A 58,128-nucleotide genomic window follows, 5' to 3' on the forward strand; every position below is an offset into this window, starting at 1 on the left:
CTCCATTTAACCAATGAGCGCGCGCGTTCTTAGGAAGTACACAAGTTGGTATATGTTAATATGCAATATTAAATACTACTTGCAAAAAATTATGCTTAATATGCTTACATTGAAACTGAACTCTTTACAACAACATTTACAAAATAATATATTTCTCTGTATGTTCTGTATTTAATTCTATCTAGTTTGCTTAGTTTAGAATTTTGTTAATGAAACTTTTTAAACTTTTTTTTTACCAATTTAAGCAAGCTACAATTAACACTTATTGCATGGGAACGAGGGAAACAGTATGTTTTGTGAAAAAAGTTTTGGATAGAATTTTTTATAGAATTTTTTAGTATATAAAAGGAAAATGGCTAAACTGTTTGAATTTCATGCTTTTTCTTCTATGCGCAAAAAAATTTGTAAGGGCAAAACAAGGAAATTGCCTCTTTTTGCCTTTGGTATATTTTCTGCGATTCCCAATCGTCGGCATGCGTTTGGAGTCGGTGATGTAAGAACATTACGGTTCCATGCCTTCTTCCTCTGACGTTGATATGTCCTCTATGCCCTTTCTTGAATTTAAGGAAAAGCTGTTCTTCATCTTCTTCCATTTCAGATGATCTTTCTGCACTAAGCTTCCTTCGTATAACGCGATTTTCTTCAATCTATGATTCAGCACGGCTCTTAGCAGCTCTTCTTATCTTTTTAACCGACGCTTTATCACCCTTCTTTAATAGTGCATTTTCTATCTCACTAAGTTTTTCTTCAAATAGTTGTTTCGACCCTTTTAAGTCCTTGAGCCTCCTCTATTAGTTTATTCCTTAGTTACTATAGTCAATACCTTTTTGTGGTGAAAGTTTGAAGGAAAACTGGTTTTTGACCCGAGATGCAGTATGCTGCTTTTACAGAGGCTGCTCTTAATCAGCGACATCAGATCAACAATTTCGCTATTTATGAGCAAAGGTTGAAGGGAAACAGCCTGTCATTTATAGAGAATGTATGTGACACTTGTCTGAGTCAAACAGTAGGAACTCGTGGATAAATTGAGTCACGGTAGTACTCTACTAGTTATCACCACTCACTTGTCTGAGTCACGTTAGGGGGGCATATTTACGTGACGTTTACGCGTGTTATTTTCTACAGAACTCCAATGTTCATCTGAATTTGATATAGCTGCAGTAATATGAGAACTTTTGGGCTACTGCTGGTGATCCTTGCTATAATTTGCATTCAAGAGAGTTACGCCCCCTTAAACTGAATTAGCCCCCCCCCCCCCCCCCCCCTCCTAAAATTTAGGCTGGATCCGCCCTTGTGCATGTTAAGGCGCTATTAGCAGCCGTGCAGCTTACAATCATGAGTGATTTGTTAGTAGATTAGTGTATTGCCCCCAAATTGGGATAGTCTTTTGAACCGGGTGACAATCACAGACTACTCTTATACGAATATTGCAACAGGTTCTTTTGTGTCGCCCATTTTACTGTAGGTTAGGAAGGGTTGGGAGACAGTGCCTACGGTTTTAAGTCCTTGTCCGAGAATTACAAAGGCAGCACCTTCTCCTCAGTTATTTTAAGACCCTGAGTGTTCGTCCGGCCGAGGCTTGAATCACGACCTCCCGCACAACAGACCGATGCTCTTTTTAACTGTGCTAACCGGTTGGCGGCATCACCTTAAGAGAGAGAAAATATGCAAGCATACATATATGCTTTTTCTTTGATTGTATAAATGACTTTGTAACAATAATCTTCTTTTATTTTACTGGATACTTGAGGGTTCCAAGAGGGGAGCCATATTTAAAAGGATTCTAGCTTTCAGGAAGATGAATGAATACGAATAGCTATCGGTATACAACAGTCCAGGATACAAGTGTAAGAGTTAAAACCATTAAGTTAAAAATATAAACTTATGCATGACATGATTATAACGTAAAATGTCAGTCAATATCGTGTGCAAGCACAACAAGAATATGCAATAATACTTGGATAACCAATAAAAGCAAATATACACCGAGGGTGCATATTAAATGTTACCGGCCAGTTACCAATCTTCCTCGCGCCTCATCTAAAAGCGATAATCAAAATGAGAAAATTTGTAATAACGCTGGTTCTGTGGCGCATTCAAAGCATTTAAGAGCAGGTCTCTGTTAAAGTCGAGCAAGGTGGAAAATGAATTTTTTTGACCACCCTTTAAATTTGGTGGGTAAGTCATTATATGGGAAGCACAAAAACACCAACCATTTGCTCACCAAATTGCAAATGTACTGTTGCCAAGAAAACGACGAGTGTTTTATAAAATTCAACGCTGTGTTTCTCATACACGTTAAACTTAATTTCCTTAAAACTTTCGTCAATTTTAAAATATATTTTCTAGTTTGGAAAATTACCAATTGTTGTTATTTTATTATTTTGTGTCTGTTACTTGAAGGCACAAATATTTCATGTGCATCAATGGATTTAGCGAAAAGCTAAAATGGTCAAAATGGTTTTGGTCGTTCTCCAAAAGTGGTGTAGTTCTAGTAAAGACGCTTGGTAGGAAGTTTTCTGAGATATGGAAGTAACCGAATCGTGCAAAATCTCTTCGTGTGCAACCATCGTTTATCCGTGGTTAATAGTTAAATGATAAGGCCTAAAATTCAAAATGACTTAAATTTGACTATATCTAAGCTTCGAAAATTAGCACGAAAGTAATGAAATAAGCTAAACAAGTATTAAAGGTTGAAGGGTAATACCTAAAAAAGAAATAACCTGTGGTATCTTCTTAGACTTTGCAAAAGCTTTTGATATCAAAGTTTAAAACTCGTTTTTTCTTCTCTCTTCATACTGCTCCTCTCCTCAAGATCCTCTCCGTTTGATCCCATTTCCACTCCTCTTCCTTTCTTGTATTCGTCCCTTCCCTTCCCATCTTTTCTTTGTATTCCTAACGTTTTTCTTTCCTTCCTTTTTCTTCTCTTCGTATACATAATGAATACTTGGTGTTTGTTTGAAATTTTTTTAAAATGATTTCTTCTTTGTCAAACATGCCATCTCACCAGTCCGTTTGCCAAAGGTGCTGCTCCTAGATAAGCGAGAAACAATAGAATGAAATATTTGGTAACTCAAAGAAAACTACATTTGCAAGTTCAAAAATTTAAAAAGTACGAATGAAAAAAAAAAAAAAAAAAAAAGATAAGGACGATTTAATCCGAGGTAGAAAAGGAATAAAGATATTTTGTTCTCTTGATAGGGTGACTCCTATATAGTAATTTACAAAAAATAATGTTCTCAATGGAGGCTACATGACTAGCATGAATATGCATATCCCATGCTTTCTATCAATCTATCCGTCGATTCCATTCTTTCCATCCATCCATCCATCCATCCATCCATCCATCCATCCATCCATCCATCCATCCATCCATCCATCCATCCAATCTCTTCCTTCCTTCCTTTCATCCATCCATCCATCCATCCATCCAATCTCTTCCTTCCTTCCTTCCTTTCATCCATCCATCCATCCATCCATCCATCCAATCTCATCCTTCCTTCCTTTCATCAATGCGTCCATATAAAGTGACGAAACTATCAAATGGTATAATACATATACCTCCATGCATATAACAAAATTGAGAATATTCTGGTTGAGTGACATTAATTATTTGTCGATATAAAAAAACAATTAGTATAGACAATCTTTTTTTTTTCCCTGCACTGGTATAATGACTGCTCTCCATCGAGAAATATCCTGAATAAAATTATATTAATAAAAAAAATGTTTGGTAGTTTCGTACTCACCCTTTACCAACAAGAACACAGCACACAGTAACAGTAGAGGGCGCGCCAGGTCAGATCACGCAGGTCTTACGTCCAAGATCAGGTCGTTATCCAAGATAAGCCACGGCAGAAGGCAAGCCAACAAAGGATACATTTTGATATTGTACCCATTAGTTAATCAACTATTTCATGGTCTAAAAAAATCTCACTATATTGCAGTGTAATTTCTTTATTATGTTTATTAAAATAATGTTTCAGCACATAGAAGAACTAAGAGCAAATGGAAAGCAAAACTTACTCCTGAAACTTGTTTTGACTGCGACATCTTTATTCTTAAAAGTAGACACTTTGGTCCCTGATCAAGGGTCTTCTTCAAAGAAGTTTACAAGCGCATTTTGATTAGCTAGTGCGCTATTTAACAAATTGGTCAAACATTTTCCTTTGACTGTCCTATTATTGGTGATGAACAACGTCTTAAAAAGTTCAAAATTTAAGAAAAATACGAGACTGCGACCGAAAGTTCCATTTTTAAGTAAAATTAAGTAACTTTTATTAATTATTTTCTTATTTAAAGCAGATATTTTTGTTTCATAGGCTTATTTTAATGGTTAGCAATTATTCGCCGTAGGCGAAGTGAATATTAGGAGATATTTACCGAGACGCGAGTCTGCGAGCGGCGAGGTAAATATTCTCCATATTCACTGAGCCTGAAGCGAATAAGCCTGGGGCGAAATCATATACCAACTTGTTTACAGAGTTACTTATTTTTATATACAATATATAATTCAATAAAAACAAAAAAACAGAAACTTTTGGTTTGCATGACAAATTCACGCAAAACGTTTAGCAAAACTTTTAGCAAAACTTTTAGGCCGTATTTCGTTACCTTTTTAGTATTGATAGGAATGGCATTTACTTTCATTTTTTTCAATTTCCTCATCCGAAATTGTAGCAAAACGATTGCCGCAGATGCCATTTTGTTGCCGACTCAATATTCCGCCAGTGCAGAGGTGAATATCGTATAATATTCACCTCCAATTAACCAATGAGCGCGCGTGTTCTTAGGAAGTACACAAGTTGGTATATTCTCATTTCGTATATTGCTTACTTATAGTTATTTATTTATTTATTTGAATGACGTTAGTGTATTGCCCGATTTCCATCAGGTCGTGACAGTTATCTAGATCAATGCAATACAAACAGTAGTACATAATCACGTGGCACTTCACAGAAGAGTGTCCCAAGTTCCGGTTCCATCCCAGACCTCTTCTATCATATTGCGCACGACTGCCGCAGTCAAAAGTTTCGATTCTTCTTGACATTTTGTAGAAATTTCTTTAATCTTTGTGAGAAAATAAATAAATATATATATCAATATGTTTTAAAATCTATTTTAAAATTTGGCATGTTTTGGCTATATTTATCTTTGTGAATGTTTTTCTTAAAGTGAAGGGGTTGGGGAAGGTTGGTTGGGGGTTCCCTGTTTTTACGAGGGTGAACACTTAATAGATATTGGCTATCAAACCTTTATCGAATTGAAATTTACGAGTTGATTCTTTTGGGGGAAGGAAAACCGGAGAACCAGGAGAAAAACTCTCAAAGCACAGGAGAGAAAGATAAAACAACTCTACACAAACACTACACCAGTCACGGCGGGACTTGAACCCGAGATGGCTCTCACCCTTACGCCACCAATTACCGTTACAACTGCTGGAAATTGAGCCACTACTGAGGCTTAGCATAAACTTACTAGCATACTATCACAATCCTGCAATCTGATTGGCTAACGTAGTAACTGCTTGTAGCCGAACTTTTCACTTAAAGCGGCCGTCAGATTTCATTGAGATTTTCATGTGCAAACCTACTACGGACAAACAACTGAATACTGACATAACGATGGATTTAAAACAATTCCTCAAAGAATATTAGGGGAAAAAATCCGAAAAACCGCAGCTTATTTACGTGTATTCAAGAATAATTTTAAACGGTAAGAACAGACGAAACAATAAAAAAAGTCCAAGTTAACTGACAAGAATCTTAAGCGAATTGTAAACATGGCACGGCTTTGAATAATCTGACAACAAAATATTTGTATTAAAATAAATCCGTTTAGTTTATCACTCATTAATTATCCCAAGAACTAATAAAAAGGGGAAAATTCTTGGAAAGAGAGTTTTGAGAGTAATGATAGAAACAAAAAGCTATAGAAATATAGCAAGACATCGAGTCGAGTGCGCAAAGATAAGATGAATTAATGAAAACAGTGCCGCCGGTTGAACATCGCTTTGTTTAGTAAAGTTTTTATAGTCATTCCTTGTTTTCGATACTATATTATTAGCTAGTAGGTTTATGCTAAAACAATTATACTACTCGTTCTCGTTTTCTTTGTTTGAGTCAAATGGCATATTGTAAAGCGTTGACTGGACTGGACTGGACTGGACTGGACTGGACTGGACTGGACTGGACTGGACTGGACTAGACTGGACTGGACTGGACTGGACTGGACTGGACTGGACTGGACTGGACCAGTCAATGTTTTACAATATGCCGAGTCAAATAGTCGATTCGGCGCTACGCGCCACATCGACTATCTATTGACTCATAGAAAACAGAAACCGACATGAGGTGTTACATTTAAAGCAAAAAAGCAAATTTAAATTAATTCTAGTAAAAATGAAGTAAAAATGAGTCCGGGCCCATATAGATCTCTTCAGTTTGGGCCTCTTATTGACTATTTCCGACCCTGAGTCATTCCTTTGGGAATATAATTCTTTGTTTCATTTGAATCCAAACGAAGAAATAATACTCAGGGTAATGACACGTAATATGAAAAGAGCAAAACATTACGTCCAAGCTAAGGAGATCTCTTAATACCCAGATGACGAAGTTGCCGAAGGATTTTATTAGAATTGAAGAAGGCTAGGACGAGTTCCTTTTTGAAGAGGGAGAAAAAAATATCAGTTGACCACTATACTAGTGGCATTTCATATTCTGGTAGAGCGCGCATGTTATTGACGAGGACGAAAACCAATGGAATTCATATGCGCGCGCATCTAAAAGGAACATGTTCACGCTGTCATCTTGAAGTCGCAGCACCTCTTTACTGATTGCGCCCTCTATTAAAACGCATGGGCACAAATGAACCTTTACCTGATGATCTGGATCAGCATTAGGGGAAAGATTTAGTAGCTGCTCCACCAGTACCCCGTATTGTACGATATCAGTATTTGGTTTATCTTCTTCTTGTGCGGTTGTTTTCTTGTGTGAATTGACGAAGGTTCCATGACCAAATCCACCCAAAACTGCCTGTAGCGAAGGAACCTAGGTAAAAACATATATTTATTTATAGTGCAAAAAATTTACTTAATATATTTCATAGCTTTGTAAAATCTTTAGAAGTATATTGTTTTGAAACACAATATATTTGATTGATTCCGACGAAGGACTAACGTCCGAAACGTCAGTCTATTGTCTTTCGTATTTACCGTGATAAAATTATCTACTGCGACACATTTGTTTTAAAATACAGATGATTACCTGTGGGCAATCTTCCCAAAAGAGGCTATTCATTCTATGCTATAAAAACAATTTACCTCTCTACCTAGGGTAGAACGTTTGACTTATATTTCAAAATAGGTTTCACTCTCTTGAAAATAAGTATAAGAGTAATGGCGCGTTCTGATTGGCTACCCTATAACTATCAGTTCATATAGCATAAGTAGAAAAATTCAAAATGGTCGCCAACCGATTTGCTCAACTTTCTGAGAAAATACCAATGCACTAAAAACGCCAAAAAGCACGCGGGACGAGGGAACTAATAATGGCTTAAAAGTAGTCGGCAGTAAGAAAGGCTAGTCCGTTTATTAACTTTAATATACCGGACGTTTCTACTTTTCTCGCGAAAAGAAAATAGCGAAAACATTGAAGACGAACGAACAAAATCCTAATAACAACATATAAAACAAAACATATATTTTTGAATTAATAAAAATAAAAAATTGCTTGTTTCTAGAACACCTGAAAAGCATTTCTAAATTTAACAAATACATACATAACTAAAGCATGGCTAAATGAGAGCTAATTACTTGTTTAAAGCAATTTAACAGCTCCGTTAGACTGCAAGATTGCTCAGTTTACGAAACCAAAACATGGTTCAATTCCATTCGTGCAGTTATCGACACGTTTTTTGAAATATCTTTCTTATAGATTATTCAAAAAAGCGGTAATTTCTCGTAATCTAGTGTGATCTATGAGGCCTCGTTAGCTATGAGTTCATTTACGACGAGAGTGAGTGGAATAAATGTCAAATATATACCAAGAGTAAATTAACCCTTGACAATTTCTTACCATGACGGACTCTTTGACCAATATATTTGTAGCTGTCACGTGATTATGCCTCAGGTCACACCGTTCAAGGTATGAGAGTGCATTGATGACGTCTGTTGCGATGGCGAGTACGATTTGAGTAACAAGAGCAGCTTCTGGTTTACTGATATATTCATCAAGAGTAGTACAGGATACCAATTCGTAGCAAATCAAACTGTAACATTTTAACAAGAAAACAACTCTTCGCACAATTGATTTTGCCGACCCACTTTCCTAACCAATGAGTACACTCTAATTATTTGTCGTTTATGACCCTATAAAGACCCCTGCATTGACAGATAACATGATCAATTATTGCCATATTGTATCTTGAGTATGCACTTTGAGTTTTTAAACGATAGTAGGTGAGCTTGTATAGGAGGTAATACTAGAATAGCTTAATATAAGGCGAAAACACCAATAGATTAATTAAGAGAGTTATATCTAAGTATAGAGTCTTTGCACCATCAGGTGATGTCAGTTATGAAATGAAGTACATTAATAGTCCTTTTTCCCTGGGAAACTGAGTACTTTCTCATGTAAACCACATTAGACAATACAACTCAATACAACGATCCCACATTTACTGTTCTACTTCCCTAGTTACTGCTGCTACTTCAGACAAGCTAAAATGTGTTTTTGATATACAGCACTGAACAGGCACACATTGCTGAGAACTGTAATTATCTGTCTTAGAATCAAAACATTCTAAAAGTACATCAAGAAAAAAATCGACAACTAATGAAAAATCTTATGAATTCAAGTTTGTTGTCATTTGGAAAACTACCTAATGTTTGCGTAGACAAGCAAGCGTTGCGCTCAAGGATCGGTCTATTTTTCCTGCCTCCTGTCATGGCTGCCATCACCGTAATAGTGCAATGCTCTATTTGATATTGACAAACTTTTTATACAAACTTACAATCCTTGCCCCTGCACAGACTCGAGGTTCGTGAGGTCTATCAAGACTGGAGCTTCTTGGACTGAAATAAAAGGGGGGAAAGAAAAAAGAACAAAAACTGCACTTTGATAAAGTGAAACGAAGGAAGCTCAAAACATATCAACATTTTGGTGGAGTATTTACAGGCTTGCTTAGGTTACAGAGAACTAGATTGTTACGCAATAAGCCTTTTTTAAACTTTAGTCAGCCTACACGTTATTATATCATTTCAGTATTACTAAAGGGCGGATCCAGGGGGGGGGGGGGGGGGCAAAGGGGGGGCTGAGGCCCCCCTCCACCTTCAGCAGAAAAAGCGATGCTTTTTTACATTTTTTTAATATTGTTTTCCACCCATAAACTCAATTAGCCCCCCCCCCCCCTGGATCCGCCCTTGTTACTTTACGTTTTACTATTATTTTGAATCTTTTTTTGACTTAATATACATTACCTGGTGAATACCATAAATGTTTCATTATATTAGGGTGACCGCCATCTTTTCTTAGTCTCTCGATGACCTCAACTTCACGATTCCATTCAGCTCTCTCGTTATTACAAAAGTGTTTGAGTAAGAACGTCGTTTCTTCGTTTTCTTCTTTAAAACTTCGATAAAAGATCTTTAAAAGAAGTACTCGACACCTTAATTACCTGTAAGCTCAGCTGCATTTGTTCGAATTCGTACAACGAGGTGTATTGTCTTTTTTATGTTTGCAACCAAATCCATATGAGGGATAATAGAGCAAAATAATTCATTATGTTAGAAATATAGTTCATTATATTTTTTTAGACGAAAACCACTTTGAATACTTACAACTGAGTGCGAGAATTCCCCTTTAAAAAAGTTTGTCTTCACAAGGTTGATTTTGGGTTTTCTAGATGATCCTTTAAGAGTGCCTGGACCGTGGGATGCAAGGGTCACAGTTGTGGCAATCGAAGTATCCTGAACAATACCTGATGGATGGTTCGTCATTGGGATATGACTAACATCTGATAAACCTGTGCCTATCACGAAAATATTATTAGAATAAAGGAATAAATAAATGTACAAAATAGTGCTGAATATTGCTTAATTGGTGGGTTGGTGGGTTGGTGGGTTGGTGGGTTGGTGGGTTGGTGGGTTGGTGGGTTGGTGGGTTGGTGGGTTGGTGGGTTGGTGGGTTGGTGATCGATTAGAGGCGATGGCGGAGGCGAGGGATTTATACAAGACAATATGCCCCCTACTGCATCAATCACTATATACTAACAACTTTATTTTGAGAATAATGTGCATAAAAAGGCCTTTCACAAACCAAACGTACCTTGCGACACAGCATGAGTAAAACGGCGTTTGATCGAAGTTATGATAGATTCCTTTTTGTTACTTAAAGAGCAATTCGAAAACGTGTACAAAACAGGGTTAATCGATGAATTCACTGGTAAAACAAACACCGCAATCCACACATAAGCAAGTTTTTCTGGGTCTGGAAATTTCCCTAGCAGTGACAACACTCCAATGATAATAATTGGCATCCAGCAACAGAAGTCAGTCAAGATAATGAACGCCATTTTTCTTGCTAATGCAGACTCAGTGTTCATTTGAGTTGATCGAACAGAACGACTAGAGCTTCGGACTTTCCAAAACATTATGATATATGCAACTAAAATGAAACTAAATGCAATAAAGTTCAAACCAATGAAGATAGCTACAGAGTATTCCCAGCCAGGAAATCGTTCATGAGAGAGCTGTAGAGGAAGACATACGCCTGACCTTCCATAAAAGCCCACTTGCCCATCATAATCATAAAAGTAGTCACTGTACAACATGGGGAATAATGCTATCACAAAACCAAAGATCCATATCAAAGTTACAACAAGCGCAGCAGATTTCATTTTAAGTCTTTTGAATTTGAAAGCAAATACAATAGTTGCGTATCTGTCCGCGGTTATGGTTGTTAATATAAGGACGGAAACTTCACTGGAAATGACAGAGAGTGCTCCTGCAAGCTGGCATACACGACTTGATCTCCATTGAAGGTCATTCTTAAAGTATACGCCTCTCCACTCAAGATCCTTTATAGCAATCATGAGTAAATACACTCCCATCATAAGATCAGATATCGCAAGATTTGTAAGTAAAAAAGAGTGGACTCGGTTTCTCTCCTTCACGATTAGCCTCCAGATAATAACACCGATATTTCCTACAAAGGCAAGGATCCCAAGAATCCAGATACAGATTTGGAGTGTTTTGTTCTTCATCAGGTTGTCACAGCTCGAGAAGGCAGAAGATGGCGATTTACATGTTAAACCTTTTATGGAGTTGTAAGCATAGCAGCAGAAGACGAAGCGATCTAGTTTGCTGTTGAGCAAGACCGACATACGTGGTAAGCCATGCATGATTAAAAAACCCTCTTCTCTAAGATATGGCGCAAGTAATACAGTGATTGTAAAATGGAAATTACACTCAACGCGTTGCAAGCAAAAAGAGAAAAAGAAGGATAGTTCAAAAGCTAATGCAATATAGTTTTGAAAATAAGCGAGTTGCATGGGTGGTCTATACTGACTCATAATTCGTTTTATCATATGACCCCTACGGCCCTGCTCGCGCGCTCTAATAAAACCATTGGAAAAAGTCACGTGATGGGGGCCGAACGGGTTGACGTAAGCGGGCCGGAAAAACCCGTCCGGCCCTGCTCAAAATCCGTCCGGCCCTCTTCGGATGTAACCATTAAATTTGATTTAAAAAGAAGCTAAAATGACTGACAATTTAAGCAAACACGACGAAAGCGAATTCTACTATTCAGACGAGATATCTGACACTGAACTGGCTCAGCAAGCGACGTATTTTGAGTCAAATCTGCTCAATGACGGTGAAATACAGAAATACATCCGAGCACAACAGAAAACAAGTACAATCAACAAAACTAAGTATGACATGAACGTACTGAAGCGCTTTTTACAAGAATGTGGTGAAGAAAGAGAAATTGAGAATATCCCTTCGCCTCAACCTGACAGCCTTCTTTCCAACTTTTACATAAAGGCAAAAAAGAAAGACAATACTTTGTACGAACCTGATACAATGTCGTCCTTCTCAAGAAGTATCCAGCGATACCTCGACGATAAAAATGCAAAAGTAAACATCTTAAAAGATGAAGAGTTTAAGCTTTCCAGACAAGCCTTGAGGTCCAGACGACGAGAATTAAGAAAAGAGGGCAAAGGAAACAAGCCAAATGCTACTGCTCCTCTGACAAGCAAAGATATTGATGCTATTTTTAATGAAAACGAGTTTGGAGTCCATGATCCAGAGATCCTTTCCCGTACTATGTGGTTCTTGATTACTTTGCATTTTGGTCATGGAGCACGACACGAAGCGAGACAGCTGAAGTTTGGAGACGTACTTTTGAAGAAAGATGAAATAAATGGCGAAGAGTATGTAGAGTGGTTCCAAGAAAGAGAAACTAAAACCAGACACGGCGATGAAAATGAACACCAGAGAGCTTTCCGACCAAGAGCTTATGAGAGCGGCGACAAGAAATGTCCTGTGACCTGCTATAAGCAGTTTGTTTACAGGCGTCCCGAAGAAGTCAAAAGTCCAGAAAGTCCGTTTTTTTCTTGCTATAAATCATAGAAGGATGCCAAATGATCAAGTTTGGTTCCTAAACATACCGATGGGAAAGAACAAGATTGGCGAATTCCTGTCTCAAGCAAATAAAGATTTGAAGTTCACGAAGTCAAAAGCCGGTAAAATTACCAATCATTCCGTACGTAAAACTGGTATCACAACACTCCTGGATGCTGGTGTTCCACACAACATTGTCGCTCAATTGAGTGGCCATAAGAGCCTTAAAAGCCTCGACAGTTATGCGGTTGCCTCTGAGAGCCAACAACGAAAAATGTCGAAGATACTGAGAGGTGTTGAGAACGTCAAGCACGAAGCCAGCAGCAAGCAATCATGTCTCCCAGCGCAACCGACTACAAGTTCAACTGCCGCTGCAGGTTCTTTTTTGGGGGGAGCAAACATTGGAGTATTGAACATTCAGAATCTTGTTCTTTCAGGCCATGAAGAAATCTCTAATTCGTGTCTGGTCAAACCCAAGAAACGTCGTTTTATGATCGAGTCAGATGAAGAAGACTAACTAAGTCCAAAAACGTTGACATTTGTCCATGAAAATACTTAGAGTTGACATAGACATTCTTGAGTTCCCAAGCTGCTATTTTTTCCCGACTTTTGACCAAATAGCTATTTGCGAAGTGTATTAAAACAACTTAAAACTTTCAATGTATTAAAAACAATTTTACTTCTTGAAATGTGCCTCGTGTTTACAGTGACTGTTAAATGGCTTCTTCTCAATCAAATAAAAAGGACTTCTCCTATTGGTTCTCGTTTACGCGCGCTGTATTTATCAAGTTTAGCGAGATTTTTCAGCCTTTTTTTACGATAAAAATTGGGTCATATGATAAAATGCTTATTGACTGAGTTGGGTCAGGCCGGACGGGAAAATATTTGGCTCGAGGTCATTTGTACGGACCTCGCTGCGCTCGGTCCGTACGACATGACCTCGAGCCAAATATTTTCCCGTCCGGCCCTCCCACTCAGTCAATAAGTACAAAAACTCTTACCAATCTCGCTTTCGATCGGTGGCTCAAGCCAAGGACATTAGAACAAAAATTTGGTGGTTTTTAGCCGTTAGAAACTGTTTAAACTGTTACTCGTCTGTTCTGTTATGTGCTGGCTTGATTTATTCAGTTTTCCCGTCTATATATACGCCAAAAATACTGCTGTGACCAACGGTCCAATCGTATGTAACGAACTACTGTATCCTATACCTGCCTCGTGACCGCTTACGTAAGCGTACGCGACGGTTAATAATTAACTCATTAACTTATTAACCGTCGCGTACGCTTACGTAAGCGGTCACGAGGCAGGTATAGGATACAGTAGTTCGTTACATACGATTGGACCGTTGGTCACAACAGTATTTTTGGCGTATATATAGACGGGAAAACTGAATAAATCAAGCCAGCACATAACAGAACAGATGAGTAACAGTTTAAACAGTTTCTAACGGCTAAAAAACCACCACTTTTTGCCCTAACGCCCTTGCTCAAGCCATGCTTGCCCATCCTGTAAGTAGGGTTTGTTTGATGCGTTGTTCTCTCTTTTGCCATAAGAGTCATTCTCCTGTTTCTCTGTTTTTTCTTCCCTCCGTAAAAATCACCATGTTGGTTGAGACGTTTATGCATAGAATATTTAACGCAGTGATGGTGTGTTTGAGAGACCACTATTAAAAATGTGATCTACTTATGTTATCTTAACAATATGTACAACTTTTCACATATATAGCTTAACTTACAGGAGTCGTAGGTTCTGTAGGTGACCAAACGTCGTCTCATCTATACTTTGAATGGGATTTTTATCGAGATATCTATAACATAATATGCGGTTTAATTTGCTACTGCTACTGCCATTCCTCTTCCCAAGAGGTAGCATTTAGTGTCAAGGGCGAATACAGGGGGAGGGTCGGGGGGGTCGCGACCCCTCTGTCATTCCTGAGGTCAAATGGGCTTCCTGTGGTAAAAATGCGACTGGGATTCCTTTGCTCACAAAATTTACCCCTGAGACCCCCCCTTCAAAAAAACCCTGGATCCGCCCTTGAGTGTCTTGTCACAAGTTTGGTGGATACTGGGTGTATATGTATATGTTGAGCGATTGTTTGTTTACAATACACTCAAAAAAATTGAGCAACTTAATTGGGATTCTACAGAGTGCATTTTGGGATTTAATTGTACTCCTCTCGTCCAATCCGAATCAAGTAATTTTGTAGAGTGTAATATAATTATAAAAAAATCTAATTTAGATACTGATCACTACCCACGCATTATAATTATGTTTCTCAATTACAAAAGGGTAATTTCCTAGGGCCTGAAACAGTGAAAACTGTCGTTTTAAAAACAGCTTATTTCACGCTCTTCTTACTGTGCCACTCACTAATGTTTATCGCTTCTTTATGGTAGTGTATTTTCAAATAACGTTAAGCAACACAAAATGTGAAAATGGATTTTAATCACGGCAGTGCGAGTCTCAATAAATCCTTGATTTTGGGCTGTTATTACTACATATTCGTTGTTGAATGCATATATATTCATTGATTTCGTTAAATCGTCCATAATAAAATAATAGGACTTTTGCAGCAACAGGTCACGTGACCCTACCCTCCATAAAAAGAGACGCTTTGTTAAAATGAATAACAGAAATCGAAAGAGCACCTCGATATTAGTAAGGAGTTTCAACTTATAATTTTGACTATAGTAGAAATGGCATTAAATACAAAATCGATTGTTTATATTTTCAAAATTTTCCGATATAGCGAACACTCTCATTGGTTGAAAGATGACCACGTGACACTAGTTAAATCTAAATGTATCCCGACCAGTAAAACAAGTTACTTATTTCCCGGTTGGGTAATAAGCTACTTATTTCCCGGTTGGGAAATAAGTTGCACGTGATAATAGTCGTGAAAATAAATAAGTGCACGTGACCAGAACTTGAAAAAAATCGTTAATGGCGTGATATTTTGTACAAATCAAAAACAACAGAGCGGGGGGCAGATATTTTGCTTAAATTTTCAGTACAAATGGAGCACGAAGCGAAACAATAGAGAGTTTTTCCAGTGATTCTACAGAAAAATTACAGACTTTGATTGAGAAAAAGGATTCGGAAAATACGAAAAAAAAAAAAAAAAAAAAAACGACTGAAAATGATGTTGCTACTTTCCTCGCTTTTTGGTAGAGAAATAGAAGAACGTATGTGAGTTGTATTTGTAAAATTATGGTCAGTTTTCATGCATTTTAGCTTGCTAAATAAAGCTCTTATTTCGTAAACTGACTTGATCTCAATATTTCTCAATTGCTATGTAACAAAACACTTTTAAGTTTATGGTCCCTCGGGAAATTAGTTAGTTTAGTTTTCAGCTTCGCCTCGTGAAGCATCGAGAATCTCGGGGGGGGGAAACTAACTATTTCCATCGCGACCAGACATTAAGTATATAATATTTTATTAGGATTTGTGTGGGGCATAGCTTGCCATAAAGCATATTTTCCATACAAATCCTTGTAAAATATTCAATTATTTTATATTTAATGACATTTCTACTACAATCAACATTATAAGCTAAAACTTTGCCTCCTTACTAATATTAAGGTTCTCTTTTGGCGAAACGTCTCTTTTTACGGGGAATAGGGTCACGTGATATGTCGTGGCAAAATGTCTATTAACCAGCTTAACTTCAATAAATCAAAAGATATAACTAGCTAAAAACTAGTGTGAGCTGCGTCGGTGTTTCTAATTAAACAGTAATGATGAAAAGGTAAATTATACACCGTGAAAAGATGAAAAAACTTATGAAACGATGAAATCATTGTTTTCGGTCTTTCTTTGATTAACGGCAACAATGATTGTCGCAAGACCAAAGAAATGCGGCTTATTCACCTATTGGGCACTCAACTTTAGTCCCAACGGGATTAATGAACGCTTTACTTTCAACTAACCTTTTCTTTTGTCTTTTGATTGTTTGTTTTTGTTTCCTTGCCTACCTTGCTCTCATTGGTTTCTTTTGTCTTATTCTATCATATATACACTCCTTTCTACCACTTCTTTCTCTTTTACTCCGACGAAGCACTAGCGTCCGAAACGTCAGTAAGTTTTTTCATCTTTTCACGGTGTATAATTTTCCTTTTCATCATTACTGTTTCAATAAATCAAGCTAGTCCCAGAAAACAACATTCAGAATCTTATAAAGAAAACGTCCACCAGAAAGAAACCACTTATAAAGAAAACGTCCACACCCACCACCAATCAGCGCGCGAAATATTTTTAGCCTAGCTAGCAGTGTAATGGACCAGTGAAATAGATTGAGTTGCACTCCCCTAGTACGTAATTTTCCCCTGATTTCAATTCACTTACAGTTCTTCAAGATATCGCAAGCTCCTGAAAGTATTCTTTGAGACTTTCTTCAATTTGTTGTTATTCAAATACCTGAAACACAAGTCTTCAAACATTATTAAACCACTCCTGTTTATCATTCTGGTTGAAAATCCCTATGCTTAAAATCACCAACCAATGCATGATGTTGGCTATAGTGTCACTCCAAGATTAGTGAAAATATGTCTACAATAGCCCTCTTTAGCTTAGGCACAATTTGTTGCCCATTTCAGACCACGTGTCATTCCCTTGAGTATCTTTTTTCATTGACATGGATGCAAATGAAACAATAATCATATTCTTAAAGGAAAGTCACGTGACCTGAAATGATGTAAACAAACGCTCCAAGCTATCAGAAGTCTAATTTCTGATGAAGCAATAGTACTTACAGAACTTTGAGACTTTCTAAGCTGTCAAAAACTCCATCGGGTAAGGCTTCAATTAGATTGTTTTGGAGATATCTAAATCAGATTTAGAACAGATTTTGAGAATTATAATCCTTTTTTGCTAAAAAAGGCAATATCGTAATCGCAATCGAAGCTAATAAACTTACAAATGTGTTAGGTTCTTGACAAATCCAAATGCTTGTTTCTCGATATGGCTGATTTGATTGGATCGGAGACTCCTGTTAACGACCAATAACAAAACGAATTTACAATTATTGTGATGTGAATGATATGGTTCAGTAGATACCAAAAGCTATAGGGCTACGCGCTATAGGTGGTTCCTGCAATCTTAACCGAAGCCTAGTAATGATGCTTCAGTAGTCCTGTAGCATGACATGAGAAGAAGAAGGATATCGTATTTTTTACCAAATTCAATAATCGATTGCATACTTACAGGACTTGAAGATTTTGGAGATTGTACAGTGACTTGTACTTTATGGTGCTTAAAAGATTACTACCTAAATCACTGATAGAAAGAAAATGTGTTTTTGATAACTGCTCTAGATTTAATCCGCAGTTATTGTCTGTAAAACCAAGACTGCCTTGCGAAGGACATAGCCTTACTTTTGCAAAACCGAAAAAACAGGTTCGTTTACTCCCCATTTATGCAAAGAAGAAAAATAAATCAAAAGGACACATGGCTATCGCCGTCCTTTATGCAAAAAAATAGACCAACGTGTTGCGGGTGCAGTATTGTAAGATAGGGGCTCAACAAACGCCTTTTCCTGCATATTTCCTTCATTTTAACGACAAGGCATTATTAAATTTTACTGAGCGTCAAGAACATGATCGTCTTCACAAGGAAGGGTTCCCTGCTGGAACCCACTCCTGGATCCTCTATCGTTAAACTGATCGCGACTAAAGAGATCTCCATTATGTGATGTCTTTTCTCGAGTGTGATTGATTCTTATATATATATATATATATACATTTTGCAAACAACTGAGAGGCTCTTTGTAACTTTGCTGATTTAATATGGATTTTCCGTAAAACAACAGCAAGAAAATGTACACACAAGAAAATATATTTAAAAATAAATTAAAAAATTAAAACTAACAAACAAACAAAGAACTTACAGCTTCTGTAGCCTTGACGATCCAGTAAATACGTTTGGCTGAAGCTCCTTGATAAAATTGAAATCCAATCGTCTAAATTGAAAACAAAGGGGAAAAAACAAAACAAATGTAACCATTAAAAATCGATACTAAAATACATACTGGATGAGAGAGAAAAGAAGAGAAAGAAAGAGAAAAAAGGTAAACAAAAGAAAAGAAAAGAAGAAAAAAAAAGGATGAAAATGAGAATTAAATATAAGTTTATTGGAAAACATTACCCCCGTTCACACCACACCTATTAAGGTGTTCAAAAGGTGTTTAGATTAGCTAGTAGCCGTTCCCACCACACTTACGGCTAACTAAAGAAGTTTCAAACCTTGTTTAACTAAACTACCTCGTGGAGGTTGTTTTAATCAATTTTAAAGATAGCGGTAAAAAAACGAAGGATGAGAGATTAGCTACTAAATAAGGTTAGTTGATGTGAAGAGGTATTTTATTTTCAATTATCATCACAACAGAATCAATAATACTTACAGTGTCGTCATATTTTTGAGTCCAGTAAACGAATACGGTGTAACACTCATTATGTAGTTATGACTAAGATCCCTATGAAAGAAGCATGAACGAAATATATATCTTATGAATTTAGGGGTCAAACTGAAGAAAATAGGCGTCAATGTTAGTAGGGTGACCTTTCTTTTTCGATTCAAAACACATGTTTTTCATAGTTGTTTAGGCTCTTGTCCAACCAGCTTATCTGAAATAGCGACGCTGAAACGATGTCTCTGAAAAACCGAGGCCTGCTAAGATTGACCAGGGAAAATAAAAACATGCGCGCCATTGCGATAAAAATATATCTCTTTAATTAGTCACTACTGTGGAAAAAAATATCAAAGCTATGAATATGGCGGGAAGCTCTTAAGATAAAACGCTTACGCGTGCGGGAGAATGGCAAAATCCCCCCCACAACACCCACATACTAATACACACCACTATGACCCCTGTTGAGAGGATGCTGTACATGCGACAGACTGTACTAAAATGCTTACGTTTCAAATTTTACTTACATATATTGAAGATCGGAATAAATACTGTATTCTATCCGTGACAGGCGGTTCTTTGAGATCATCCTATTTTTTGTAGAAATCAGAAATATATTAATCAATAAAACAGGAGATTTGTTAAAAGTAATTGACTACATTTTTAGCAAATACGATATGGTGGCTATCCGAGAATCACAATGCTTTATGGGTCGTAGGGGGCAGAAAAAAACGAAGATGGCTAATAATAGGTAGTATTTCTTAAACGAGAGCAAGTCTTGGATCAGGGGTTCCAAACACCGAGAAACTAATGAAGGCCGTTGGCCGAGTGTTTTTATTGCTTCGAGTCGTTTGAAATCCCTGATCCAACACGAAGCTCGAGTTTAAGAAATGGCTTCTCTGATTCGTAAAAATTAATGAAAGAAAGGCCAATGCTCCCATGAGTAAATAGTAGGCAGGCTTTGTTTCTATAGGCACAATGCCTCTAACTGCATATTCTCAAACGTTGGAATAAAAATTTGTCTTGTTTTATTTATTCAAAATCAACTTCTCAATTCCAATTCGATCTTGGGCTTTCGGGGCTCCATTAAACTAGCTTTGCTAAACTAGATGCTCCTGGATAAAAATTGATTCTGTTTCTTTTTTCGTGTCTTTTATATAAATTAGTACTCAACTCAAAACTATCAACGATTTCACTGTTAGCTTAGTAAGTAAGGCTCTAGAATATCATGCCAGAGGTACCCGGTTTGAGGCACCGGAAGTTAGTTACGAATTACACCAAATGTTAGGGAAATGATTAGCTAAGTAAGTAAAGTAAGCAAGTAAGACAGGTAAAAAAAGCAGAAGGCAGTGGAGAATAAAAGGGAAAAAGAGAGTGAAGTGTAATGGAAAGAATGGGAAATTACTTTTATGCTAATGAGATCCAAAGACCATGGATTTCGATATCTGATCCAAACCCATGGGTTGATAGAATATTTTTCTAAGATGATAGTCAATTTTCTTGTTATGTCAACCATCATAGTGGGTAATCACATCGTTTTGTTTTCTTCTCGCAGTATATAAAGGCTGCCCACAACCTATATAGTTAGTTCCCAATTAACAATATAATGTAGCGTTCTTACATGGCAATTGTGTTGACTGGAGTTTTCATTGGAATCGCTGTTAATCCCTTGCAGATTATCGAAACTGGTGGAGGATTTCCTAGTACAGCCGAACAGGTACAACTGGGTGGACAATCTAAAAAGCAAAAGCAAAGCCATGTAACCAGAATTAGCAAATAATTTGATACAAATAAACAAGTCCTCTTTACATTGGACGTAAATTTTAGATCACATGTCATTCCCTAGAGTGTTAATTCTTTTTTGAGGGTAAAGGTTAGTGTCCCCCATTTTCAAAAAAAAAAACAAACAAACAAACAAACAAAACAAAAAACAAAAAAAAAAAAACGGTCTTATTGCTTTAAAAGTCAGCCAAAATGTGCTACCAAACTGTCAAGTTATACATCTCACTATAAACGAATCATCATGATATCTCTGAAACACACAGTTTTGTGGACAAAACTAAAAATGCCAAAAACGTCATGCCTTAACAGGCCTGAGGACATAATTATAGATACAATTCAAAACAAAGAATCTCATTTTCTAGAGAATGGCACGTGATCTAAAATGGAAAAAAACATTTCGTCGACCAAAGTATAGAGATCTGCAAAACTAAAAGTTGAAGACATGAGCTGTTGTATCCTTACTTTCGATAAAGTTGCAATCCTCTGTTTCTTTTACTGAGAATAAATGCAAAAACAGGAATTCAAGTTTTGTCGACTGATGAAGAAACATGTACAGAAATATCGACAGCTTGGTTCTTTGCATTTTACTGAATGTGAAAATTAATTTTTTTTTACTATTTTTATTATTGCTGTTTTACTGATGCTGTTATTGCTCATTGCTACTGTCTTTTATAATGCAAAATTTATTGTTGTTGCTGCTGTTGTCGTTGGTGTTGTGCGATAGTTTATTTCCATGAGTGTTTAGCTTGTTGGTAGCAATTCATGTTAACAAATATATGAGAAGGAAGAAAGGTTAAGTGGAAACATACTGTGAGAAGAGTAGGACATCTTAAAGCCAGATAAACTGCGTTCATTGTCGGACATAAAGACTATGAGAAGCGAATTAGATGACGATTCCAGTAGTAGAGGAAACGAATCTCCGCAATATCTTCCCAGGATTTTTGAGCTGGAGGATGAACCATCGTATACCACAACATAATTGTCTTCACAGCTTTGGCTGTCTTGTAACTCAAAGGAAAGGAACTTCAAGCGAATAACGTATCCATTTGGCCGGGATATCCACCATTTGCATTGGATGTTATTTGGATATAAATCAGGGAAATAAGGGGATGTGAAAGTCCCTGATTGACTCGTCATTTTCACTTGGCAGCCTACACGAAGTAAAGAATAAGAATATATATATATAAATTTGAATAAAAGAAAAATAGAAACCGCGTGTGCATGTTGTGGTGTCAAAAGCATGCGCCCACAATCAATTAAAAGTTAATATTTATAAAAGCTGTTTTTTAACGTATTTATATTACAATTTAGATTTACAAATATTGTTACGGCATATTTTCAAAAAAGTTGCTGTAAACAAATTACCTCTTATCTCGTAAGTGCTAAAATATGAACAATACCAAGGCTTTGCGAAATATCCTGCCAGTCCAAAAGAACCCTGACCAAGACCTACAGTTGCGCTGACTTTGATCTGAAAAACCAAAAAGAAATCATGTCATGTCCAATGCCTTATAATTAAACCAAACAAGATAAAAAGCGTGGGAGGATGCAAGAGTTGTGGACCACTATTGCTAGATTTTATTGCTGGTTTCGCTATTAGTGAGGAAGCAATTCGCCTGAATCTAAATTCAGGCTTGAATCGATATGATGGGTGATTGTTTGCTTGTTTATTGAATACTTATAATTTCTTGCTCCATATTTATTTATTTTTGGGGATGCATGTTATGCCATAGCATAGTTAATATTAATTGTGATCATAGCCACCATGTTATTTTTGACGATAACAAAGCATTTCTCGTAAGCTCCTATTGTTCTATCTTCTGTCTTCTATTAGATCAACAAAAATAATGATTATTTTATTTTTATTCATATCTCAAGTGATTTTGAGTCATGTGATTGCACCCAACGTATTGGACTTCGGATAGGATCAATGTTAGGGAGCTATACAAAAAATTTTTTAAAGATCGGCTTCCTTTACCTTAAATGTCTGTAAAGCACTCAACGACACGGTCCCAAATCTCCATAACGGTAGGCTTGTTTTGGAGGATACAGCCCATACAAGTTCTTCATTAGTCGTATTAGTATCAAGATCCTTTAGATCAGATCGGTATATCTTAAGAGATGCATTTGAGTGACCAATCACCATGTACCGGAAGTAAAAACAAAGGCTAATGGAATAATCAGCTAATGGGCTGTTGAAGACGTTGCTGATTAAGTCGCTTGCAGTTTGCTTGGTAGAGTTTAGTGTAATAAGATATCCTTTACCTGAAATAAGATAAACACATAAAAGATTGGGGGAAAAGTATAACTAACAAACAAATGTATAAGCAAAACAATAGACCTAATTCGTCTTCGAGCAATGTTTACCCAGACCATGTGCCATTTCCATGAGAATATGATTCTTTGTAGAAACACGTCGTCCGCTGAAATGGGTAAACATTATTGCTCCAAGATGAATTAGGCTTATTACAAAAATTATACACCAAATAATTACCACCAACATCAAGGCAGGTTGGCGGATAAACCACATCTTGTCGGTTGCTGAATGTTGACCAATCCACAATATCACCTCCTTCTATACCACAACCTACTGCGCGTTGAGCTATCTCTGACAGGCCCATAGCTACTGTCCATACATTCATTCCACTAATCTTTCCAACGAAGTTATCTGCTCCAACAAGTAAAATACTACCACCACCTGCACGCAGAATTAAAAACGTTAGTTCTAAAACCAGCTCCAACTGCCTACAGTCATTTGGAGGCATGAATTGACGACGAGGAAAAGATGGTGGTCCAATATTAAGCCTGGTTATAAACACAAATGTAGTTTCAAACAAACGCAGACTCAGCATCGCATCTATCATCTATAGGTATGGAAAAAGACAAGCAATGCGTTGATGTTGAACGGGGAAGCGAATTTCCGGACCACTAAATGAAAAATGTATCGTTACTCATATATGCGTTTGATAACAGTGACACAATAATTCATGACCTTTATGTTATTTTTTTATTGCAATGGCTGTCATGTTTTTATTTTTTGCTGGTTAATTTTCGTATGCTTAATGACACTTTATTTTGCAGTGACGTCATTTCCAGGTCATTATTTCAGATCAGCTGGCTGCTAGCGAGAAGCGACATTTAGCATGCTCGAACATAACCTACCTGGTATCTTTTGGTCTTTATGCCAATCGTTACCCTGTATCACGAACATTCCATCTTTGTACATCTGATAAACTCCTCCCTTTGAGGTCCACACGAGACAAAGGTGGTGCCATCTGCCATCGTTGGCTGATACACTACTTTTCCTTGAAATAGGGTTAAAATAGAAAATAATTAAGATAGTGATTGGGTGTGGGGCAAACGTGAGAGTGAGAAATACGTCCAATCAAATCATTCCACCGCCAGCCGATTAGCTCAGTTGGTAAGATCGTCTGTCTGTTGTGCGGGAGGTCGTGGTTCAAGCCTCGGCCGGACCAACACTCAGGGTTTTAAAATAACTAAGGAGAAGGTGATGCCTTTGTAATTACATCTGCAAATGGTTAGACCTTCAAGTCTTCTCGGACAAGGACTTAAAACCGTAGGCCCTGTCTCCCAACCCTTCCTAACCTACAGTAAAATGGGGGAAATAAAAAAACCTGTTGAATTATTCGTATAATAGTGGGGAATTGTCTCCCAGTTCAACAGCCTATCCCAATCTGGAGGCATTAATACTAACTTACTAACAAATCACACATGATTGTAAGCTGCACGCCTGCTACTAGCGCCTTATACGCAGCCCGTAAAGTCCTCCACTGGACATGATTGTGAAGCACATTAAGACAATGTAAAATGCGCTATATAAGAACCCCGTTATTATTAAGAATCCCGTTATTATTAAGAACCCCGTTATTATTAAGAATCCCGTTATTATTCCACGGTTTTATCAAGGATTAAATTGTGACCCACAGAAATGACAGGAAAGCGTTTTAAAACATTACTAAAACCAAATGCGTCTTATCATCAAGAACCTACTTTTCTTTGCCCATAAGTCTTATGGCTATATTCTTGTAGTTGATCAACCCAAATCCAGTGGTATTAGTGCCATGGTATCTAAAGGGAGTTCCTTGGTTTACTGTATCATTCGTCTTCATCCAAACACAGGCTGTGAATGTCTCAAGATCTGGTATAATGAAGGTGACCAATGCTTTCGTCGAAACAACATTAAATGATATTTCAAATAGGCCGGATGTAATATCTATGAAACACAAAATATAGAAATGTTGCGTTATAAATTGACATTTTTCTAGGGATTTCTATCATCCTAGATCTAAAAGAAAAAAAGGATTATGGTCTTAAGGTTTTGTACGCAAGTGCTACACCCACATAATAGAGCACTACTGTAATTCCTCTTCCAGGTACATTGCTCAATCCCGACTTTTTTGAATCCCCCTTAAAATTCCCATGTTTCGGATAACTATATTGTAACGACACACAGGTACGCTTCTGAATAATTTATTACAAAACTACTTGCTCTAACGTGAACTAACACAACTAAAACTGTCACTAACGACTACAACTACGGCTTGACCTAGGCCTACTACACTTCAATATCATAAAAGTCCTTAGTAGAAGTCAGAAACTGGGCTTGGTCACTGCCAGAGTTCCTTCTTGTCCACATTGTTTTACTTCTACGTCACTCCGAATCAGTGTGAAGAAGTGTGGAGTTGGTCATCATTAGGACGTTTGTATAATGGCGTTACTTGCATAACGCCACTCCTCCTTTTTATGTTAATATTCTTTGCAAATAGTGTGAAAATCGGTGTCAATTAACTGAACCAAAAAAAGTGCGCAAAAAGTAAGTCACAAGAAATGCTTTTTTACAAGACGACGTTTTGAATAAAACCACTAGGCTTAATCAGGCGTGTGCAAAGTTATCATGATGTGATTTTTGTTACTCTAATGGTTGGGAGCATTAATGACAATTTTGGACACAACAGGCCGGTAGTCACGTGTTCTTCTGAAGCAACACGTCCGATAAAGACTAGAGGTTCATAGCTATAGCCGAAACGTCGCCTGGTAATAAAGTAAAGTATGTATATAAGTATATTAGATATTCAAGGAACATATATAGATATAGTCCTTGAGTTCGTTATGACCAGGGACATATGGGATAAAAAGTTCTACAAATATAAACTTTATGACTAATTAGTTACCTAGACCGACTATTTTTTTTTCACTTACAACTGGATATGTGCAAGGGCTTCTGGTAGTAGGAGTCAAATTACGCCAACATGCAAACGTCCTATTATCTTCTAAATTTAAACAGGGAGTCACTAAACCGACTAGATTTTTAGTCTTTAAGAAAGCCAACCCATATCTTTCTCGCTATAAACGAGAACATGCATACATAAAATGATGGCAAAGCTTACCAATAATAGAACCATTAACGTTATCCTGGTTAAAGACGACATCACTAGAAGACAACCTTGGAGACCACATGACGTTCGATGGCGAACCACGGACAGGGGTCCATTGTGGAGTTGGTTTCTGTTTGCCATAATTAACTCTGCAGTCCACATGATTTTCTAGGAATTGCGAAAAGAGAGCAATACCTCTTCAGAAGATGTGATCATAAAATGTAAAAAGGGACTTAATTCTTGGGGTGCAACCACGACTCAAACATTCCTTGAAAAAAATCTGAATGAAACAGCCGCTTTGTTGGTTAATCTAACAAGAGAAGCTAATGAGGAATCCTTGTTATCGTCAACCAGCGTGGCGGTTATGATGTAAAATGCACCTCAATAATAATAGTTCTAGCTAAAACACTATAAAACTTTCCCGATTTTGAAACGATAATGGCTCCAATTAGTCGAAGTTGTTCTTTAAAAAAAACGCAGTACCGTTAAATTAATTATAATTGTACAATAAATGTATAAAAGAATAAAGTCTGACCTCGACTTCAAGCATTTGTTTCATGGTCACTTAAGCGAATTGGTAAAGGCATATCTCCACAGCCATGATTTTTTTTTTTTTTTTTTAAATTAAATATTATTATTACCGTATTATTATTGTTATTATTATCATTATTATTATTATTATTACTATTATTACTATTATTATTATTATTATTATCATCATTATTATTATTATATTCTTGACTTTTCAATTAAGTTCATATAATCTGACCAGGTATTCTAACTTTCCTAAAAAGGACTAAACAAATAAATAAATAAGATAAAATGACAATAAAAATAAATTAAATAAATTAAAACAAAAAACTACAATGACAAAGCTTTGCTTAAAATATAGGCAATGCTTAGCAAAACGATTTTTTGCACCATGCTAATATTTCCCTAGCTTCATTCATTTTTTATTAGTCCTAGGGCGCCTATTACTACTGGGATGTTAATCACCCAAGGTCCCCACATTTTAGAGATTTCCATCTCTAAGTTCTTGTACTTGGATCTTTGTTCTAGTTCCTTTATTCTAACATTAATGTCGTTTGGCACTGACATATCGATCAGGAAACAGCGTTTACTTTACTTGTCTTTTACAAAAATATCTGGTCTCTTCGCGCCGATTTCCTTGTCCGTATGTATAGGCATGTCCCACAAAATGGTAGCATATTCATTATTCAGAACAGTTTGGACCTTGTGCTCGTACAATCTTTCGAATACTTCAAAGTTGTAGTTCTTGTACATCCGCTAATGGATGTAACTTGCTGCCTTACCGTGTCTTTCGATGTTCTCTTTTTTGGCAAGACAGGACACCCAGATGTTAAGTGGTCCACTGATTCAGCTGAGGTATTACAGAGTCTGCATTTCGGATCTGTGTCATCCTTGATTACTTGGTTTTGATATAGTCTTGTAGGTAGACTTTGATCTCGAGCAGCGATTATGAACCCCTCTGTTTCGGCTTTGAGTCCGCTACTTTTAAGCCACTGTCTTGCTTCTATCAGTGTCTGCTTTACTTAGCCTTTTATAGTATTGTCCATGCATTGGCTTTCCTTCCCATGATTCTCTTATAGACTGTAAACAATGTTTCTTTACTTGTTCCTTTCGCGTTTCTTTGCCTTTTCTGTTGTACTAGAGGCGTTTTCACATTGGGTACGGACTTCCATTCCTTGCTGAAACTTGTTGGCTCTCTCACTATTGAATACTTCTTCTTTGCCATTTCGTGCTGAAGCACCAATTTAGCATGCTTGTTGTCCTTCTCGTTGATATATACGTTTATCTCTACAGTCGACAATTTATAGCTGTTTTCTATCTGGATTAATTTTCTTCCACCTTTTCTGGGTAGATAGATACAATCGACGTCTGCTTTAGAATGGTGCATCTTATTCATCGTTAGGAATTTTCTCGTCTTTTTGTCTGATTTCTATATCTCCGCCAAAGTCCAGTGGATGATGTTAAAGCTGTAGCTGACAACAGGGACAGCCAGAGTGTTGATTGAGGTTATATTATTGGCTGCATTCAGCTCGCTTTTTGAGAGCAGGCGGACTCTTCTGTAATATTCCTTACGGATTTGCTCTTTCATGGTGGAGTGCTCTATTCCATCTCTTTCTCGTGTGACCCCAAGGTACTGGTAAAATCTTTCTTGTTCAAGATCTTTGATGGCTGTGTTGGTATCAAGTTGGGTGTTGGTGGACTTGACTAGTTTACCTTTTTTAAACGTTGCCTTTGCACACTTGTCTAATCCAAAATCCATTTTGATGTCTTTGCTAAACATCGGCGACGTATGAAGCAGGGATACAAGCTGGTCATCGTTGCTGGCATATAGTTTCAAGTCATCTATGTAAAATAGATGTGAAACCCTTTCTTCAAAAATCCTGTATGCACACCCTGGCTGAGTGGTGCAAGTGCAAGGCAAAAAAAAAAAAAAAGAGGTGAACACTAGTCTCCTTGGAAGATGTCATCGTTTATCCTTATTGCATAAGTGTGAACCTCGCCGTTCTCATGCTGGAGTAAGAGTCTTATAGCTTTCCAGTTCTTCATGGTTATTTGCAAGAAATTTCCGATCGTTGGTGATATTTTGAATATACGAAGGACTTTCATTAACCAGCTGTGAGGGACGCTATCAAAGGCTTTCTTGCAGTCAATCAAAGCCATACTGATGTTAACAAGAAGTTGGTCTTTGCATCCTTACGAGCCTCGGCAACATCCTTTCTGTTCAACAGGGAGCAATTTGTGTGTTCTAAGAAATTTTTACGTTCTGTCTGTTATCAAGATGTCAATAACTTGTAGGTTGTTTGTCAGGCATGTTATTGGTCTATAGTTACTGGTATATTTTGTAGCTTCGCTTTTTGGTAGAAGGTGTGTCCTGCCACTTGTGAGCCATTCTGGTGTTTTATCAGGCTCAGTTATCAGAATGTTGAATCGTCTAATGTTGAATTTTTCGGTGTGTAGCGATGATAGATATTTCAACCATAAGTTAGTTTTTTTAGTTTAGGTTTTTCTACTATTTTCTACTTAAAATTGGATATATCTTGATGAATATATGATGCAGCAGAAAACTCGAAACTGAAGTATCCAAAGACAAAAAAATTGATCAATATCATTGTATAAAGGCGTTGTATGGCAGACGTGTCGTGGGTTTCACAAAGTAAAGGAATTTTATACTGCTTGAACTAAATGACATGGCTCTTCCAGGAAACACCCATATTGCTGACTTTTGTAGCTGAAATAGTAGTCTTTGCTTAAACTTGTTCTAATTTAATTTAATTTAATGTAATCAAATTTCCAAATACATTACAGAATAGAATGATTCCCTAGTATAGGCCACCGTACTAAATATATTAACTATGATAAAAACTACAATAGAAAAATTGATTATATATATATACAAAATATAATAACTTATAATAATTTTAATAATAAATAAGTTAATGATAGCCAATAATAGATACATATGCAAGTACAATATAACCTAAAAGTTAAATTAACTAAGAAAATTTACATGAAATTTATTACGATAAAACGTCAATAAATTCTTACGAAAAACAGATAGAGAACATAACTCCCTAATATTAAGTGGAAGATTATTCCAAAGACAACATATACGAATAAAAAATGAATTCTTATAAGTTTCTGTCCGGCTATGAGGGACAGTAAGCGTTAGATGGTCAACGTTTCGAAGAGGTCGGTTACAAGAGCGAAATGATACATAATCTAAGATATTTACACTACACAAGTTCTTATAACATTTAAAGAAAAACACTAAATCAGCAATTTCTCTACGATATTGCATCGGTAATAAATCTAGCTAATGTAAACGCTCATGTTCAGAGAGATCTCGACCAAGAATTAGTCTGGTAGCCCTGCGCTGGATTTGAGCTCTAATTCAAAAATATTTCTCTGTGTATATGGAGACCATACTACGCTTGCATATTCAAGGCGTGATCTAACCCATGTTATGTAAAGCTATTTCTTAGTTTTCATAATTGAAATGTCCTTACATGTCCGATAAAGTAAGTTAAGCATTTTTTTGCGCTTTAGAAGAGATATAGTTGATATGATCATTCCAGCTTAAGTCATATCTGACAAAGACACCAACTAAGGTCTTTCTCAACATTCACTCGCTCTAGCTTAATCCCTCCAAGAAAATGATCCCTGTCAATTACCGGTTTAATACGAGCCACCCTCAGGACCTTACACTTAGTGACATTAAAAGTAATTCCCCACTTACATGACCACCTGTATAACTTATTTAAGTCGTCCTGTAGTTTATCCCCATCCTGCTAACCAAGGATTAAGCGAAAGCATTTGGAATCATCCCGCAAAAAGGGGCAATGATGTATATTTTGAGATTACACTAGGCAGATCATTGATAAAAATTACAAAGTGGCCCCAAAATTGACCCTTGAGGGACCCCAGGTGTAATAGGAAGAAAATCTGAACTAGCATTATTTAATACAACCCTGTGTCTCCTGCCAGTCAAATATGATCTAAACCACGACAACATTGAACCTCTGATGCCAAATCATTCAAGCTTGAACAACAGTCGTTCATGCGGATACCTTACGTTTCATGTTGGATAACTTACGGAAAAATTCAATCAAAGATTTCATTATACACTAGCCTTTCAAGTACTTTAGACAATACATCTAAAAGCGATATACCTCTATAGTTGGTGGCATCTGCCTTGGAATCGCACTTATGAATAGGAACTAAATTGGCATCTTTCCATTTTTCACTGTAAATACGAAAGATAATAGACTGACGTTTCGGACGTTAGTCCTTCGTCGGAGTCAATGGGAGAAAGAGAATGATGGAGGGGTTTATAGCGGAGCTCCCGCGCGGGCTGAACGCGGAGCCCCATACTTAAGAAAAAATGGTAAACCATCGAGTTGATTTTTCATGGCTTGGCTGACGTCACTTCCGTCCGTCCGTGTACGCAAGAATTCCGATTGGCTGGTTAGATTATCTTTTTTTTTTTTGGCGGGAATGTCAACGCGTTGCAACATCCGGGTACATATAAAGGTACACACGTACAAATATGTGTACATACAATCCGGCTATTAAAATTTTGTAAAAAACGTTTTTACACCTGTTATTACGTATAGAAATACCGAAAGATAACACAATTTTTATTCAAGCTTATGTTTATATTTATATTTACTCTATTTACGATGGAACCCCTTTCCGAAATCGATATGTCGAAAGAAAGCTCAGAGGAGAATGAAGCCAAAAGAAAGGCCAGAAGTAAAAGAGTTTTTTCGGAAGAGGAAAAACTCTGGAGGCGTGAAAAAGAAAGGCAAAGACGAAGGAATCTCACCAAAGAAACTCAAAAGTTTTAATATTTCTATAGATAAGCTTAATTTATTTTAATGCTGGAGGAAATATAACATGAAGAGAATATTACAACAAATATTCGTCCTTTGTTTAGCTTTGTAAATCATTAACAATTCGGTTGTTTTTAACCAACTATCATATGTTTTTCGTTAAAGAAAAATTCAGCTTTGTTTGCCTCCTATCGCGGGTCCCATCGGCAAAACAAAGCTGAAGACTTTCATTCAATAATTTTATATCTTTCTACAGATAATTTATTTATATATTGAAAGAAATGTAAAATTACACCAACCATTCAACTGTTTATGAAGTTGTTCGAGCTAGCCATGATTATACAAATGAGCTTAAATTTGTGTTGTTGAGAGATGATATTGTATAAAGACCTTGTATTTCACTTCATAACCAAGCTAAAAAATTTTCAAAAACATTTACAGATGCCAATTTACTGACAAAGAAATTAGTTATTTTGTATTTTGCATTATTTTCTATTTTTTCTCAGTTGTTCGTGTCAAGTTTAATACTGAATGTAAACTTTTCGAAAACGTTTGTCGTTCGTGATTTTCGTATCTTTCTCACTCATGAAAACTGGTAAAGCTTTTCGAAAAGTAGTTAATTCTCATATGAAAGGAATAAAATTATTTTAATAAAGTAATTAAGAAAACGTTTTCCTTTTAACTGATGACACATTTGGTTTTAAATGTTCAGGGCCTTTATTTCTCAAGTTTAGTTAGTTGATGATTCCAGAGGCAATTTTCTCTCTGATGCTAACAAAGCATTTTTTTTTTTTTTTTAATATTTTCATTGCGGTAAAAATACATTTAATATAAAAACATCAAAATTCTTATGGTTTTCCAAACATCGTTATGTGAAAGACGCAAGTAAGCTTTAGTTTTTTCTCACCTTAACCAGTTTTCAAGTCTGTTTCATAGTCCTGATTTGTCCTAAAAGAATCCGGGAAATCTCCAAAATTTCGATTTCAATGAAAGACATCCAAGGTAAATTTCACTAAACCTGATATTTTGTTGGATTGTCTGTAGTTATCTTTCGTTTTTTTAAAATAAAATTAAACAGGAATTCAAAGCTTAATCGGCCATGGAAAACTTTGTCGAAGAATCTTCAAAGAACAAACATAGCCCGTGGGGTGGCTGGTGGTGAGTTGTGTTCAAAATTCCTAAGTGGGATGGTATAATCACGCATAAAAATTTCGATTTCAATGCATGGTTTTTATTATGGAATACTTTATCTTCATCTCGAATAAAAATAATTGAAGATTTTTTTCCCGATCTTGTTTTTACCTTTCAGATTCATTCAAATTGGGCTCCCTGGCTCCCTAATTTCGTATCGGGAGCTCCGCTTTTAGGCAGTGCCTAAATATATAAATTATAGTGGTGTAGGGAGAAAACAAACCAATAAGAAAATAGCAAGTCGTAAAACAAAAGAGAACAAAAGGATCGAAAATAATAATGGTAGGTGAGAAGTGTCTAATTAAAGGTGAAGCGTTCATTCCGCCGGTGCGGATTAACTGTGCCAAGCGAAAGAATCAAGTGCATTTCTTTTGTCTTGCGTGAATTATTGCTACGGTGTGTTAAGCAAAGACCAAGTTTAAGGACTAACGTCCAAAACGTCAGTCTATTATCTTTCGTATTTACGGTGATAAAATTATCCTCTACGACACTTTTGTTTTAACTAAAAAACACCGACGCAGTCCAAACTAGTTCTAAAACTAGTCGTTATTACCATTTTCAGAAAACGATCCTAGCTCCAAACACATATTAAACAGCCGACACAATGATGGTGCAATTTCCTCGACACATGATTGTATGAGCTTAGGAGAAAAACCAAGCGACGCCTTATTGACATCAAGCGCTTTAAGATGCTTAAGGAAATTTTCAGTGTTTAAGTTCAACGCTTAAATTTCATGATCAATCTTGTAATCAAGCCTGGGTAAGCTATCAATCAAATACCTTGGTCAGGCGGCCCAAAAACGGAATGAAAAAAGATGTTAAATACATTTGCCCTGATCCAAGGGTTTACAAGCTTGCACTGACCCGTGCTTAACCACACTTGGAATTCTACTAGTCTTGGTAATTGCTTTATAAAACGACCAAAATTTACGGGGATTATCCTTGAGAGAATCACTATGTATGTTTTGTATGTTTTGCTGTTGATGTACAACTCTGTTTTTATGCCAACCAATTTTATGCCTCCCATCGCCCCCAAAATGAAGCCTACGTACTCTTCGTATTGAAGCTATATCCTCCTGAGGAGTGGAGGAGGTATTAAGCCACAAATTATTTTTGCAACGTTCAAGGTATCCACCGACCATCAAGCTGTAAGTTTAAAAACTCTGAAGCAAACTATGGGCTGAATAAACTCATTTCAATGATTAAAGTTTGTAGCCGCGGAGGAATACCGGAGAACCCGGAGATCAACCCAACAATCGGTTCGTTGGGTTGATCTCCGGGTTCTCCGCTATTTCTCCAGTATTTCTCCACGGCTGCAAACTTTAACTATTGAAATGAGTTTACTCCCTTGGTGGTCATAGCAGGCACTTGGGATGAATTTTACAACACCTTAAGATTTTTATATATCTTTTCGTACTTACCATATCCACTACAAACGCCAAACATTTCGTTTCGATCGTAGTTTTCGGTTAAAGAGCACCAGTAACGGTCAAAATTAGTTACTGTACAACTGTAATATTTTCGTGCTTCATATATAAAAGGGAAAACACAGCATTGATTGTTCGTAGTTTTTTGCTTGCATAAGCCGCATTGGTCTATAAACACAAGCAAATTCAAATGTGTTAACCTATAGTAGTCGTAGAAGTATACAAATAGAATGAGGAGCAGGGGCAGGACCTTAAAATGTCTGAAGGTGCTCTAAAAAAATAGTTGCAAATGGTAAGATGATTATTTCTCATACGGAGGCATTTTAAAACATAGAGGCTCACAAGTTTATCTGGGTTAAGCTGCGACTGTCACGAGTCAACCTCTCGAAAAAATAAGACTTTCCTTGCTTGTTTGCTTTAAACAAAAATAAATAAATAAAGAGAAAAGTCGACTGAACGTACGTGAATCCCGCTGAAATTACGTACTGCATGTTCCGGAAATTGCAAGGGAAAGAAACAAATCGAGTTTTTGTTTGTTAATCATCTAGAACAAAGGAATCCCGCACCGAGAAACTGCCAAGATTAGTGAATTTTGTAACTATAAATTTAACCACTTACCAAGGCTTGTATAATTACAAAATCCCCATTCATTTATAGCAACATCTAGGTCCAGCGTTGTTGCACACCATGGTTTTCTTGTCGTCGTTAAGCATTGACTGTGGAACCGGTTGTTATACTTAAAGGGAAAGACGCACATTTTTCCACTGTCTGTCATAATCCTACATGTCCTCTGGGTAGGGGCTAATGGAGCTAAAAATGATAAGCAAAAGCATTGAAAGCATGTCAAATAAAATTCTTCGGTTTTTATAGACCCTTTGTCTGTGATCTCAAAGCAGCCTAATTTTGAGGACAAAACAAAATAATTTCAATGTCATGAGAATTGGAAACATATTGTTTTGCCCCGCAAATTGAGCTGCATTCCGAAGTGTTGTAAGGGGTCTATTACATTAATTTTTACTGAGTCCTCAATCGTGTCCTCTACACGAAGTTCATACCCAAGATAAGATGGACTATACATGCCACCATATGCCAGATAGTATTTCATATTTAACTTTAGCATGTTGAATGTATAGAGCTACTCTCCATGAAACCGTTATTATTAATATTATTATTAGTATTGTTACGCGGTTAAGCATGAAGTATAAGGGAATAAAGAATAAGGGATTAAATAGATATGCACGTGAAAATTGGGAATTACATCACCAGCTCTATGTAAGAAATGTTAATGTAAAAATAAAGGGAGCAGCAGTTAATACTTGAGGACTTCGTTGATGGTTTTGGGACCGACGCTAGATTTTTATAGGCAGAGTGACGGACGGTACAGTATTATCATCATCATCATCAGCACAATCATCATCATCATATCATCATCATCATCATCATCCGCTGGCCATAAAAAAATTTGAAAAAACGAGGATCCATAACTTACGGTACGGAACGAGCAAACGATTTTAATAAGATATTTATTATATTATAGACCCTGTCAATTCGCTTTATTGGCGGTAGTTTATGTGATGATCTTTTAAGACTAATGTAATGTGTTTTCTAATGTTTACTTACCTTTAAGAGCGGTGTTACCTATTGAATAATAACAACAAAAATGTTAGTAGAATAACTCAGTGTTAACAAAAACAAAAAACAAAAACACTTGTCATCGCTAATCACCACCGCAAGTACAGCAGTAGCGCCGCTCAACGGGGTCGGACTGAAAGCATGTGAAGGCGCCAACTGGCAGCCGCTAGACAGTCCATGATTGAACTCGGAGCACAGCTCTAACCAGTTTGAATTAGTTAGGATTGATTTGAAAGGAGGGAGGAAAAACACTCGGAGTCAGGAAAAGAACCAACCACCCAGCTCACACGGGATAGCTGGGATAAGAACCCCGGACCTCAGAGGTGAGAGACGACCGTCTTACGACCACGCCATCCTGACTCCCCTGTCATCCTGACTCCTCTACATCTAACGTAAACATCTAACATCTAATGTAAAACAACAATGCGATGGAATATTAAATACTCGTGTTTTACGTTATAAAATTCACCTTTTGAGCGTTTTGTATTGTGTTACTGTCACAAACTAGTTCGGACATTGTTCTACATTTACGAATGTACTGACTTTTAAACAAATTATTTAGTTGATTTTTTTTAGTTAGCTCTCCAAATACAAGCAACATATCATTTGTCTAACTTGATTGAAGCTTCTCTTACTGCTGTTTACAAAAGTAACTACAGAAATCTATCTGAATTATTTTATTTTTAAATTCAGGGAATTTGTATGGGAATCCGAGAACGATGTCCGATTTTTTTGGTGACTGCAACACAATCCAACTCGGTTTTGGCTAGCTCTGAAAAGGTGAATTAATTAAGGAAAATGTTAAAATTAAAGAAAACACTTGGAAAGGAGGAAGAGGAATTTCTACATAAATAAATGGATGGATGCAAGGATGAATAGACATTAAGAATTACATCGCTAGAGGTAAAAGAGTAAATTTAAGTTTTAAACAATCTAAGTGATTGTATTCCAGCACAAATAAAAACTAATCTCTTATATTCCTCGTTGGAGTGTACCCCTCATCAATATTCTATATATATATTGAATTCCTAAATGTTGAATTCATTGAAATCCTTCTTCTACTGGAATTCATCTTTGGTCTACCGTCCAGATATTCAAGTATATTTACATATCTATATACCAGCCCTTACCACCGACACAGAACCCTTTCTGTCCATCGCGATCGTAGTTATCAGTTAAACTGCACCATGGTTTCACTCCGTCGACCCCGATACAATACGAGTAACACTTGTCTTTATAAATGAACGGAAATGAACAGCAATCGCCTTGTGTTGTACGCATCTTACAGTTTACTGTACAAATAAGACACGGTCAGGTACATTAAAAGACTTTCTTCTTAGAGAATGCATATAAGGGGAAAAAATGAAATATTAGAAGAAAAATTCTAAAAATAATAACGGTCGCGGCAAGGCAAGCGTATGGCACTGGTATAAGAAATGATTTTAAAGGGTCAATAACAAACAGTATTATTTTATATTTACTATTCATTGAAGTTGCATTCTGGCAGCTGTCTCTTGAAAGTACGATGTCATCAACAGCTACCACAAGCTTGATTTCCTTGACTTGTCTATTGGTCTTAAACAATAGCTAAGAAGAATTTAACAAAGGCATCAAACAATAGCCAAGAAGAATTTATAAAAAAGGTATTATAATTTAATTCCTAATAATCCTGGTCTCGAAAAATGGTTTATGCCAGAACCCTCGTTCTTGGTCGCAGGTCAGAAGAAACGCAGGCTCTCGGTACGATACAGTATCTCGAGATGGAATTTGCAGTCGCAATTACTGTCGGAATCAGAAACAAAGAGTAAGCCAGAAAACGTAGGTGACGGAACCGGGCTCCAAAATAGAAGTCGGAAGGATATCGAAAGATTTTTCCTTTGCTTATGCTTATGCTTAGCGGTTCTCTCTTGCGATTTTTGCATCAACTGCTTCCTTTTTTCTTAATTTATTATACCTGGTTTAGACTAAAGTCAAACTTTGAACTTTACATGAGCCGAACCTTATACCATAAAATAAGACTGAGAATAAGACTTAACTGAATAAATGAAACGTTATCGTGTGTTTTTAATGCATACGACTCATGTGAAGTTTTACGTTTTATTTTATAGTCTCACCCATTAAAGTTAGCACACCTTATATTCGTGCTGTGTCTGGAGAGGTATTTGCATGAAACTCCAAGATTTTGTGAGTTTATTATGGAACCACAATTTTTTGCGGCTAAGGTCCGAGATTTTGATAGAGTACAGCTGTATGATGGTAGATGTACTAAAAAACCAGAATCGCAGACATTTGAAGCCTTCTTGGGGATCTATTACTGGACTCTCCATCTTCGGCGTAACTTCAACGTATTTTGGATTCGTGCGAGCAATTCCGACACCTTAGAGTATTCAATAAAGAGAGAAAAGTTCAATATAAGAAGGCATACAAGTTTATATAATTGTATTTTTTAAGGCCAGGTTTTTAACTTTAACATTAACCACCATAAATAGCTATAAATATAAACAAAAACATGAATTAAATGCAGCACTTTGTGATAAGGTGCAAATAAAACAATTGCAGTCAAAAAGAAAAAAAGCATCCGATTTTATCGATAACCTGAAAAAGCCTCTGACCTGATTAAAGTCAGGGCACGGCTAGTTCAAAGATCCAACGCGCTAGGTACTGTGGGGTTTCGTGGAGGACGAAAAACGAGAGAAACCGAAGAAAAAACTCGCGAAACTTGGCAGAGAGACAAAACAAATTATACTTATATGTGATGTCCCAGAGGTGAGACCATCTACAATGTCTTTGAATTCGATTTATTGTTTAATGTTACGACACTGATCCGAAATACCATTTCCTTACTTTGCTTGTCTCTAGCAGGGACATCAGTACTTTGTGAATCTGCACTTTGCAAAACCCATCCAGCGTTGCTTTTCCAGTTACAAAAGTCACGATCAAAGTTACAGCTACCTATAGGAAATAATGAGATAGTGAGCATGAAAAATGAGTAATTAACATCCATAGATAGCATATAGCGAGAAAACAGACAAGTATCATAGCCAACAAAATTATCAGTATCACCAACAACAGTACGCAGTGTCAAATCTTCAATTCTATTTTACTTACTCGAACCAAAATGAGATAAATCGCATTTTCCTGTGATGAGATCCACATCATCAATAGCAATATCACCCTCGTTACCATTACCAGCGGTTGCTTCATATATAAACTAAAAATTAAATCACAAAAACAAAAATGGTAAATTAATATATGGTGAGAGTTTGTTGGGCCTCTCACGCTTGATTCTTGGTTTAAATTTTTTATACTGATTTTTTAATTGGCCTACCAAATCTAATAGTTTAGACTATAGACTCATATCGTGATATCGATACAGTAGGCTTGAAATAAGTACAACGTGAATAACCAGAGAGGACAATGCTTACATTTGTACGCCTAGTGAGGTTAGTCGCATTAATGCCCAGTTGAAACAGTAAGTGGCCTACGCACGAGCGATGACCACAAAACAGGGTTGATTGAACAAGAACGCAATTTACGTGCAAATGTGTGTTTAGACCCATTATGTGATGCTTATGACTGAAACTCTCTGAATTAAGAATAGTAACCGTTTCAGAGAAAAAAATAAACTCCATTAGTCGGGTAATGCAAACATGTAAGGACTCCGAAGCACCCTAGAATGAGTGTGCTTATAAGAGATGATAATTTTAGCACTTAACAATGCAAACAAACGTATTGTTTTTACCTTAAAACTGCTTCCATTGTTGTATATGGTTGTCTGTCCGAACCTCCATTTTGGACCAGCGTCTCCTGACCTACTCCACATCTTAATTCTCGTCTGGTTGGTCATGATGTATACATTTAGGTCACCTACGTGACGTCCCCACATGTGGTACCAGAATTGTAGGCACGTGACATTAGTGTACTCGATCCAATCACTGTAAAGTTGTGCTGCATCATCACGAACTAGTCCTGAGACTTCGAGGTAAAGGTAACTGCCTGAAATAGAAATTAGAACGGATGTTTATCTGATTATAATAAATGTAGCTCATTTGTGATACTTGATGGGAATGGATGAAAGGGTGGTGTAACGGTAGTACATGTCTAATGCCTGGGGTCGGCGCATGGAATTCATTTCCTGGACTGCCATTACATATATTTTGAAAAATAGAGTTTGTCATTAGGTCTCTCCTTTGATGTTTCCTCCATCCACTGCAGGGAAACCCATCAGGTAGATTGAAATTCAATCTGTGAGTTATCACTTCCTTGACTTCCATCTGCTCAGAGGTTATTCCAGGGTTTGGTAATACTGAATTGAAGGTTTTTGATGCGGTATGCAATCTTTGTAGCCACTGATGTTGAGAGAAAAAATCAGTGCAAAGGAAAAACACAATCGGCCTACCATTTGCAGCTAGTCTTGTATGATCAATTAAAGGGCCAGTTTCTGAAGTTGGGGTTTGGCCTTTCATTATTTGCCATTTTGCTTTGCTCGATCGATTTGTGGCGTTTGTTGTAAGTCCACAGAATCCATACTCAAAATTACAGGGTCCTATAAAAAACATCCAGCAATAGATAAGGAAATCTTACAATGTTAGGATTACTAATTCAATTGCCCTATTTCCTAAATACGTCACCGTTTGTATACATCGTCTAAAATGATAGAAATTTCGGCTAAATTTAAGATCGATTCTCTTCTTTCGAGATATTTAGCGTAACATTTAGTTGTTCTTGCCTTCACTAGCTCATAAACCAAATTTTATTGTGTTTTAAGATGTGTCGTTGTCATTCCATCCCTCTCAAGCGACCATGATCTCTAGCGTTTAAAAATAGTTTGTTTTGATGTGACGTCATTATGAAATAGGGCAACTGACAGTAGCAGCGAGAGTCCAGGAAGTGGAGAGATGAGAGAGCACGCGCATCGTTCGTTTGCAAGATGGACATGTAGTGGGCTTTCATCTCAGTTACATTTGTTTTACCTCTAAAGGTTCGGCACTGCTTTCGTGGAATAGAGTTATCTGTTATGCTTGCACAATTAACGTTGTTTAACGGACATCTAAGCGAGGCTTAAAAAACAAGTAATGTTTTCAGAATAGTAAAATAATACGCCTTTCCATGGTTACGATTCTTTGTTTCGTACAACTATAATCATCTGATAGGACAAACCAGTCACGTCAAGCAATATCCATCCCAACAAGACAACAAAAAGCCACTCATCTTAACCATCCTCACAGTCACACACTCCATCACACGTGATAGACCATGTTACACAAGATCCATCCAAGCAAGACAGCACAAAGCTATACGATACTTACAGCAGATGTCCGGCTCGTCTGATCCATCCTTGCAGTCCCACACCCCATCACACGTGACAGACCATGGTAAACAAGATCCATCCAGACAGGAAAACTGGTTTTCATTGCACACGTTACCTGTATCAAAGGTAAATAATTTACTAAGTTTTAATTTATATAAATGATCTGCGTTCGGTGTGATGAATGAGATAAAATTCGATGGAAAATATTAAATGCCCTTGGGGGGACTCGACCCTGCTTCTTTAGCCGCAATCTAGTCTGATCCACGCAATACAAGGACTAACGAGTTAGGAACCCATCCGGGAATGAACTATATGGCAACTGTAAGGGAACAACAACAATATTTTGTTTCAGATGTTGAAAACTTTTAGGTTATATCCAATATTCATATATCAATTTTTTATCGCTATATATGTTTTGACAAAAAATGCAAATATTAGCGGAGCTCCCGAGCGGGCCGAAAGCCATTAATTGCAGAACCAGTATTTTTACATGATTACATAGTAATTTCATAGTAATCATAAAATGCATGCGTCTGTTTTTATTTTTCTTTCCTTTTTTGCCTTCTCCGTCTTGCAAAAAATGCAAAGTTGGGCAAGTTTACCCATATATGGATTTGAATGATTTGTTCATAGATTAATGGCTCATACGCTGGTTTGCCAGCTTAGGCTTTAACTTCAGGCGGCTTTAGAAATAATAGCGGAACTCCCGCGCAAGCGGAGCACCATACTTAAAAAAACATGGTAAACCATAGAGTTCATTTTGATGGCTTGACAACTACGTCACTTCCGTCCGCACGTGTGTACGTCCGTTTACACAACATAGGAATCCCGCTTGATTTCAAAGCAAAACTACTCGGAAATGCACAGAAAACATTGCTTTGGGACAAATTATAGACCAACAACAGATTTGAAAAAACTTCCACGTAGTCAAAGATGGACAAAGAAATATTCTTAAAGAATCCAGGTGTGTGTTTTTTAGCAAACAATCGCATATTTTTACTTTCAACAGAAAAAATCTGTTTACATTTGGTCAGCTACGATTTCAAGCTCACGCTCCCTCATGTTAGCCCATACAAATTATGTCTCAAAAACACGGTTTTTTGATCTTTTCTCAAAATAATGACTATCTAGGCAAAAAATCAAAGTGGATTCAGTTAATTTAACTATTCACGGACTGTATCATATGGTTTAGATTGAATTCTATTGAAAAAAACCACCGTACTTTTGGGGTTGAATGTACGCTATTTGATGCATTTTACAAGAGAAAATGCATGACATAACCGGGGTCAAGCTAGAAAATCGTCTCTCCTTGAAATAAAACAGCACCTGTCAGAAAAAAACAGAAGTGGATTTGAAAACCCCGGGCTTTCCTGAACATTTTTGCTGATTTTATAAGCTCATACTATCTGTTGGCCTATACATTCGGCTGTTATGGTTTCTTAGATTTCGTAGCCTCGAAAACACGCCAACTACGCGGGTAGTTCGCGAAGAACAGAAAATTTACAGGGTCATTTAGGATGTTGTGTCACGCAGTTTACTTGTGCTAAATAACTTTACTTTTAAGAACAACCTTTTGCTTTGGAAAGAGAGGAAAAAGACCGAAAAGAGCAAATATTCCAAATGTATGGGCAATTTTTTCCAATGGACAAGCATTTTCTTTTGACGAATGGACAAATTGAATTATCAAACCTTATTATATCTCTATAAATAAGCTTAAATTCTTTTAATGCTGAATGAAATATAAAGAGAGCATATTACAACGAATATTCGCCATTTATTTTGCTTTTTTTTTCCATTTTTTATTTTGTCTCAGTTGTTCCTGTCAAGTTTAACTAGATATATAAGCTTAGCTTTTTTGTCTTGAAAATGTTTGTCGTTCGTGATTTCCGTATCTTTCTCAAACACTATGAAAACAAATGAAAACTAGTAAAATTGAATCTCAAAATCTAGTAAGCTTAAGATTTTCAATCTTCTCGAAAAATGTTTAAGACTTTTATAAAAGGAATAATGATAATTTTGATTTTCTGTGTGTTTGATCGACTAAATATTCTCGGAGATATAACGCCCTAAAGTGCGCAGTTTTGCCACGCCCCATCGATTTGGACGAGATAAAGGGAAACTGGGACCGAGCAGATTCTCGCTGAGTAGTGACATCGCAACAAGAACGAATGTTTTGATAAGCAAAGATTCTTACTAGTTCTTCGGTCAGAATGTGAGAAAATGCCGACTAGATGTGTTGTTGCTGGGTGCTCAAACACCCCAGCCAAGCTCTACTTTGTTTTACTTAATGCAAGCCGAGTCGTTCTTGTTGTGACGTCATTCGACACCAACTAGGTACCAGACCTTGCGATCCCGTCAAAATCGATGGGGCGTGGCAAAACTGCGTACTTTAGGGCGTTATATCTCCGAGAATATTGAGTCAATCGGTAAACTTTTTTTTGTTTATTCATCTCCAACACACAGAAAATCAAAATTGATCATAATCCTATAAAAGTTATAGGCACTTTTACTGACACATTAGGTTCTGACGTTCAGGGCCTTCATTTGACTAGTTTATTCAGTTAATGATCTCCAGCTAGTTTTCTCTCTGATGCTACCAAAGCATTTATTTTCTTAATTTCATTGCGGTAAAAATACGGTTCTTTTGAAAACACGAAACTCTTCATATCGATAACCAAACATCATTGTGTGAACGAAGTAAAACGAGTAAGCATATATTTTGCTCACCTTTTTTAACCAGTTTTCAAGGCTGTTTCATAGTGTTGATTTGTCAATTAAAAGTTCGGAATTCCCCGAAATTTGAATTTGAATTTAAGCCATCCAAGGTGTATTTCCCAAAACTTGATATTGTAATGGATAATCTGTAGTTATCTTTCGTTTATCAAATAAAATAAACCAGGAATTCAAAGCGTAAAAATGTCGGACATGGAAAGTCTTTGTCGAAGAATTTTTCAAGAACAATTTTAATTTACTTTATGTTATTATTATTATTATTATCATTATTATTATTATCATTATCATTATTATTATTATTATTATCATTATTATTGTTATTATTATTATTATTATTATTATTATTATTATTATTATTATTATGGGGGACTTAATCTTCATCTCGAATAAGAAAAACAATTGAAGATTTTCCCCCCGAATTTATTTTCATATTTCAGTTTTATCTAAATTGCCTCCCATTGTCTATTGGAAGCTCCGCATTTTGGCAGTGCCTAAATTCATATATTATTTATACTAACCACAGCCTGCTTCATCTGAACCATCTGCACATTCCTTTATTCCATTACATAACTTTGTAATTGCTAAACACTTTCCATCCGGACATTCGTATTCCGATGATCGACATGCGCAATTCCTTTCATCTGACTGATCTACACATGCGTAGTCCCCATCGCATCGTAACTTGGATTTGACGCATTCACCGTTGTGGCATTGGAATTCATCAGCCTCGCAGACGTGTCCTGGGATAATAAAAACGCATTGGTTCGAGATGTCAGTATGCAGTGGAGGGAGCTTTTGAAAAAAGCTCCATATCTATATTTTTCTAACAAAATTAAAAAGAAAGATAGTGGCAAATACTTAAAGTAAAATAGTGGGATCAAGCATGGCTTACATTCTTGTTATAGAGATTATTGCGGGCGTTAACGTTGCTTGTTTTCTTTATGAATGATGTTTTTTTTCTTTCTTCTAAATCTAAAGAAATGAGATCTGGACGGCGGAGAGGCTACAGGGTTTATAATCCACTTGATTGAAGGCAGCCGGATATATTGTAATAGGCTATTTTTATCAAACAGTCGCTTGCTAATGTACCACAATGGAAAAAAATCTGAATCATTCCAGCCACTCATTTCTGCTGGGTGGCAAAAATACTAAATTCGAAGGTATCTCATAAGAGAGAAGAAAGTATTTTGAAAAACGTTTTGGATATTACATAAGTGATCCATCCATCAAATGTTCTTCTTTTAATGAAGAAAGTCCATTTTTGTCATCCATTGGCAGTCACGTCATGTTGTCCTGCAAATGGCCTGTTAGCATTTAGATGTTGGTTTTTGAGGAGAAAGGAAAAACAAGCTCGATTACGTCTGAGAAAAAGGATCAAGTACCAGGAAGAACTACTACGCCCTCACCTGATGTAGCATGCTTCGGTGTTAAAGAACATTTTATTGTCGAGAGACGAATGTCAGACACGGCAACACTGCTTTTGGTGTCTGTGTTTCCTCGAATCTGAATCTGATGAACAAAATCAAATCATTAGAGCAGCCTATCATACACTCTTACCATACTAGCGTCCGAAACGTCTGTAAGTTTTTTCATCTTTTCACGGTGTACAATTTACCCTTTTATCATTACTGTTTCATTAAAAACACCGACGCAGCTCACACTAGTTTTTAGCTAGTTATTTCTTCATACTAAATGCATAGGAACTTATTTACTTCTATATTTATTAGTATTTGTAACTTAGATGCTTCACCCTTGTAGAACCGTTTCATCCCTTGAGATCGTCCCAAAGTTAGGTCGACATTTCAACATTGTGGAAAAGATAACGTTACAATGACTTCACCGCAGAGGCTCAGATGTTCAGACTTACAGAATCTTTTAATAAATGGAGGATATTACATAAGCGCGATTTTCAACACGAGAAGATAAATTTCGTATCTCCAAGCGCCCATGTAATATTCTGTTTATTATATGATTATATCTATAAAATCAACTTAATAAACTTTTTATCATTATAAAGAGTTTTTATTTATAAACCAATAGAATGGTAACGATATTTTCACATGTGAAAATAACATGTTATACATGTGAAAATATCAGTTTTTCGAAAAGGAGAAATATAGATATTTTATGGATAATTATATGATAACGTAGTATTATTTACCTGGCTGATTAAGTAGGCAGGCCACGGAATAGCTGCTTCATTCCACTGGGAGCCCTGCATTCCTTTTAAATGCCACAGAACTGTCTGATTATAAAGTGTATAAACGATGACCTCCAACTGGGAAGATTCATGGTTATTTCGATAGCTGAACTCTAGACAAAGTCCTATAGACCGATAAATTAGCTGGGGCTGAACAATGGGGCTTTGTAACAACGCGGTAGTGTTGGCTTCAGCTTGCATGTACAGTCCTATACGACGAATGAAAAAAGAAGCCAATTATACAGATATTTTATTACATAGATGTTATTACTCTGCTAGCTGTGTATTACAGCCGGTTAGAAAACTCATTAATAATTCATGAAGAAAACACAATAGAAATCATGACCATGAAGGTGATTTTAAATCGGATAAAGATTCGTCTTCATTTGCATAAACTTTAACTTGGATTTTCTCTATCCAACTTGGTTCATTTCGTAAAAAAATCGGTACACAATGAGAACAAACATCATAAGTTTTCTAAGCCGTTCAATAATCTCGCAGATCGTGTTTTATCGGGTCTAAAACCACTCGGCTGCGCCTCGTGTTTTATACCCGATAAAACACTCCTGCTCGTTTATTAAACATTACATAATTTTAAGAGTGAAAGCGGTCGTAATACACCACTAGCCTGCGTAATAAATTGCTTATTGTATGATATGAAAAAAAAAAGAAAGAAAGAAAAAGAAAAGAAAAGAAAAGAAAAGAAAGAAAGGGTGTCAAAAAACAAAAAATATTATTGTAAATAAGCAAACTCAAAAGTCGATCACTGGCTCAAACCACTGATGTCAGCCGCACAAAGGAATAGGAGAAAATTTCATCGCGCTGACATTAGCCAAAAAAAAAACGTTCGAAACCTGTTCACAGAACGTGTATTATCGCTCTGTAATTGCACTCGAAAAATGGTCGTAATAGACGGGAAATTGAGTATGTCGTATCATAAATAGTAACAATGCTGGGTGGTTAAGACAAAGGACAAACAGACGCATATGCTAAGCGATAAAACTTGCTATCGCAGACCGATGAGATCTTTTCATAAAATTACTAGCCACTAGTTTTACCTTTGTTATTTGCAGTTTTTTCGACAACCCATCCCATGTATCCACCATCGCCTTTAATTGTCCACGAACATGAATCATCCTGGTAGAAACAGCTTTGGAGAACACGAGCTTTGGGGCAAAAAAATTTAACTATATTTATATATCATGTGTTTGGTTTAATTATCATAATCATCCAGATCATGAATTTCGTTCAGTACGAGTTATGTGGCAAACAGGAAACGCCTTGTCTCTTTGCCACATGACTGTACGGGTCTGTGTCACCTCACTAAGTGCGTATCTTCGACTTACACCTTATATGTGTCACGCGACACATATCTTGGTGCACCTCATATATCTCATCGTCACGTTGGGTCCGTGAGGTTTGACTCAAAATATGGTTTTACTTAATGATGTGTTCCTACCTTTGATTTCAAGATCTCTAATAGTGCGACTGTTGATGCTGGTGTTGGATGTAGACTCTAAAACCTAGACAAGGATCAAATACGTAATATTTGATTTGATCTTTAGTGATATTGTGTGGAATCGTTTGCAAACGTATGGACGTTTAAATCAATAAGCACCCATTGGGCCGTGCTAAAGGACTACGTACAAGAAGATGTTGCACAAACAACAAGAAAACCAGCCTGAACAAGATGGCTTAAGGACCCCCGAAATGTCTAAAATCTTAATACGAAAAAACCGCTGTAGAATCCCTAGTAACCAGTGTGGCATGTGTAATTTATGGCACAATATGATCAAATACAAGCAAAATCATGGCTTAACCAAACCAAATACTGCCAAAGCAGGCACCATCTTGGCACTGCGCATGCGTTACTTGATTTTTTTGAGTCATAATGAGTGCATAATCGTCAAGTACCTTAATGTCATATTTCCCGGGATGATTTTCAATGACAAAGCTTGTTGTATAGTTGTACCACTGGCATGTGGTTGACAGGGAAGAGTTAACCACGAAGGTATACCCCAGTAATTGAAGTCTGACTGATTTTGAACATGATGCGGGGCAGTAGATACCATGGCAACAGAGGCGATATGACACTGAAATGAAGAAAAGACGAGTTTACAAAAAAGGCCCGCAAAACTTTGCCAGGCTATCAAGTATAAACTTAACTACTAGAGTGATTTTCCTTCACCCGTGAAAGAGTGGTCAATGTAATACAAAGTAGTGGACAATATTCCATTATTTCCGGTTGGCTGTTAGTCACAAATAGCATTTTTTACTGTTAATAAAAATAGATATCGCAAAGCTTTGTATGTGATCGGAATGCGAACCTTGCAAATAAAGGCTTCGATACATGGAAAAGAAGAAGAATATCAGTTGGAAAACCATAGTTCTCCCTTTTTTTTTTTTTGGAATCAACAAGATAACAAAACATTGTTGCAACTAGTTAGCATGTGAGCTGGGCATTGCTTGCTCACATTTCTATTCCATGATGCAAAATTTTGACGTTATCCGTATAAAAAGCTTTTAAAGGAAACTTTTTCAGTAGCCAAGTAAAATTATTCTGCTTGTACGTGTGAACTGTGTTTGTTTCTTTGTACGTGTGGACTGTGTTTGTTTCTATTTAATCTTCCTGTCTAATATTGTGTTGATACTTTTTTTAGTTGTATACTTAGGATTTTCATTGTCTGTCCAACGACTACTGAACGTTGTTTCATGGGTGGTTCAAGAAGTGTAGTATTTAGCATCTGGAGACCTGAATAAAATAAAACGAGAAACATTAGGAACTCCACTCCACTCCACTCCACTCCACTCCACTCCACTCTTCAATTGCACGCACCCGCGTTTTGTATTTCTTCACCAAACAGATATCTCAGATAATGAAATAAATACCTGGAAGAATCCAAAACATACTGGGAAGACTCAAGGGTCTGTTGTTTACTCCATTGGGCGTTTTCCAGCCAACACCAATATAACCTCGTCCTTGACTATCTTTAACGGACGTTTCTAACATGTACATGTGGCATGAGTCGAGGTCCTTGCTATGCGTTTGAAAAGAGTATCTTGGAGAGAATAAACATGAAATGCGTACTATGGACTTACTAGGTTTTTAAAAAAATATTAAACTGAATGTGATATAAAGTGAAGCGGAAAAGGGAAAGCGACGCGGTACGTCCCTTAATCTCAGCCGGCAACTTGAGATGGATTTGTTTTTAGAATGAGAAAAAATGCGCTCAAACGTATAATTTACTAACGTCAATTAGGGTGCTTTTTTATCAAACGTTGTTCAAGGTACTTATAACACTCTTTTTGTCTCATACAGCTCAACTATAGCTCACTCGGTTTATTTTGCCGAATAAAATTTGATAAACATGACAACTTAGTTCAATGTTTTTCCACTTGGTACCACTACTTTAAACAATGGAATGATACTCTAGAGAATGAACATGGTCTGAACTGGGAAAATATTTTACTCACGGTAAAGAGGTTTACTGAATTTTTTGTGTATGAAGTTGTGTGTTTCAAACAAATCTTACTTGGACCACCGTCCATAGCCAGTATACCGAGTCACAAATATAAGTTGTAGAAGTTCTTGCTCCTTGTATTCCAAATCTTCGACAACAAAAACGTCAGAGAAGCTCTTTAGGTATTTCATCCACACCTTACACTGATCGTCACACATGGCAAAAAATTTGTATCTTCCGTCATCTGGGGCCTGTTCCAAAGTAATTCGGAGCAAAATATCATCACACTGTTATTGATTCGATCCATTTGAGCTCTTACTCAAAGGCAGCAATAATAAATCTAAAGTTATTACTAAAAAACCATTAAAAACCATTAAGCTATTTTTTTCAAATATACAAACAAGTATACTCTTGCGAGACAAGATGTACTATATAGTAATAAAAACAATATGAAAGAAGTAGCGCTGATTTGCAATAACTGACTTTGCGTTTTGGCATTCTGTAAATATTAATTTCATTTGTCAGGCAAGTTGAAACAGAAATAAATCTTCAGTTTGCATTCGTACAAGGAGATTTTGTTTTAGATTAATTTGCAGACGTTTTCACTCACAAGCTGAATCGATCCTAAATATTTTATTACTTGAGCATCTGACCTGTATAAAAGAAGTAAGCCGCTGACCATAATTATTTAGACCAAAATCTTCGTCGAAGAATTCATAGTGAGTTTCGCTGATATCTGGAGAGTCGTATCTTTTGGGGCTTTTAATGAAGGTCAACAACTGGTCGCTGTAACTAATGCTACGCCAAGTTTCTGCTTTAACGCCTTGAAGATGTTCAAGAGAATCTAAGTAAAAGTTAAATTTTAAAATTAAATAAAAAATAAGAAGGGATTCGCAGTAAAGTTTTTTTTTTTTTTTTTTTTTTTTGAATAATTGTAGCCCTCATACTTTCATTCAGTTTCTTTCACCTTCCTATTGAGTCAAAACCTCACAATAGAGACATCCAACAATAACAAAGTACTTTCCCAACACAAGTGTTATTTTACTCAACGAAGCATGGAAAAAGCTGTTTTATTATAAAGATAAAGAAATAACAGCATCTTAAGCTTTCTTTCAAATTAATGAGAAAAAATTGGGTTAAGCTTCACGAATTTGCAACGTCCCCTGTGATTGGTTAGGTTTAGGGGCGGGGTTGGGGAAGTGTCATTGTTTTTTATTGTTCTACAAATGTGTGCCCTCCAATAGGATCACATCTTGCAAATTCGTTAACGACGACCCAAAAATTACTTGCTATTAAAGACTCTGTTTTATATTTTGCTTTTTAAACCTTACCTACAGCGTTTACAATAACCTCACATAGTGATAGCTGAATCTGTTTTCCATGATTTTCTATGCGAACTTTATGAGCACGTAAAGGAGGCTGACACAAGAAAACACGCGAGGTTTTCTTTGCACGTTGGTCAGTAGTCTTGCATGAGACTTGAATATTCTGATCATAAATTCTGACTGTTATGTTAGGCAAATGGTCGCCATATGAACAGTTCTGTCGTGTGGAGACATAAACTTTATAGATGAATTGTGAGCCACTGAGCTTCATTTCCAGCCAGGGATTGTCTTGCTGAAAATGAATATGAAATCTTCCAAAGTTTTTTTATTATCATTATTCCTTAATTGCTTGCTTGCTTCCATCCCTCTTTCTTTCCTCCCTTCCTTTTATCCTTCACACACTCATATGTTTATTCAACAACCTTTTTTTTTTTTCTTCGTCCATTTCTTCCTCTTTGGCACCCTGCATCTCCTTGATGTTAACCGTGTAGGATTCCAGCATATTACACTCAATAAGCCTTGTTATTTGTTACCTTAAGAGTCTTGGCACATGTCTTGTAATCTCCATCAATAACGAACGTTGCATTAAAGCCTGGTACGTGTGAAGACAGTGACACGCTGCTGTTGTATGCAAGATTCACTGAACCAAAATAGCGAAATACGTTTTACTGTTTCATGATAGCTGATAACCATGTTTACTCAATTAACACTCCCAAATCCTTAATACCTCACAAAACAAACATAAATCAATTGCTTTGCACCAATTTATTGATTTCACATGCAACAAATTCTTCATCAGCTGAATCACAAGTTCCATATAAAATTCTTTCCCGCTGAGAAAACATGGTGGTCAGTGTTTTACTTCCATTTGGCAAATCAAAGATATTAAGATTCAAAAAAAAATTATCAGTTGATCGATGGATTTCTGGTAATCACTACTAAGGATTTCCGAATTGAAGGGATTTATAAAAGTCAATAAAAAGCGTGCAGTAAGAAAACTGAACCGCAAATATGGATTGAATATACCAGCTTCGCGTGCGATTCATGCCGCTAGCTTTGAAAGCCATATAATCATTAGTACAGGATTTAGTAGCTTCCTTTATAAGTCAGCTACTCATAGAATCCATTTAAAGTCTCGTGAATTTACTTAAATATTGGCATTATTTAACTTGCGCAACCTTTACATTTCAGTTGATTTTTGCAAGTTATTTACTTTTAAAAGATACTAAACCTGTACAAATAAGTCTTTATCATAAATCACGGCAGCGGTATTTACCGAATGAAAAAGGAGAGTATTGTGCTCGCAAGTAATTTCTAAGCAATCGTTGTATATGTGATAAAAGAGTACCCACCAGAAAGTTCGATGGATGCTGCAAACAACTGGGTAACGCTACTTGGTCCACTACAATAGGTGGTATCATTCTTTAATGATATCATCTGTGGAGCAGATTTCCCTTTGTCTACTACAAAAAAGGGGTACAATCCTCTTCTGTTGGAATTGGACGAGTAGAAGAAATCCCTCGGCTCACATGGAAACGTCTGTCGAGGTATGTATTCTGTTTTGATGATTCTGAGTCCTGATTGGTCTTTGCATATTAAATAGAACTGATCGTGTTTGTCAGTTGGTTCTTGCAGCAGATGGAGGCCATATTGGAGCGACCGTGGACCAGGTGATGGTAGGCCTTGCTGGTCCATGAGACCATGATGATCCACATCAGCATAAGTATACAGTTTTGGTGGAGCTGCAAAAAAGATATCTTGGTTGATTTCTCTGACTAACGCTATTCATGACAAAAAAATGAAACAATGATTGTGACCTTTACTCTTTTTACAAAAACATGGTTGGTTAGTTGGTGGGTTGGTGGGTTGGTTGGTTGGTTGGTTGGTGGGTTGGTGGGTTGGTGGGTTGGTGGGTTGGTGGGTTGGTGGGTTGGTGGGTTGGTGGGGTTGGTGGGTTGGTGGGTTGGTGGGTTGGTGGGTTGGTGGGTTGGTGGGTGGTGGTTGGTGGGTTGGTGGGTTGGTGGGTTGGTGGGTTGGTGGGTTGGTGGGTTGGTGGGTTGGTGGGTTGGTGGGTTGGTGGGTGGTGGGTTGGTGGGTGGTGGGTTGGTGGGTTGGGTTGGTGGGTTGGTGGGTTGGTGGGTTGGTGGGTTGGTGGGTTGGTGGGTTGGTGGGTTGGTGGGTTGGTGGGTTGGTGGTTGGTGGGTTGGTGGGTTGGTGGTTGGTGGGTTGGTGGGTTGGTGGGTTGGTGGGTTGGTGGGTTGGTGGGTTGGTGGGTTGGTGGGTTGGTGGGTTGGTGGGTTGGTGGTTGGTGGGTTGGCGGGTCGGTGGGTTGGTGGGTCGGTGGGTTGGTGGGTTGGTGGGTTGGTTGATTAGTTGGTTGATCGGTGGGTTGGATGACCTTTACCTTGTTTTGTGCAAACGCCAGGATAAAAAGCAATATCATCGATAGCTATGTCACCTCGATAACTTTTCCCGCGAACTCCATCTATTTCCACCTGACGAACAAATAGAACATAATGGAATATATATTCTTTTAGTTTCGGTCACTCGTTAAAAGTCTTTGAATCTCATTATCTGCTCAATATGGTTTTAAAACACTGACTATATCATGTGCTGTCACACAGAAAGAATTTTGTTGAAAACTTACGATTCAGCTGATTCAACATTCTGCACGATATAGAAAAAAAAAAATTAAACCCACCAATAATATTCGACAAATTGTGGATGAGATTGAACATGATATCGTAAATTAAGACCATGGCTGTGTTATCGGCAGTCGAAGCCATAGGCTGATGCTGATAAAATGACCGAGGTCGTGATAATTTACGATAGATATCATGCGAAAAACCAACTTATTAATTGTTTTACTATACATTTTGTAAACTAATAAGTAAGAGTTAATAACCGAGAATGGAGGCAATAACCCATATACATCCCGAGGGCCACAGGCCCAAGGGATGTATAGTCCTATTGCCGACGTTCGAGGTAATTAAGTAGTTTATTTATCAGTTGAGAAGGTTTTCTATATATCAAATGTTGCTCATTATAAATGCGAGGTCTATATATAGTTATTAACCGTGTTAATGACTATATATTGACATTGCATTTATAATGAGGGTTATAACAAAAATAAAGCCTTGTGAATAACAAAGAAAACCGCGTCAATTGAGAAATAATAAATATTTCATTATCCTTTCTAAAAAAAATAGCAAACTTAATTTCAATCTCCATTTTGACCTTGAAAGAGGTTGACATGATAAATATTTTAATCGCTGAAGGAAAGTTCACAGATAATACATCGATCATGTCAATTTCACACGAGGCCAATCAGAAGAGAGATATTGAGCAAACTGTATGTGTAATAGAAGTAAATATTCATACTTTGTATTCTCCAGTTTCCAGGATATCAATGAGTGCCTCATGCCAATAATGTCCTTGTTCTCCGCCTTTAAGCCAAAGGAGACGAAGTGATCCATTGTTGTTGGCGTAAATGGCAAGGTGCCCTATGTCAGGACCATGCATGTGATACCAAAGTGTCATGCATTGAGGACCTCGCATCCGGGGACTTATAAGTCGAGCTACTTGTCCTTTGTAGCGTGGGGAGGATGTCTCGATGTATAAATATACCCCATATCCTTAAACGCGCAAAAAAAGTATGTTAAAAAAAAAACAGATTACAAATTACGAGTATGAATGTTACAACTTTTCGGATTTGGTGCGATATGACTTGGTACAAAAATAATATATATGACTTTAAATTGAGGGAAATTTTTTTAATGTGAGGGAAAGGTCGACCAAGAACATATATTACAATTTTTTGTTTTAATATACCGGTAGTGTGATCCCTGTTTGGTCCAGTAATGATGCTTGCTGTTCGCCCGCGTTTACGAGTCCAGTTAAAATCGTCTTCGCCCTTTGCGTTTCTCCAATGACACTTACTTCCCTCAAAATCACAATCACCTACATAAGATCAATGAATAATTCAATGGATAAGAAAAATACTAATCTTAAGCAAAAACGTTTCTCTCTACTTCGTATAAACGTAAAACTTCAGTTTGTGAATTACATCATTATTTTATATTCAAGTGAGAGAACATGACTATATCATTAAATAGACGTGTTTTATTTATTTATTTTTTATTTATCTAAGGGATAGATATAGAAATATACAATATAAAAGATATATACACCTACTTGCAAGAACGTTGTCGTACGAAAATAGAACATTAGTGATTTAGTGGGATAGGAATTATATTAAAAAGCAAAAGAACATCACTGAAGCTGAACTTTTTCTTTTGTCTTTTAATGTATTCCTTTCTCACTAAATTACTAATGTTCTATTCTTGTTTGTCAACCTTCTTGCAAGTAGGTGTAGTATACATAATATATAACATACATAAATATGAAACAAATATCATCATCATCATCATCTTTATTATCACCATCACCATCATCATTATCATTATCGTTATCATGCGCTATTAGGTGTATTTATTTTTCTATGTTTTGCTGATTTGATTTGGAAACGTTCTTGCAAGTAGGTATAAATCTTGATTTAACAATAAAAATAACTATATTCTGTCTAAAAATAGCATTAAGAAAACTGTTATTTAAAAACGTTAACACTATGTATTCCTAAAAAAAAAACAATAGTTGAGCTTTTTAAAATTTTATGTTCACTGATTGTGTCTTTTTAAATTTCAAAAAGTAGCAGATACCATAGCTTTCTACCTAGTTGCTCTCTGGTACAATTTTTTAAATTTCATAGTTTGTAAACGAAAACACCTATTTCAAAAAACGTTGACGGTGAGAGATCTGAGATTGAATGAGTAGTTTTCAGCTGTTTTTACAATCGGGAATATAGAATGTTAGACAAGCAAACTCGAATTCAGAAGAGTTTAAAGAAAGCATTAGTTCTAAGACAAAGATTTTCAGTAATCGGTGTTTGTTCCACTACAGTGTATCAGAAACACATTTTAGGTCGTTCCACATAGCAACAGTAGTTAGGAAACAATATTAATTCGGGATCGGTTAAACGTTCAGTATTAATCGATAGTAGTTTAAGTGCGATAAATTGATAGATATAATAAACTTTATTGTTACGTGTCAAAAGAATCGAGCCGAGGAAGAAACCCTCTATTAGGGGACACCTAACCTATATAAATTTAATAAAATATACAAACTCGAATTCTAAAGAATAAAGTATAAATTGTTCCAAAATAAAAATTCTAAATGATACATATAAGTAAATAAAATAAAATATATAATAACTACTTTTAACTATTACAAAGGATGCATCCTTTGCATCCGTCATCAAATGGTAGTGTTAAATCTTTATTACGGATGCGATTTTTAAAATCATTTAGAGATCTAAATGTCCTGACGATCTGTAAAGCTTTTCAAGATAGGCAGTCTATATATAAAGACAACATGTAGCTACTAATTAATAGGCCAATAATAAAAGAAATAAACAGCGAGGTAAGATACGATCAAGAAAGGGCAAATATTAAGGATAAATGAAAAGAATAAATGAGGATGAATCATAAAGGTAAAATCCGAAAAGAAAAGTTGTGCAGTTGGTAAAACAAAAATAGAAACATGTATCACAGTGGAGAATTGCAAAATTGTTCATAAGTCTACACAAAGAGAGAAGAATAACAATGAAAACGGACAAATGTCATCCAAACGTTTATTTTAACAGGACTATAACTGAAGAATCGATATTATATTCAATGAAAACTTTTCCATGAAGCAGTAGCTACCAAAACAGGACATTAATGTCACAAATTAGGCCAAAAATGTTACAGGAAATTGAAAATGGAAAAAACCTATTATCGAACATATTATGATTAATTTTAAAAATCTGCATTGCATGGATATATAGGAGAAGTAGTTTTAACTTTTAGTTTTATTTTATTTTTTAAAATAAGAAACTTAAACGGTACTCACCCACACTTTGAGCGTCATTGGTAACAAAATGACAACATAGGAGAACCAATCCAAAAATTGCCTGCAGGATCATTCTGAAACTGAGGATAAGAAAATACGCTAAAAGGCTGTTGCTGATGATGATAGGGATGATATGTCCATGTCGATGGTAGAAGTATCCATAACGCTTTAAAAAAGCGCTTAAAAAAATTAGCAACAATTAGCTGTATTACACAACTTCTGTATATATTGGAGTTCTAAAACAAAGAGCTGATTAATACCTCTACAAAAGCAGAATTATAAGAATCAAATGTAGTGCCAGATAGCAATTACTTTGAAGGAAGCACATAAGCCTTTTCGGTCTGGAAAAAAAGAATTCTTAATACCACAGAAAATAAACAGCGGACTATGAGAATCGGATCGGCACCTTTATGACGTTGGGGTTGTAGATGTTTTTTTATCATTATAATTTCTTACTATTAATAATATATTTCCTGCTCATTTCCATATTAAGAGTAAAAGTTTTTCAATAACAAGCAATAATGGCAAAAAGCGCCAAAAACTAGTCTTTCGTATGAGTTTTGATCCCAATTTTCGTTGTTTGGGTTAACACTCAAAACCTTTTTTAAACAGTTAGAAACTGATGTACTATGATAAAATGCCTGTTTCAAGCGGTATTTTCAATCGTAAAAAGATGTTTTGTTGCATTAGTGTTAGAATGTTGTAAAGTAGAAATTATGCGTTCGGTGTGTATATAATGAAGTAGAGAAATAAGAACGCATAATTTCTACTTTACTATGTCTATTATCTGCGTACATTTACGGTGTTCAACTTACCTATAGAGAAAAAAATATCGCTCTGGGATCCTCACGAATACCCTACATTTCATATTCTGGCTGCGTTACCAGCGTGGTTGGTCCTTGTAGTGTAGTGGTTAACACATCGGACTAGAATACCGAAGACGTGGGTTCAAATCCTGCCAAGGGCATATGATATTTTTCTCTTATTTCTCTGTTAGAATGTTGCTTTGTCAGGCTTTTTTATAGAAAATATATGGGTAATAAGCAAATGAAGGTCTAAACCTCATTTTCGAATAAAATTTTTTGTTTTGGGTTTTGATTCCACTTTCATCGGTCATGTCCATTTCCAAACAAGTTAGACTTTCTGAATAACCAAAATTTTAGCCTTGTGTAACAGCCTTTCTTCAAGAAAATAGTTTTTGGCGAGAATAAGCTTTTTCGTGAATTCTATATTTGTTCTTTAGTTCTTTTCCAGTTCCATACTGCTCATTTTCATTACGTTCGCTGATTAATGTCCCTTTTCTACTTATCTGATAGCTTAGTGGTAACTGTCA

The 58,128-nt window shown here is 36.5% G+C and overlaps 5 protein-coding genes across 5 annotated transcripts; all 5 read right to left on the reverse strand.

The window, feature by feature from the left end:
- Nucleotides 1-3,941: 3,941 nt before the first annotated feature.
- LOC116295584 (uncharacterized) lies at nucleotides 3,942-9,736 on the reverse strand. Its single transcript, XM_031703436.2, has 5 exons — nucleotides 9,479-9,736; nucleotides 9,013-9,073; nucleotides 8,076-8,268; nucleotides 6,879-7,049; nucleotides 3,942-5,070 (listed from the first exon to the last, which is right to left on the reverse strand). The coding sequence occupies exons 1-5, from the start codon at nucleotides 9,501-9,503 to the stop codon at nucleotides 4,954-4,956; spliced, it is 567 nt and encodes a 188-aa protein (XP_031559296.1). The 5' UTR covers nucleotides 9,504-9,736; the 3' UTR covers nucleotides 3,942-4,953.
- Nucleotides 9,737-9,889: 153 nt separating this feature from the next.
- Nucleotides 9,890-47,910, reverse strand: LOC116295583 (uncharacterized). Its single transcript, XM_089040256.1, has 36 exons — nucleotides 47,881-47,910; nucleotides 47,520-47,583; nucleotides 47,119-47,226; nucleotides 46,022-46,269; nucleotides 45,267-45,369; nucleotides 44,379-44,600; nucleotides 41,126-41,242; nucleotides 40,790-40,876; nucleotides 40,216-40,362; nucleotides 39,559-39,812; nucleotides 38,925-39,027; nucleotides 38,661-38,768; nucleotides 37,949-38,193; nucleotides 37,298-37,403; nucleotides 36,947-37,108; nucleotides 35,805-35,822; nucleotides 34,803-34,994; nucleotides 34,179-34,352; nucleotides 26,216-26,371; nucleotides 24,819-25,041; nucleotides 23,970-24,112; nucleotides 23,302-23,505; nucleotides 22,786-23,072; nucleotides 22,173-22,278; nucleotides 21,617-21,958; nucleotides 21,270-21,302; nucleotides 20,647-20,761; nucleotides 19,553-19,615; nucleotides 19,020-19,091; nucleotides 18,507-18,578; nucleotides 17,825-17,896; nucleotides 17,538-17,609; nucleotides 17,374-17,445; nucleotides 16,967-17,038; nucleotides 14,358-14,429; nucleotides 9,890-10,029 (listed from the first exon to the last, which is right to left on the reverse strand). Exons 1-36 carry the CDS (start codon nucleotides 47,908-47,910, stop codon nucleotides 10,008-10,010), a joined length of 4,686 nt encoding a protein of 1,561 aa, XP_088896382.1. The 3' UTR covers nucleotides 9,890-10,007.
- On the reverse strand, nucleotides 10,197-11,705 carry LOC148905294 (G protein-coupled receptor GRL101-like). Its single transcript, XM_089040475.1, has one exon. It carries the CDS (start codon nucleotides 11,584-11,586, stop codon nucleotides 10,309-10,311), a length of 1,278 nt encoding a protein of 425 aa, XP_088896601.1. The 5' UTR covers nucleotides 11,587-11,705; the 3' UTR covers nucleotides 10,197-10,308.
- Nucleotides 47,911-49,589: 1,679 nt separating the features above from the next.
- Nucleotides 49,590-52,283, reverse strand: LOC148905295 (uncharacterized). The gene is made up of 5 exons (XM_089040257.1): nucleotides 52,199-52,283; nucleotides 51,380-51,486; nucleotides 50,853-51,138; nucleotides 50,175-50,365; nucleotides 49,590-49,772 (listed from the first exon to the last, which is right to left on the reverse strand). The coding sequence occupies exons 1-5, from the start codon at nucleotides 52,281-52,283 to the stop codon at nucleotides 49,590-49,592; spliced, it is 852 nt and encodes a 283-aa protein (XP_088896383.1).
- Nucleotides 52,284-54,221: 1,938 nt separating this feature from the next.
- LOC148905296 (MAM domain-containing protein 2-like) lies at nucleotides 54,222-56,868 on the reverse strand. The gene is made up of 3 exons (XM_089040258.1): nucleotides 56,796-56,868; nucleotides 54,678-54,806; nucleotides 54,222-54,481 (listed from the first exon to the last, which is right to left on the reverse strand). The coding sequence occupies exons 1-3, from the start codon at nucleotides 56,866-56,868 to the stop codon at nucleotides 54,222-54,224; spliced, it is 462 nt and encodes a 153-aa protein (XP_088896384.1).
- Nucleotides 56,869-58,128: the final 1,260 nt, after the last annotated feature.

The sequence above is a fragment of the Actinia tenebrosa genome, unplaced genomic scaffold (genome assembly GCF_029948245.1).
Source record: "Actinia tenebrosa isolate PJP-AT-01 unplaced genomic scaffold, QUT_ActTen_1.0 PGA_scaffold7__59_contigs__length_16204524, whole genome shotgun sequence".
Lineage (NCBI taxonomy): Eukaryota > Metazoa > Cnidaria > Anthozoa > Actiniaria > Actiniidae > Actinia > Actinia tenebrosa.

What these genes read in the sequence shown, in the direction of transcription:
- LOC116295584 (XM_031703436.2), bottom strand. Translation starts at nt 9,503, where the DNA reads ATGAAACATTTATGGTATTCACCAG. An exon ending in ACATTTATGGTATTCACCAG is followed by an intron (nt 9,074 to 9,478) that starts GTAATGTATATT and finishes CTTTTATTTCAG; the next exon opens with TCCAAGAAGCTCCAGTCTTG. An exon ending in TGGTCAAAGAGTCCGTCATG is followed by an intron (nt 7,050 to 8,075) that starts GTAAGAAATTGT and finishes GTTTTTACCTAG; the next exon opens with GTTCCTTCGCTACAGGCAGT.
- LOC148905294 (XM_089040475.1), bottom strand. Translation starts at nt 11,586, where the DNA reads ATGATAAAACGAATTATGAGTCAGTATAGACCACCCATGCAACTCGCT.
- LOC116295583 (XM_089040256.1), bottom strand. Translation starts at nt 47,910, where the DNA reads ATGGTGCCTGCTTTGGCAGTATTTGGTTTG. An exon ending in TGGCGTTTGTAGTGGATATG is followed by an intron (nt 26,372 to 34,178) that starts GTAAGTACGAAA and finishes CGCAATTCCTAG; the next exon opens with AAAATCATGTGGACTGCAGA. An exon ending in GATGTCCTACTCTTCTCACA is followed by an intron (nt 21,303 to 21,616) that starts GTATGTTTCCAC and finishes ATTTATTCTCAG; the next exon opens with TAAAAGAAACAGAGGATTGC.
- LOC148905295 (XM_089040257.1), bottom strand. Translation starts at nt 52,283, where the DNA reads ATGATATCATTAAAGAATGATACCACCTATTGTAGTGGACCAAGTAGC. An exon ending in AGCATCCATCGAACTTTCTG is followed by an intron (nt 51,487 to 52,198) that starts GTGGGTACTCTT and finishes ATTTTGGTTCAG; the next exon opens with TGAATCTTGCATACAACAGC. An exon ending in CATGTGCCAAGACTCTTAAG is followed by an intron (nt 51,139 to 51,379) that starts GTAACAAATAAC and finishes ATTCATTTTCAG; the next exon opens with CAAGACAATCCCTGGCTGGA.
- LOC148905296 (XM_089040258.1), bottom strand. Translation starts at nt 56,868, where the DNA reads ATGATCCTGCAGGCAATTTTTGGATTGGTTCTCCTATGTTGTCATTTT. An exon ending in CAATGACGCTCAAAGTGTGG is followed by an intron (nt 54,807 to 56,795) that starts GTGAGTACCGTT and finishes GATCTTATGTAG; the next exon opens with GTGATTGTGATTTTGAGGGA. An exon ending in AAACAGGGATCACACTACCG is followed by an intron (nt 54,482 to 54,677) that starts GTATATTAAAAC and finishes TGCGCGTTTAAG; the next exon opens with GATATGGGGTATATTTATAC.